This window comes from Pelophylax lessonae, assembly GCF_965119305.1.
Source record: "Pelophylax lessonae genome assembly, chromosome: 13".
In the NCBI taxonomy this organism is placed as follows: Eukaryota; Metazoa; Chordata; class Amphibia; order Anura; family Ranidae; genus Pelophylax; species Pelophylax lessonae.
In genome coordinates this window covers 137550067-137622155 of record NC_138780.1, presented here as the reverse complement: position 1 = coordinate 137622155, position 72089 = coordinate 137550067, and positions in this window count along the sequence as shown.

Sequence of the window (72089 nt, the reverse complement as noted above, 5' to 3'; positions counted from 1 at the left end):
AAAGGCTTGTAGAGACCAGAGATTTTATGGAGATCCCTCTCCAGGAAGGTGTCCAGTATTGATGTTTTGAAGAAGAAGTTCCTGGGGGGGGGGGACACATATTTGCCATTAAGCTTGTTGCTTGAAGGATGTACAATAGATGGCTGGTGGGTAAATTGAACCCGCATAAGAACTGGGTAGGAGAGAGGGGCCTTCCTGAAGGAACCTTGAATAGTTGGGCAAATCTGAATAAGCCCTGGGAGGCCCAGGTGGAAAATGAGGGATATTGCTGAGCCTGTGGGAACAGAGGATGGCCACAGATAGGAAGATGATTGGACGTATGGGGGGATATTCCCAGTTTTTTTTGCTATCTCTCCAGGCTACGAATGTGTCCTGGCTGAGGAGGTTGTGTTTCAGATGGGAGGGTATAGCTCTGGTCCCACAGTGCAGCAATGACGATAGTCTGTAGGGGCTAGTCATCTGTGATTCTAAATCATGGTTTGAGTACCTAGAGGCACACGTTATCCAATTTAACCCCACTGTCAAAAGACAGGAAAGGTTGTAGAGTCTTCTGTTAGGAAGGTTGGTGCCCCCTTCACAACTGGGTAAAAATAATTTTTGCAGAGCTATGTGGGGCTTATGGTCCTTCCACAGAATGATGGAAAGAGCTTTGTACAGTTTTTGGAGGTCTTTGTGCTTTACCAATTGGGGAATCGTCTGGAGGGGATCTAATAACTTTGGGAAACTCACCATCTTATAGAGGTGGCATCTGCCAAACAGTGAGAGAGTGAGTCCTGACCAGTTTTATAGCTCCAAGGTGATTTTGTGTATAGTGGGGAGGAAATCAAGTTGGTAGAGTGAGGACGGTGACATCCCTATTTTTATCCCGGGATAAGTGATGTGGTTTTTGGCTATGGTGAATACTGAAGCCGCAGCTCAAGGGGGGGGGGGGGGGGGGGGCACGTGTCCGGAAGAGTCAAAGAATTTCACTTTTAGCTAAATGTATTCTTAAGCCCGAGCAAGCCCAAAGGGTGGTAAAGATTTTCTGATAGTGTATAATTTCTTCAGAGGGGTTGGAAGTAGATATCAGAATGTCATCTGCAAAGAGTGCAGGGCGGAGTTCCTGGGAGCCTATCTTGAACCCGTGAAGATTGGGGTGGGAGAGTAAGAATCTGGAAAGGGGTTCTATTGCTAGGTTAAATAAAAGGGGGGAGAGGGGGCAGCCTTGTCTAGTACCTTTGTGTAGTCTTATTTTGTTAGAAATGTGTCCGGCAGCTATTATATTGGCCGACCAGGCTGAATACATTGTTTGAATGATATGGTTAAGGGGGCCTTAGAAACCAAATTTCGACAAGACCAGGCTCAAGCAGTGAAAACTGACATTGTCGAAAGCCTTTTCAGCGTCGAGTGTAACTATGGCAAAATTTTCAGTTGGATTGGCTCTTGCCATTTCTAGTAAATTTAGCACTTTCCTAATATTGGAGAAAGTGAATCTGCCTTGCGTGAATCCAGCTTGAGAAGGGGGAATGAGGGAAGGCATAATGAGTGCAAGCCTGTTTGCAATAATTTTGAAGAGCAATTTGGAGTCCACATTGAGTAGGGAAATAGGACGGTAGGACCCTGGGTCCGTAAAGTCTTTGCCTTTCTTTGGGATGAGCTTAATGTGGGGTTGGAGACCAGAGGGCAGGTACTGGTGCCCATCTAGAATTTTTTGAAACACCGATTTAAGGGTGGGGGCTATGGTTTCTAGGGCCAATTTTTTTAAAAACCAGAGGTGTAGCCATCAGGGCCTGGCACTTTGCCTGGAGATAGAGATTTGATTGTACGCGTGATTTCATAGATGGATATTACAACGTTTATTTGTGCTAGGAGGGAATTGTCGACAATAGGGAGTGAGATCTTGTCTAAAAAGGATGAGGCTAAAGTTTCGTCGATAGGGTCCTTTCCATAAAGCGAGGTGTAAAATTCCTTTAGAATGAGGTTAATCTTTTTCGGGGAGGTGACGAGGTTTCCCAATTCGTCTTTTAGGGCAGCTATATGTGTTCCTCACTTCCTCACATATGGCGCTGGAACCGTAAGAAAAATGGATCAACTTAATGTAAAGAATCTCATCCCTGTGGGTTAATGTGGGTTAATGCTAAATGTTTATATTGTTGAATTTATAACATATAAAATTAAAAATCTATTTTGGCCAGATTTACATTATCACCTCAGTAATAGGTAGCTATAAACCGCAGCAGTCAAAGTCCATGTAAGGGAGGAGATAAAGCCACTAACTTGACAAAATCCAAAAGTGCGGCTTCAGTTATTGACATGTCAAGGTTAGTCACATAGGCATACTGCTCATTCCATGGCTGGGCAATAAGAAACTGACTGAATTTTGCACATTAGGAAGTGAGAATGTATGAGCCCCAGGCTTTAGAGAACATCTTGGTGGGTCACTAAGCCCAGCCATGGATTACAATACCCATTGGTGTACTTTTGGGAAAGTGTCTGTAAGTGATGAATAACAGATCCATTGGTATATTAGATATGATAGTTTGCTTTCTATAATGTATACTTGTTCTTTTTTGTACTGTGTTTTTATTTTTGCTCTTAGTAAACTTGCTCAACAACACCCTATGAACCCTTGAGGAAGCTACAACTGCGAAATGCTTTGGGCTATTCATCATCTTCCCTCCTCATCTATGTATTATACATTTGTTAAAAAATTACCGTATTTATTATTGTGATTGTTGTATGAGGGAGAATGACACTTCAGGGTGGCTAAGCTGGTTGCATGTATTTTAAGGGATTATTTCCACAGAAACCTTTTAACGATGAATTTAAATAAAAATGTTTGCTTCTATCAATGTGACTCTCTAAGCTTCTTTCTGTAGGAGGGTTTCAGTACCTTTAATAATCCCATTTATCCTTCATTTTGTCGAATTCCACACTGTTGTACTTTTAATAAATTAAGTAGAGATAGGCTGAACTACCCCCTGTTCGGTTTGTGCCAGAACTCCTGAATATCGCAAACGTTCGGAGCAGAATAAGGAACCCCATTGAAGTCTATGGGACTCGAACTGGAAAAATCAAAAATGTCCATTTTGAAGACTTAGATGCAAGTTACTGGGCATACAAAGGGTATAAGGGTCCGGGTACTGCCCTAGGGGACATGCATCAACAAAAAAAAGTTTTGTAAAAACATCATTTTTAAATAAGCAGTGATTTACTGATGCCTTAAGTGAAACAATAAAAATGGAAAATTCCTTTAAATTCAGTGCCTGGGGGGTTCCCTTAGTCTACCTGTAAAGTGGCACATCTGTACTATGTATAGAACCGGCTGCAGCAAAACTGGCATTTATAAAGACAAAAAGTTAAATTTTCCCTGCAAGCTTAGAGCAAACTTGGCAATAGGCTGTGGCTGGGGGAACATGACTGACAATTTATTGTTTATCAGTGTTCTCCCCTCTCTGTAGGCTCATGTTTCTACCTTCCTTAACCTCAGAACCAACATCAGAATCAAGTAATGCCTGTGCATCATCAAGGGGCAAGTGGCTGACGCTGTGTTCAAATAACTCAGCTGACTCCTCTAATGCTGGGGCTATGGCAGGAGTAGCTGTGGGCAAGGAGGCAGACTAAGTCACTCTGACAGCTGCGGTGGACTGTGCACTAGTCTCTGCTTGGAAAGGAAAGGAAATGGGGCCCTGCCTGAGGAAAGACCACGTCCATCTTTGCCTTTGGACACAGACACTGCTAGGCCCCTCACAGTGCCATGGGAACGTCTACCTCTCCTTGTTGGCTTCTCAGACATGATGGGGGGGGGGGGGGACTTATTAATGAAATGTAATAGAGACGTGGAAATGTGTACTTGGATGCACTTTAATCAATGGAAAGTGGTGTTTGGTGCATTTAACCTATTTACTCACTACACAGACACACTCCACTGACACACTACAATATACTGCAGTAAAACTGCACTGACTCACTTCAATATACTGCAGTAAAACTGCACTGCTGCATTCAATATACTGCAGTAAAACTGCACTGACGCACTTCAATATACTGCCGTACAAGTGCACGAATGCACTGCAATATACTGCAGTAAATGTGCACTAATGCATTTCAATATACTGCCATAAAAGTGCACTAACACACTTCAATATACTGCAGTAAAAATACCCTGAGGCACTACTGTACTGCCGTGAAACTGCCCTAACACTCTACACTGACACACTTCAATATACTGCAGGTAACCTGCCCTTAAACAATAAACTAACACTACAGTAAAAATAAACAGTTGCACTACACTCACACTGCACTATCACTATATTCACACTACACTAACACTCTACACTCACAATAGAGTCACAATAGCACACTATAGCACACTAACTCACTAGTAGCAATGAACAAAGCCCTGTTCTATCTATTTCCACTCTAATATTACACTGAAAATGGCTGCTCGGAGAAGGAACCTTTTATAGTGTGTGGTGGGTCTATGAGCAATGAGCCATGATTGGGCACAGTTATCATTACTTTCTTCAATCATGGCTGTGACAGTGTTCTGCGCTCTAATTGGGCAAATCCTTCATTGCTTCAGCCAGTGCAGCGCGCAGTGCATTGTAGGGCACTCGACAGGCCGAACAAATAGTCGAAAGCCCTGGCAATTCGTGTGTTCACCGAACGGGCAAACAGCCAATGTTCGGCCTGAACTCATGCTCGGGCCGAACTGTTCGCCCAACACTAAAAGTAAGGTGTTTCTAATACTGCACTTTGTCTGGTGCCCCCTGTGTTTCTCCTTATATGTTCACAGAGTTCCTTCTTTGCTCTTAAGGGTGTTGCTACTGATGCTGTGTTTTGTCGCCTGCCTAATACTATTGCATTTATATGGACAGTTTGCAGGACTCTAATGGACTTTGTTTTAAATGACTTTTTAGTAAACCATACTTTGCCAGCGCCATTTTCCATTTCTCCAATCCACCACTTCTAATCCAGCTGCTAACAGTGTGTTCATCTTCTTTCTACAAATCACAGGTAACCAACAGTCTTTAGATAAACTTACATCTAAAATGACTGTTGGTTACCTGTGATTTGTAGAAAGAAGATGAACACACTGTTAGCAGCTGGATTAGAACAGAAGGCCATAGCATTACACTGAATAAGCCTACTCCTCTATCTCTTCTACTTTGGAAACAGTTGGTGAGCAATAGTCTGCCGTTGTACAAAGATACGTATATCAACAGAGGTTTTTTTTTTTTGCCGTATGTGACATCCCTCCTCATCATTGCATGATTGTCTAATTAGCAATTTTTAATCGTTCTACTGACTTTTAATACATGGATGTAGTTCTCTCTCATCTCTTTTTCTAAGTAATTGTATGGTTATGTTATTGATCCCTGCCAGTGTTTGTTGTTTACTTTTGTTAGTCTCTGTTTTTTGGATACCAAACCTTTGAACAATAACCTCACTAAACTGAATTTTTTCCAACTCAATAATTAAAGCCTGGCTGTCATAACTTCCTTCTAGACCTCAGAAGACATAGTCTAACCATCTTGCTTCTGGCATGTCTTCCCCTCTGCTACTGGTCGTCTAGTGAGGATCCAGGAAAGCCATGACAGAAGACCCACTGCCACATATGTGTGGGATGATGAGCTTGTTTTACATTACTTTTTGTGAGCACTTTTAACTGAATTTGTTTAATACTGGTGTTACTGCACTTAGAAGCACCTTTCTTTCTATTTATAGTCCAAACATGAGCAGACCCATTTCTTTGGGATCTTAAGGGCTGACACACGGGTCGAATATCGGATGGGTTAAATAGAAACAATGCTAATGAGAGCACTGACCGGTGTGTCCTGATGGGGAGGGGGGGGGCTTTCCCCCTGTCAGCAGGTGAGATTGCTGTACTAACATCATATTGCTAGTACAGCAGCTCCTTCTGAGCTTCTGAGCTTGTTTTTTGTTCGGCCTGCTGGGTTGATTGGAAAAAAAACTACTAGTGTGTACTAGGCTTTAGTCAATCAGTGCTCAGGGTTATGCATAGGAAGCTGGGGGGGGGGGGGGGGGGGTAAGCATTTCCAAAGCCTTGTCTGGCCTATAACACAGAAAATCTGGAAACAGTAGAGATCAGAAAATGTATTTTAATTTGCCCTTGCTTCCTACACAACACCAATTAGCAGGGTTTGTCTGCTGATGTCCATAGGCTTTACATTGTCACCTGACCCAGATGAAGTTGGTAATGATCAGCTTTTGGATAAAGTACAGGCAAGAGCTGGTTACTGCCAACTCTATAGCTTGTCTTGGCGGAATGGGAGGTATGGATTTACATCCAGTACCTATTGATATATTTATATACTGTATAAATATTTCCCATATTTTATGGCCACCCTAAAACAAGTTAAAATCACCAGAAATGTACTTTAAATTATGGCTGATTTCATCTGAACTTTTTTCAACAGATGAAATGTCTGTAAATGTAAAATATGCACAGGTTGCAAGGGTGATAATCATGCAAATTAAAAACTTGAAAATGAAAACCTCCAGGGTGGTTTTTCTACTCTCCCTTCTATATTTCACCATCTGCAGGGGAAAAAAAGTGATCTCACAATATGAAACAGATTGTTAGAGGACCTATGCTTATCTCATAGTCAAACTCTGCAACATTAGGACAGCTAAATCCCAGCTGGAACATATGGGCGCATATGTTATTATGTTTCCAGAATCCATCCTTATTATGTTATCAAGCTACAGTGTTTTCCATAAATGTTTGCCTTTGTATCCCTAATTAATTATACATGTATTACGCCAACACCTCAATGTGGATCAAGCAGCACAGAATATATTATTTACAGTAAGACATGTTCTGATTTGAGAATAGGGGCTTCATCCTGTTGGATGGATCTTCTAAATTTACTAAACTATAAGCCTACATGGCTTGGCTTGGCATAACTCTGAAAGCATCAGTCATCCAAAAACTAAAATTTTAGTTATAGGTGGATGCTGTGATATTGAGTCGCCCACTAATCTCCCAGTGCCCTTTAGAGCAACAATGTTGCCAGAGAAAAAGTGTTCTCTGGAAAAATTAGGTAATACGTAATCCTTTTTAATTTACTAGAGATGAAAGGTTTGCTAAATGCACCGCATTCGGATTTTTTGTAAGAATTTTTGAAAAAGGAACATAACGGTGTAGCACTGCCTCCTAGAGGGCTGCTGGATATTACACTTTAGGCATTCCCCTGGGTTACCCGTAGCAACTGTTTGCAGAAACTTAACACTTTAAGTTCTTGGCTCACTCAAAGATCAGTCCAGGGGATGTTGTTTTTGTGGTTTTATTTGAATTGGGATGGGAGAAGGGATGAGTGGGATACTCCAACTGTTAACTATTCACGATACTGAGGACTTCTAACTCGAGAATGCGGCAAGGCCGCTACTTCATCCTGCCACTTGAATGAATATGAGGGAAGTGTTCCAATATTATTTCTCTTCAGGGTACTGCCCTACTACCCCCTTTTTCTCTGGGGCTAGCTGACACCCGTCTACTGACTCTACACTCTGGTGTGGTCCCCTTTCCTGGGCAGACCCCTGGGCAAGTTCCTCTGTACTCATGTAGCACCCTACAGGTAGGTGCTAGATAAACGTATAGTGGGCCTTGTCTGCCTAACAGCAGGGCTGTGATTTGTTCAGTTAGGGTGTCATGGTTTCCAGGTGTAAAAAGGAAATATACCCGCACCCTTATATGAAGCAGCGAGCTCAAAAACAGCAGGAATGTATGGTAAAAATATAAAATACGAAGAGTCGCGCTAAAATAGGTCTGGCCAATTACATCAAGAAATTGGCTTATTTGAAACTGAACCTCTTAATAAGAATGCATAGCACAAAGCAAAACATGCGGCATCAACAATAAGATAGGTTGTATAGTTCACTTTCAACCTTCGAATTTCACAACAGTTCATGTGGATTAAACGATGGGATATTTCCACCCTTGTGAGTATTAGGATAACATACAGCAACTTAATGAATCCCTCCACCACATAGAGCCTCTTACCAGAGGGGAAAAGGTGATACACAGTGAGTAGTTGAGGACTACTACCACCTATATCCAGCACAGCAGCTCCGGTACAATAAGCCACAGGGAGTACATCAACCACAGATAGCCTCCAAACAGACTGGATTTAAACAGGATCAGCTCTCACCAGGTAAGTCTGTGTGTATGCAGAACATATGACAAGATGTTTCTGCATATCTGTGGTTGGTGTACTCCCTGTGGCTGATTGTACCGGAGCTGCTGTGCTGGATATAGGTGGTAGTAGTCCTCAACTACTCACTGTGCATCACCTTTTCCCCTCTGGTAAGAGGCTCTATGTGGTGGAGGGATTCACTAAGTTGCTGTATGTCATCCTAATACTCACAAGGGTGGAAATATCCCATCGTTTAATCCACATGAACTGTTGTGAAATTCGAGGGTTGAAAGTGGACTATACAACCTATCTTATTGTTGATGCCGCATGTTTTGCTTTGTGCTATGCATTCTTATTAAGAGGTTCAGTTTCAAATAAGCCAATTTCTTGATGTAATTGGCCAGACCTATTTTAGCACGACTCCTTGTATTTTATGGTTTCCAGGTGTGCCTGCTGAAGGGGGAGTCTCCCCACTGGCTCCTGTGAGAGGCTTCTCATAGGGCAGTGGAGGAAACCCAATCAGGGGACACATCCAGGCTTGTAACTACCCCAGAAGGCATATTATGCTGCAAAGGATTCTGGGCGTGGGTATAAGTCTGGGGGTGGCACATGACACAATGTCTTTGGAGGGAGCAGAGTCCCAGGAGGGAGAGAACGGCTGTCTCTCCTCCTGTCTGAGGAAGAGGATCTCGGGGTGTTGCCTGCAGATCCAGAGAGTGCTGAGCTAAGCTGAGGGGATCCGGTGTGCCAAGAACCTGGGGAGAGTCAGAGGGGTCCAGTCCCAGAAAAGCCTACACAGGTCGTGAGTACTGAGGATTGCCCCTGAGGGTCTGCTTGAAGTTGGAGGGGACCACTCCAGTGGAGGTTCAGGGATCCAGAGCCAGCTATTGGTGAAAAAGGGGTACCTCGGTTGAGAACCCTGAAGTGACAGAGGGGGTACATAGTCAGTGGACCCTGAAGAGTTCAAGGTTAAAGGGGGCTCCTACAGTTGGGCCCTGAATTGTACAGAGTGTGCCAGTTGGAAGTTGCAGTTTTCCAGAATCCTACAACATACTACCTCAAGCCAGTGCAAAGTGGAACGGAAGTATTCAGTGACTTTGCAGTGCAGCAGTGTCGGCAGTTCTACAATTCACAGTCCTGTATCTTCTGGACTTCATGTCGAGTATTCAGCACTTTTATTGAGGGACAGAGGGCTCTCAGAGTTAGTGAGCATTGGCTGGCACTGGCAGGCATCAAGGAAGCGTCAACGGGCATTTTTCCAGGAACAAAGTCCCAAGTGTATAAAGTTGAAGCCTAAAGGAGCATCCCACTCATTCCCTTCTCCCATCCCCTTTAAATCAAATAAAATAACAAACAAAGATGCCGGAGTTGTCGATGTCTCAGTGCTCACACCCAGGGTCGCAGCTCACATGGGCTAGGGAGGTAACTGGTACAGATGGCAGACCCACATCAGGCCACAGGCCTGGAAAACCTGCTAAACTCACAAACAGTGTTTTTCCAGATTCTTCAATGCCCCAACTTCTGTAGTCAACTCTCCTGGACCTCTGGGTTCAGCTTCACACCCCCAGTACACCAGGCTGACTGCCTGTGACCACCATCAATAATCTCCCTGTGAGTGAGGCGGGGCCACCTACAGTGTGTTGGGAGGTAATAGAGTTGGTTGGGTGCTTCAGCTTAATATGGCAAGAACAGTTAGACATGTGGAAGATGGTGGAGCTTTTAAGGTGGGGGGGAGATGGAGGCAGTGGAGGAGGGGTTGCATGCATAGGTCAGAGCTGAAGAGGGGTGAAGGTGAGATGTGGATATGGGAAGCAGAGGTATGCAGCTGTGGAAGAAGGCTTAACTGTGCACTCTGTACGTAATGCACTCCTGGTATTTAATGCCCCTTTAAGACCCTCCCACTGTTAGTGAAATGTGACCACACCCAGTATTTGATGTGGTTTGAATGGTGTGTTTGGGAGTCAAGGGGGGTTTTGGGGGGTCGTGGTTGAGTTCCTGCACCTATATTCTGAAATAAAAACCCTGATGGGGACTAATGTACACAGAATTATAAAAAAAAAAATCAGGGTGAACCTATAACCTAGAAACTATTGAGAATTGATACGTGAAGAATATATGTAATTTTAGTTTTTTCACTTTAGGTATGCCTTTTTGTCGTTCTAGTTGCACCTAAATTCAAATCTAGGCCTTCTATAAGGTTTACAGGTTAAACACTGGCCCAATACATATCTTCTGAGAGCCAGACAGAAGAGACGGGTGGTATTTACTATTCAGTTATTCTTAAGGCGCCAATTAACAAAGCAAAAAAAAAAAAGGAACATTGGTAAAAGATCTAATCCTGCTTTACCTTGCCCTTAACATACTTAGAATTATTAACTGTAAAGTAAGATTTAGGGTTCATAATAAGCAATCTCTAACAAAAATCATTAGACAATGTTACAAAAATCAACTATATGGAACATGTGCTTGTTTTCTGCCATCACATACTCTGTATCTATCACATCACAACCTTTCTCTGTTACCTTTTCTTGTCTTGTTGGCATTAAATCAAACTCCCAGCTGGATGATATAGCATTACCCTTCAGAAGAAGCTGCTCTACTGCATCCTATCCCTGCTGAGCAACAGCAATGTGATTGCTTCGGCTCTGTCAGATTCCTCCACTGTGGGACCTCATTTCCCTGTTCAGTTTACACCTCCCCTTCCCACAGAACACCCTTTGCGCATTACATATATCCTGGCCCTTCCAGTCACACATTCTTATCTTGACATGGCTGATCTGCACACTGGCTCTCTGTATTAAGCGTCCTTCTGGGAATTATACACTCTGTTTGATACCTCTGTGTATAAGTTGCTAGACATAACCATCTCCTACCTGTCTAGCACATGGAAAAGGAAAATCTGCTTCAATAAATAAGCATGATTTTGAAATAATTTCTACCTGCGTGCATTTCCTCCCATTCTCCAAATATATGCTTGTAGGCTAATTGGCTCTTGTGTAAATTGACCTTTGTAGGTATGATTAATGCATATTTGTTTTAGATGCACTGAACGATACATGTATCTTTGAGATGCATTTGTGTTATTTGAGTTACTTTTGCATTCCCATTGACCTTTATGTGGAAAAAAGCAAACAATCACAGATAAGCCCGAACTCATAATACAGCAAACTCATTACATATTCAATTATATAAAACTAACATTGTTGGACAAAAACAGGAATCACCCAGGGCCTGTAGGTACTGCCATTAAACTTTAATGAGGCTATTGAAGAAACTGAAACAGTCATTACATAATTTGCATGCAGTTATCATTGTTTTATCTTTAGGTGAAATTAGCGTTCGGGTTTACTGAGGAGTTGATTTACTAAAGGCAAATAGACTGTGCACTTTGAAAGTGCAGTTGCACTAATTTTCCTTAGCAAATGTAATGTGGTAAAGCTTCATTTTGTAAAGAATACCCAGTCAAGTACAAGGGGAAAAAAAAGCATTTTTTCTTGCACATTATTAGATAATGGAAATCAGCAGAGCTTTACCACATTTAATAAGCTCTGGGGATAATTAGTGCAACCACTTGCAGAATGCATCTGCACTTGCAAAGTGCACATTCAATTTACCATTAGTAAATTCACCCCCTAGTGCAGTGATGGCGAACCGCCTAGCGTGTGTTTAATCTGCTTGAAATAAAGTTGAATTTTTCAGGTGGAAAGATTAACATGTAACCTTTGCTGCCACTAGCAGTGTGTTTTATTGTTAATAATCGCTATGTTTTGTGTCTTGGTACATGCCACTGTTTCCCTTTTCTGGTATGCACTAGTTAGACCAACCCCTAGTTTCCAGTTACTTTAATTTTTTTATCCTCATAAAGTAAAAAGCTATCTCTTAGGGAGTTAGAAGGCATACTGTTCATTGATGCTCTTTCACCTTCAAGAAACGCTCAAAAAAATATCCTTGTTACCTGCAAAGTGTGGAAAATAACTTCATTGGATTTCACTCAGAGTCTTTTTTGGTAAGTTGACACTGCCGGTTGGTTCTGCCAGGTTAGCAAGATGCCATACCGTCTGCACAGACTGGGTCTCAGGAGCTTTGTTCAGTTGCATAAAGTGGTATTTGAAATTTTCTGTAGTCCTAACTCTACATTTTGGGAGCCTCCATAGTGCAAGTACATGCATTGTAATAGATAGGCAGAGGGCAGGTGAGCCTGGAGGGAGCCCACCCCTCCTTAAAGGCACAGGGGTACACTGGCCACTCAGCATATAGCATCATGGCAGCAAAGGTGATCCCTCACCAATATTTCAACAGCACAAACAAATGGCCACTGCCCTCACCTATAACTGGCCTTTGCAGCAAGGAGCACATAGAAGGGCAACGCATGTCAAAACGAAACCAAGCTTCCAATCTCAACTTACCGACCGACCTGCAACCAACCAAAGTATCCCGTCTAACAGTATGCATTAAATACAGGGGCTAAGTCTGCCATTGCTACCATACTCCCAATATAACTGTAAATACAGGTTGCATGTTTAGCTTTATGACTCTCTTTACAAGACTAGCTGTACTTGACAGTCTCACCTTTTGACAATGAGCCATGTCCAGTGTAAAAGGTCAAGCTCTGACAGCATCAGCCGTCAATCAGCATTTACTATGCTCCACTCAATGACTTTAGCTTAGTTTCAATGCCATGTAAAGTGCTATAGCCCTTGTCCTTAGTTCATTCTACTAGCACAACCTTGAGGTCAAATCTTGCCAGTCATTGCAGATGAATTCAGGGATCGTCACCATCCACCTACAACAAATTTAACAGAATAGGACAAGCATTAGCTATTTCCCCCACCAAACTATTGATCTCTGGCAATACTGCAGAAATGCCATTCATCAGATGTATGTATTAAGAAGCCCTGAAGATGGTTGTTCTGCAGCATGGGAACCCCAACACCAAGAACAAATGAAAACTCTGCAGCCCCTCCGAAGTAACAAAAAATTGTATCTTCTACACTAATCTCCCATCCAACACTTAACCTTCTATAGCAAAGGTCTCCAAACTTTCTAAACAAAGAGCCAGTTTACTGTCCGTCAGGCTTTAGGGGGGCCGAACTGTGGCCATTGGGAGTAGAAAAATGCCTGATGTCAGTGGGAAAAAATAATGCTCCATCTTTGTTGTCAGTGGGAGGAATAGTGCCCCATCTTTGGTGTTAGTGGGAGAAATAGTGCCCCATCATTGGTGTTATTGGGCCCCATTTTCAGTGTCATTGGAAGAAATTGTGCACCATTGTTGGTGTCATTGGGATCCATTGTTGAATATGTGCTCTACCTGCCACATACTGTGGTTGCTCCCATTTGCTTGTATATCCAGCAACGACAAATTATCCAGTGGAAGGATACCACAGAGTGCAGCAGAGGAGCAGGTATTCTACGCACCTGGAAGTGAAAAATGCATGTAGCAGCTGTGGAGGAGAGAAGCAGGTGTAAGTTGTGTGTATAGCCAAAACTTTTCTCTAAGTGTCGCATAGAGTAGGAAAAGGTTTAAACCCCTGTCCATTTATTTTTTTTGCTGTCTGTTTCCCCTTGGGAAGATTTCTCCTTACCTTCTGTACTATAGACACAACGTTAAGTAAGAAGAAATCTCTACAAAGTGAAGATAAGTCAACGGATTTCCTGTCAGCTTTTGTCAGATATGTTAATGGTGAAAACTTATTGTTTCAAGTCACCCTCGCTGACACCACCAGAATACCTTGTTTGGGAACTCCCAACAAATGTACAAGAATTGTACACACACTGCCCTTTAAAAAGATAAGTGGGCTGTATTAGCAGATTAGCAGATTGATACATCAACATTAATGCGCATGAACACAACAGTAACAGATACAGCGTAATCAACAGAGGTACCTCTAGAGGAAAATCCAGCTTATACTGCAGTATTTGAAGTGTAAATAATAGCTCTCTGCATGAGAGGGTATGCCAGACCAAGTCACTTGAGGGCTCCCAGACAAAGGGGCAAGGGTTAGGCCTTCACATTAAAACTCAGTAACAACAACCCAGTTCTACCCTCAGTAATTGTAGCAGGTTCTGAGCAGTTCTCTGGAGATAGTTTCTGCTGGTTACATTGGGGTCCTTTAACGTTGGTGCACAAAAGCAGCAAGATGTTTCTAGGGGTGAAGTTCAAAAGCTGCTAAATGAAGGGGCTCAGTAAGTTGGTGTACCCCCTTTAATGCAACTAGGTAAAGATAAACAAGTTCCAAAAGGGGCAGTACAGAAGAGGGATTGGGAGAAGATAGCACTAGGGTATTATGCAGCAAGTAGAGGTGCACATAGAGTGTCAAAGTCAGCAGTCTGGGGTACTGACAGCTTTTGTCTCTGTCTCTGGCATTGATAGCTGCTGCTATCAGGTGAAAGTGGCAGCGGGTGGGTCTAGCCTCTAATGAGGAAAGTGTCAATGGAGGATAATGGCCCTTCCTAGGGCTTGGGTTGCCGACAGAGATTAACTGTTGGTTATGGTTGTTGTGCAGGTCAGGTACCCCATCCCCAGGCTCCTCTGTGACAGTCAACATGCGGCAGCAAATCATCTGCTCGGTGGGGTTGTGGCGATGCAGCAATTATGGTCAAGATAAATACGGCTTGAACAGCGATACTGGATAATGGGTGCTCCACTTTGGACTACCTTCAAAGCTTAGCGCTCAGAACAGCAGTCTGGCCCTTGGCTCTGGTACAGCCCCGTCGGATGCAGTCCAGCCCGACCTGGTTCAGCACAGCACAGATAAAACACCGTCCTGATTGGCGCCTCTCTCCAACTGTCCAGCTCCTTCCTAGGCTTTTGTATATAAATCTTCCCTCCCCCTTCCTGGTGCTTGTGAGCCTTATAGTTGTGGCCCCAGTTCAACTGTGTACAAGGTACTCCTTCAAAACGACATCTCCCAGACTGCCCTGGGAACTTGTATTCCAATTATAGCTGGGCAAAACCAGTTACACCGTCATCTTGTGGACAAATAAGGTTCTGCATCACAGTAACAATGACCACTGTTATATATTATGAAAATAGCAGCTGGGAATTTGTTTACCTTTTTTTCTGCAGGCTGCCAGCTCTGTAGCAGATGTGATTTGAGCGACTGTCAGAGCTTCATAAACCTTCATGCTTGGTGTCAGGATGGACAGCATCAGGATATCATCCACTAGGTAGTATGAACCAGGAAGTGCTCAGCTCTCAGCACTTTCAGATTCAGAGCTGTTAAACTGTTGCTCTGGCTAACAGTCTGCGCTTGATCAGCTTCAACAGTTTAAAGATGACATTAGGGGTCTAAAATACTCTGTCACTTATACTATGCTGCATTATAGGGGGTTATTAGCCCTCTTGGGATAGCAGTAAAGATAAGTTAAAAAAAAGAGAAAGAACATTTTTTAAAAATGAAAGTGTGATAAAATAGATACAAAAAAAAAAAAAAAAATAATAATGTTAAAAGTTCCCTGCCCCAATGTACATGCACATACAAATGCAAATGCTTGTATCGGGTGTGCACAAGTGCGAAAAAAGACGATTTTGCCACACATATTGGGTATAACCACGCATGCCGGAGTGAGCACATTCATTTTAGGGCCTTTATTGACTACTAACTCAAAACTGCAGAAAAACATTAAAAGCATCGCCCTATGGACAAGTTTGGGTACTGTAGGCTCTTCAACGTCATCTTTTATATATATAAAAAAAAAAAACGGTATTATATTGTGTCTGTGTGCTCTAAAATGAATTACAATGAATGAATTGATGAAAATATTGATTTAATAAACAATAGCAAAATTGTTATGTGACATAAAAAATTGCAATTGCTCCCATTTTAATCACAGTCAAATCATTTTAAGGCCTAAAATGTGCAAAGAATAGAAAAAAGGCTCTGCCAGTGAACCATGTAAGGCTTTACTCACACTTGTTTGTCCACATGGCTTTAAAGTCTTTGATTGTACTTTTTTAGTAAGTTTTTTGTGTCATGGATGAAATGAGCACAAGCATGAAAATTATTGGACCTAGCTCAAGGACTAGGTAGCAAACCACAGTGATCCAAAACAGACCTCATCATTAATAAGGCTAAACAAATCAGCATTTCACTGTTCCAAATAATTACCCTTATTACTGTAGAATATGAAATATGTTTAACATTGGAAGTGAGAAAATGAAAGAATGGGGTCTGATTTACTAAAGCATGAATGAGCTTAAAAACAGTAAAAATAAACATCCAATCAGATTTTTTGTACAGAAGAGAGTACAAAAAAATCTCATGCCCATGACTGGAGGGTTATGTAAACTCAAGTTCACTTTAATGTCTTCATATCCCTATACACTTTAATAGAGGTATCTGGCAGCTCTAATTTAATGCCGAAGTCTGGGCCAAACAAATTTAATCAATAGGCATTTGTAATCTTACAGGAACCTTGGTATTCTCTTAATATTTTTTTATATCTGTGCAGTAATCCAGCATGAAACAACTCCTGTACTTTACCAATATCAGACTATACCGTGCAACATCTCAAAATATATCTACTGTGAAATGTATACAATTATAAAAAATTATTAAGCATAAATGAAATAATAGTACAAATTCTTCATTATCATACAATAAATATCCTTCTATGCAATATCAATTACTTGTGCCCCGTGAATATCAGTTTAGGTCCAATCTTTGCAATAAAGTTATTTTATCCACCATATATAAGTATCCATGTTTTTATTTCATACGTACAGTATGTGTAACACAATTCTTCTCTTTAACTCTTTAACAAATGGTAATGCCTAAGCAAAATTTTGCAACTTTGACATGTGTTTGTAAAAATGCACATATCACCACAAATACTTTGTGTATTCAGGTGGATTATACCTTTTTTTTTCAGGTCAAATTGGGCTTTCTTTTGGTGTTTAATGATAATGAATATTTCCTGTTTTATTATTATTATTATTAATAAAGGAAAATGGGCACAAAAAAGTAAAAAAAAAAAAAAAAAATTTTTTTTTAAATATGTAGCTGTATATTTCTTGTTTTTGCCATCATTTACCACCAAAGAACAACTCAAAATAAGTTTTCCTGCTCCTGACAATCACAGCAATACCACATATGTGTATGTTAGTTGTTGTTTGTACCCATAGTGGGGCCCAGAAACAATGGTGCGCATTTTTTCTTGGGAGAGTGCATGTGATCAGTACAGGGCCAATCAGCACCGCCCAGACAAAGGGTCAAGGGTCCTGCTAATGAGAAAATGTATTTAGAAGTTTATATTTACTAAAATAATTGCATTTTCACATTCTGTGTACTGTGGGAGAGCAGATATAGTAAATGCAGGGTACTGGGTTTAGTAACACTTTAAAGTATTGATTAGAGTGGATAGTGAGAACCTTTTAGTGTCAGCTGCAATACACATAATAAGTTGGAATTAGCTTTTGTAGGTTGACAAATTTAGGTTGGAGTCCTTTTTATCATTTATTATAACTCCTGTACGTTACTTCTTTGCAGAAGATACCTATAATAAGGTCCAGTCACTGCTGCTTTCTCTTCCTGTGCAGGCTCTGTTTTCTGCACAGGCTACATTCAGCACAGATATGATCTCACCATTACTATCACAAGGAATATCTGTGTTTTCAAAGGCATTTGGTGCACATAAAGTGGATTTATGTATAACCTTTGAGGCTACTGAAGAGTACATTTAAATAAAAGTTTTTGTGCCTGGAGTTCAGCTTCAAGGTCCACATTGGCATTGGACCAGATATGTCCCAAGTATGGTCAGCTCTGCCTTTTCTCAGTTCATTCACAGTTCACATTTGTCAAGCAGGCCTTTGGAATTATAGAAAGCTGCAACCTATTGTGGATCATTAGCTTATTTTGCCTACATACATACACACGGATAAACAATTGTTCTGATGACATATTACAGGAATTTGCCTTTTGTTTCTGAGGTTATTCTTTAAAGCTCCGCTCTGCGCTGCTTTATTGTGCCCATGCTGTTTGGTCCTCCCTCCCCACAATACATGGGATAAATGCTTATTTGGCTAGGGAAAAAGGAATAGTAAAAATACTTATAGCACTGTATTGCTCTCTCCAGCAGGTTTTCTCCTCTCTGTGTGACCAGTCCACACAACCGCTTCACTTTGCTGCCTTGCCATTGGACATCATCAGATACAACGCAGGACCAGCAAGCCTGCATTGTCTGGAGAATGAAGAGAGTTTGCCCACATACCAGAGCATCAGATAGAGAAGTAGCATTCCGGCTGCTGGGGGAGTGAGGAATAAGGTATCCGTACTTATTTCTCCCCCATTAGCTAAACAAGCATTTAGCCCATCCAATTCCGGGTGGGGGGCACTTTAAGGGTACATTTAACAACAAGCCAAATTTAAATGTGCAAGCAGGCCTTCTACTATCTTTCCCAACCCACTTTGACCATAAAATAAAAGAGAAATGTCTTGGATATAGAAACTGCCGCCCCAGGGCACCATGATGTCTAGTCATGTGACCCATTGCCTAGCCACATACTCACATGATGACAGGATACCCATAGAAACATAGGGGATATAGATACTCCTACTAAAGGGTACCTAAAATACAATAATGTAAGAAAACTAACTTCTGCACAACCATGCCGCCCAAACAATTTAATAGTTTTTTTAGTTTTGTATTGAGTTGGTAAAGATTAGAAGCTTCGTTAGGGAGATTCCTTAATTTCCTGTCTAGTTAAAAGCTTGTCTCCAGGACAGGAAGTCAAGAAAAAACTCTCTAAAGATGGCCATAGATGGTTTAAATCTGGCTGAGATTTGATCCATGTATGGGCAGGCTGATTGTACCCAAGTTGATCCAGCATTTGATTTTTTGACTTGGGTACAACCATTATCTTAAATTTCTAGTATGCGATTATTGCCAGTGGCTACAGCCGCCAGAAATAATCACTGTGTTCTCCCGGCAAGGACAGCTCAACGCACCCCAACCCCCCCCCCACTGGGAGAACACAATAGCTCCACAGGAGGGATTCCCCTATCAACACTAACTGTGTCGGTGGGGGGAATCAAGTGATTTACTTTCCTGCAACCCATGGTTTATGGTCTGCCTAAGAGCAATGTAGAGCAAGTAAAGGAATGCTAGAACATCTGTCAGCTGTTTATTGTATTTCTTGTTTCTTTAGGATTAGAATGTCACTTATTCTTTTTCCAGCATGTCGTCTATATCCCTGATACTTGGTGATCTTTTCCTTCAGGGTTTTCCCTTTCTTTCCCTCCCGATTTCTCCTCTCTTTATTGTTTTGCTGTTATGGGTTCTACTTAATGCTTTATAATTCTATTTCAGACTTTTTCTTGGTATTATTTTTTTAAACATTACAGATAAACTCTTGTCACATATTGAAATTTACTAATTTCTGGGAGTATAGTTTAGGGCTTATTTATTTTTTACATTGGGAACTTTTACATTAAATTAGGTTTTCACCCTGCATAGTTGTCCTTTGGACCAGTCATAGACATTCACATAGTCCCTTGTTTGCACATTTGCTGTCCCTTTGAGCTTCCTGAGAGTCCTGAGGACCTGAAAGTCTGAGATGGTATCTATTTTAATTATTTTGGCTTATGTTTAATGGTGACACACTTGAGATGTACTGTAAGTGTATACAGTATTTCCATATAATGAAGATATGTATAAGATCATGCAACAAAGTTTATTATTATATGTTGTTACACAACTGTTTTATCGATCAGCATACCCTTCCCCTTGAAGAAGATTTGTAAGCAACAAATTGAAATGAGTTGGTTTCACCTGGCTGGGGGCACTTTGTGAAGAAATTCAAACAATGGATATGTATATATGGTTAACCCCACCAGTGGATATATGAGTATTGTAACGATTTATCATCACCCATTTGAAGGATGTTTCATGATGCCAGAAGAAAACATTTTTTTTTAATTTAGCACAAATAAAATATGTATTGTTTTATTGTATTTAGGGTGTGGAAGGGTTACAATTGCGTGGTCATGCGATAATCTACCCAAATAAAAATGTCCTTTTTTCCCTACAAATAGAGCTTTCTTTTGGTGGTATTTTATCACCTCTGTGGTTTTATTTTTTGCACTATAAAAAAAAAGAGCGACAATTCTGAAAAAAAAAATATACAATATTTTTTACTTTCTGCTATAAAACAGAGCCAATAAAAAAAAATTAAAACATCGCATTTTTTCATCATTTTAGACCAATATCTATTCTGCCACATATTTTTGGAAAACAAAATCCCAATAAGTGTATATTGATTGGTTTGCGCAAAAGTTATCGCGTCTACAAACTATGGGATAGATTTATGGCATTTTTATTTTACTTTTTTTACTAGTAATTGCAGCGAACAGCGATTTGTAGTAGCACTGCGACATTGCGGCGGACAGATTGGACACCTAACTGACACTTTTGACACATTTGAGGGGACCAGTGACATTAATACAGCCATCGATGTTAAAAATATGCACTGATACTGTACTAATAACAATGGCAGGGAAGAAGTTAACACCAGGGGCGATCAAAGAGTGTCCCTAGGGGGTGCTTTCAAAGTGTGTGGGGAATGGACTCACTAAATTAACATAAAGATCAGTGTTCCTTTAATTGCAGGAACACAGCAACCCTGTGTTCATCTGTGACAAAACGGCAGTCTGCCTTGTTTACATAGGCAGACCACTGTTCTGTCTCTATGGGGAGCAATCACGGGTGACCAGCAGACATTGGGTCTGCCGGACCTGCTGATTGGCTCCCCATCTGTGCAAACAGCATGTGCGCCCACTGGCTATTGCACGAAAAGATGTGCAGGTACGTCATTACGCGCATTAGGCTCCATGTACACGGGACGCTGGAAATGGCCGTTTAGGAGCAGTTGGGCGTTTTTTTTAGAAGCCCCTGAACCCATCTACATTTTATCTTATCTGTCCATGTACACCAGGTCGTTTGCAGGCAGTTGCGTTCAGGGACTTTTTTTAGAACGCAATTATTTGTGTTCGAACGTGTGTTTCCCGGCGTTTCAAACGCAAAAACGCGACCGAACACGATGACCCGCGTTTGGCGTTCGCGTTTTTCCATTTTAAAGGGGAATATTTTTTTTGACCTCTAGGAACGGTTCTAAACGCAAACGCCCGCAAACGCCCGCTAAACGCGGGTACAAACGCGACCGAACGGACGTTTCAAATGTCCTAAAAATTCCAGCATTCAAAGGGACTTTTAACAACGTCCCGTGTACATGGACCCTTAGAGCTGACCCGCCGTAGTTTTACTGGTCGGCAAGGGGTTAAAGTGATTGTAAGTCTTGCTTTTATACTTACCTCCTCTGAACAGTTGGTTTTGCACAGGGTAGCCTGGATCCTCCTCTTCTTGGGTCCCTGACTGGAGCTTGTAGCCCCTCCCTCCTATTGAGTGCCCCTACAGCAAGGAGCTTGCAAGGAGCTTGCTATGGGGCACCCGAGCCAAGCTGCAGCTCTGTGTGTCCATTCAGACACAGAGCTGCCGTTCGATGGCCGAGGGACTTGTGGACATCGCTGGAGAGAGATGGGGGTGCTGGAGTATTAGGGGGTGCTGGGGTGGCTGCTACATCCAGAAGGTTTTTTATCCTAATGCATAGAATGGATTAGGATAAAAAAACTTCTGACTTTACAACTCCTTTAATTAGACCTAAACACATTGTACATTGCACAGAACAGAACTATTTTCTCCTTCCACCAAACACATAATACATTTCTCTGGCTGTTTCGAAAGTATGCAGCATCCGGGGACATATTCTATTACACTAATTTGTTGATTTGCTAATTAAAGTAGAGCTATGGCCTCCCATTATAAAAATATGTGCTGCAGCACTTAAAGGGTAACTCCCTTTTTGTGGGGGAATAAAGTAGCAAATAAAGAATAAATCATGTGAAAAAAAATGTTTTTATTGTCTGAGGACGTCAGACATAGACTGACGAAACGGTGTTGTGTGGTGTTTGAGATATGTCAATTTAAGTTGAAAACAAACCTGCGATTCCTACATAATACATGTTGATCCCTGTCTTCTTTGATGTAAGTGCAATACAACCTTCTTTTTTAAATAAATGATTTGATATACTGCACCATGAGAGTGTTCTTTCCTCTCCCTCTCTATATGGCAACACTGGAGCTTTGAATACATATACATAATATATATTGAATGGATTACAGCAGCAGTTTGAAATCATTCCTGTGACCTCATGTATGACATCTTGGATTTTGCCATATGCGCAATTTGACTACCTGTAATAGGAGTCAGTTAAGTCTGGTGAGTGTTTAGTGAATCTGTATGCTAGTGGAGAGGAATCTTTCCTATACTCACTGAGGACGCTATTCACATGTGGGATTATATATGCACTTCACAATTTTTATGTATTTTTTATAATTTAAATGAAGACGTATTTATCTATTTTTCTATTCACTATTGTTTATTCACTATGGTGATATGTATTTTATGATTTAAGAGTGCGGTTTCTTTGTTTTTTTTCACGGTATAGATGTTTTTTACACTTTACAACACACAGCTCTTTATTGAAGTTTATTTATTTTTTGGGTTATTAATTTGCACAGGTTTATAACCTATTGGGTTCCTAAAATTTCATTTAAAGAAAAGATAATATAGCGTATCCAATTTGTGACATAAATCATATTGTAATTGAATGCTATTAAAAAATACCTTTTCTTTTCAATCTGCAACCGCTGTAATGTTCTGAAAATGTAATGCAATATGGCTACCTGGAGGTGTTCTGTACACAGAATGTATACTGACCATACACCCCAGAAACATAATTTCCTGCTTGTGTGATTGGCTCACTGATTTTCCCAGAAGTCTGCACCAAGATACAAGTCCGATTTCAAGCATCCCCTGCAACAAAATTGTCATTTTTGGTGAGATACTCCAAATCGGAACATATCTAAAGGGATGCAGACTCAGCACATTCCCTCATTTGTGCCCCGCAGCTGCTGCAGCTGATTGGTGTAGCACCCTACAAATAGGTGCAAGGTAAAACCATAGTGGGCCTAGTCTGCCTAACAGCAGGGCTGTGATTTATCTAGTCAGGGTGTCATCGCTCCCATATGTGCCTGCTGAGGGGAGAAGTATCCCCACTGGCTCCTGTGAGAGGCTTCTCATAGGGCAGTGTGGGAAGCCCAATCAGAAGACACATCTCAGCTTGCAACTACCCCAGAAGGCATATTACGCTGCAAGGGATTCTGGGAGTGGGTATAAGTTTGGGGGGAAGTGCGTGGCACTGTGTCTTTGGCGGGAGCAGAGTCCCAGGAAGGAGATTGCGGCTGTCTTTCCTCCTGTCTGAGGAAGGTGGATGTAGCATGGTGTCGTCTGAGAGTCCAGGGAGTGCTGAGATGAGCTGAGGGGGATCCGGTGTGCCGAGAGCCTGCGGAGAGAGAGGGCTCCAGTCCCAGGAAAGCCTACACAGGTTGTGAGTCCTGCAGATTGCCCCTGGGGGTCTGCTTAGTGTCAGAGGGGACCACTCCGGAAGAGGTTTGGGGATCCAAGGTCAGCTAGCTGTAAAGGGGGTACCTAGGTTGAGGACCCTGAAGTGCAAAGGGGGTACATAGTCAGTGGACCCTGAAGAGTTCAAGGAGCAAAGGGGGCACCTGCAGTCTTCTGAACTTGCACGATTTCAAACCGGCATTTCATTCTGTCTTCGGGGGCAATTTGAGTGACATCTGTGCAGGTTCCTGCACAGATGTCTATTGAAATTGTCCCCGAAGTCACCAAAAGTAGTGCAGGAACTACTTTTGGGAATCTGTGCGGCGCCGCAAAGTCGGCATTGCCCCGATTCGGACAGTGCCATTGCTGGCAATAGGCTCTGATTTGACAAGCAATTTGACATGTCAAATCGGCTCGATGTGAACGAGGGTTTAAATATACATGTGTGACTTTCCAGAGAAATGGGATACCAAGTAGTCACTTATCTCTGCCATTACTAGTAAGTAATTAAATTAAATAAATAAATAGAAATTCCAGTATATATCCCATAGTTTGTAGATGCTATAACTCTCCTGAAAACCAATCAATATAGGCTTATTGGGATTTTTTAAAACCAAAAATTAGTAGCAGATTACATATTGATGGAAGAGCCATGGGGCCATCATAATTTTTTTCTTTTTTTTACAGAATTCCGATTTTGAAAAAAAAATTTATCACAGAATTCTGAGTTTGAAAGTCAGAATTCTGAGATTAGAAGTCACAATTCTGATTTTCAAAGTCAGAATTCTGATACTGAAAGTCAGAATTCTGAGTTTACAAGTTTGGGCAATGCTAAAATATATTAAACACAATTTTGAGATTAAATGTCAGAATTATGCATTTCAAAGTCAGAATTCTGACTTTTAATCTCAGAATTCTGACTTTAATCTCAGAATTCTGATTTTTAATCTCAGAATTTTAACTTTGAAGTTCAGAATTCTGACTTTTAATCTCAGAATTCTGACTTTTAATCTCACAATTCTGACTTTGAAACTCACAATTCTGACTTTTAATCTCAGAATTTTGACTTTGAAACTCAGAATTCTGTAAAAAAAAAAAAAATTCAAACTCAGAATTGTGTAAAAAAATGTTTTTTCAAACTTAGAACTCTGTAAAAAAATGTTCATGATAGCCCCAGGGCTCTTCCATACATATTGGCCTACATTTATGAAGAAATTTGATTTTTACATTTTTTTAATGGATATGTTTTATAGCAGAATGTAAAAAATATTGTTTTTTTTTTTTTTTTTCAAAATTGTCATTCTTTTTTTGTTTATTGTGCCAAAAACAAAACCCAATGGTAATCAAATAGCACCAAAAGAAAGCTCTATTTGTAGGGGAAAAACAACATTAATTTGAATTTGGGTACAGTGTTGCATGTTGCAATTGTCAGTTAAAATAACGCACTGCCGTATCACACAAAATGGCTTGGTCATGAAGGGGGGTAAATCTCCCAAAGGTCAGGTGGTTTTGGACCACAGCTCTGTCAGTACACCTTTTAAGGTTTTATATAGATTGTTTGGTCTGTTGTAGTCTGAAATACAAGTATTTTCTCGGATGTGTTTTGTTAAACTTTATTCATGTTTTGGGGACACAGCTCTGTCAATATGCATTTTATTTTACGTTTTTTTATATTTTTTTATGGATTCATATAGGTTGGTCCATTGTAGTGGGTAATGAAGTATTTTCTCAGGTATACTGTACATATTTCTTTAGACTGTCATATTGGAGTCTATATTTAGGTGTTTTTTAATTTGTCCCCTAAAATGCTTTAATGTTGAAATCCTTGTGGTTCTACAAACTCCAGTCAAAATCTGTTATGAAATTATAATAATCTTAAAATTGAGGGAAAAAACTGAAACACACATCTGTGTGTGATGAAAAAAAAAAAAAAAAAAACATATCCAATTGCAAGTCTACTCCACACAGCCTATACATTCAAACAGAAACCCTTCTCACTGACTCTGCCCCCTCCTGCAATTCCCGTGGGGACACATTCCAACGTCTTCTAATAAAAGTCAGGTCATGTAAGGGGAAAAAAAAACAGACCCCCGTGCTTAAACGGAGGGATCAAACGAAAAAAATACTCTAGAAAGCGTCAGTTCAGAATGTGACTATAGCCAAGACAAACTCACATTCGTTGCTTTAAAATATTTTATTTAAAACTGTTTGAAAAGAGTCACTAGGTGCCATGCCATGTGACAAATACATTTAAGTGTTGACTTGTATAATTATGAAAATGTTTGAGAAGTGACTTTCCCAAAGGATATATTTCTCTTATATTTAAGTAGGGGTTATTTATCCTTCTAAAATACAGGAACATTCTCTGTCTGCCTGCCTAAAAAAAAAAACAGTTATACAAGAGCATCCATTGTGGATTTCACAGGAATAAAATTAAAAAAGTTATATACATTTTTTGGCAAAGTCTATGAATATCTCTAAGCTATATATATTTTAGTGGGTTGTTCAATTTGGGACCCTTTGGAGTTGTTTAACAAAAAAAATTAGGCTGTTCATTTTGTAAGGGAAGTTGCGGTTTGAAGGGCATTTGCCGCAGGGCTAAAGTGTATGTGGTGAAGATTAATTTTGCAAAGAAAACCAAACCATGTGCAAAAAAAAAATTTTTGGATGATGGAAGTCAGCAAAGCTTCACCTCATTTACTTTTCTATGGGACAAATTCCCTTGCAGTCTGCAATTTTGCTCCCAAAGTGAACGCTCTATTTGCCTTTAATAATTTAACCCCATTGATTCCCATAAACCTGAAATGGAGGGGCATGAGGGACAGGGAAAAGCACAGAGATAACTTAAATAGCTGCTGCCACCAAAGGAGCTAAACCAACCACCCCACAATGCAGAGCTTTAAGCCTAGTACACACGCAACAAATTTTCGCCGACCGGTCGTCCATCTTTTGTCCAGAGTGGTGTTTTGTTGGTTGGAATGTGCCTAGACTGCACAGGAATTTTCTCGCACGACAAAGTTTTACTTCAGAAGTGATGTCATGTGTTGGTTTGCTTTCTTTGTGTTCTTTCTTCTCTGAGCATGCCCAGTCTTGCTCATAAGATATTTCCCTGTCGAAATCTGTACTGACTGCAGGAAAATCGGACGTGTTTTGACGGAGGACAAACATTTTATAGCCTGCACACCAGAATTTTTTTGGCCGAAAAGTCGGAGTCGGTTGTCAGAAGTATAATACTAACAAGCCGAAAATCGGTGGATCGGTCGTCGGACAAAAATTCCCGGCCGAATTTCGACGCGTGTGTACGAGGCTTTACCCAGCCCAACACAACTTCCAGAAAACAAACAAGTCTATGGTGTCACATGTAGAATATTGTGAGGCTTATTCAATGAGCAAAAGGCAATCACAAATATGTATCACAAGCTGCCTTAATGCCTTGATGCATTTCTGGTCTGTTCAGGGTTTCAAGCTGGGAGTTAGATTGCTTCCCCTAGCCTCTAAAAGAAACTTCTAGAGCTTAGGGAGGGTACATTCAAGTGGTCAAAGGGCCTAGCCAATCCCTGGGCAGATGTGCCCAGATGGTGGTTGAGCAGTTGATAAACAGTGTGCTAATCGTTTTGAAGTATCCCATGCCCCAGTCTCTCTCCTGGTCCAGGTTTTACAAGCAATAAACTACAAACAGATAACCCCTAAACCATTAATGGGGAACCATGGAACCCCAGATGTTTTGGAACTACATTTTCCATCACGCTCATGCACACTGCAGTGTAGTTGAGCATCATGGGAAATGTAGTTCCAAAACATCTGGGGTTCCATGGTTCCCCATCACTGCCCTAGACTGAATATTGGAGCCAGAGTGGATAGACTGTTGCCTGGGTGACTGACTGCCTCTGTACTGTTTGTGAAAAAAACAGGTAATATCTGTGACCCTTGCAGAGGTACCACTACGCAGCTATAACAATATGCTTCCAATTATATACTTAACAAAACAAAATGAAACAATAAGAGAAGTTTATTGTTAGGGTTAACTCACACTTTAAAGCGGATCTTCACTGCATCTGAGCACCACAAACCAAAAACACTATTTCATTCATTTTCATTATTCAAAGCAAGCTTCCCCGTCCACCCATGTCTCCGTTCTTTATTTTGGTGAGAACTCACTTTGAAAAACATCCCCAAGCATTTCTTGCCATGGCCATCTTGAGTAAGGGTAAATAATTCCTGTAGCATTTACTTCCTGGAATCCATCTGCTCTTAGCTCAAGCATGCATGCAGGAGAGTGTGCTTAGCTGAGAAAATCCCTCCTTCTCTCCTCCCCCCCTGAAGACACCTTTGATGTAGGACATATTTTGCTTAGGCAAGAAACCAGGAAGTATCTGAAGAAATGTAAAAAAAAAAGTTTTAAAACAATTTATAATGAAATATTTTACTATCTATTTACTAATGCTATCAACATGAGGATTAAAAATAATCAATGTTGATTGGGAGAGTGAAGTTCCACTTTAAACCAAGCTCTCAAAGCCTCCTAAGCAAAACAACTAAATATACAGTTGAAATACATATATGTAGTTGTTTTACTTGCCCAAATTTTTTTAATATTTTCCAGCAAATCTTGAAATTTACACACTCCTGTCAGATGACACAGCCAGGTTAGTGCATAAGGTCATATCCCAAAAAAATATTGATCCAAAGAGACCGGCAGATTTAAGCCGAAGTATACTTGTTAGTCCTTACAGGGGCGTTCGTCCATCTCCAAACTGGGACTGTCGTTAAAAATTGTAGAGAATTGGCTTCTGAGAGACCATTAACTGGACAATAAAGGTAAGGTCTCTAAGAATCAGGTAGAGGAAGTCTAACACCATAAATGGGAGCAGCAGGCTCAAGTTCAATCACCCTCAAGGGATGGGGAAATGTCCACCATATGAGTGTCTATATAGATTTCGAGGTGTGTTTAGGATCATTATCCATTTGTAGAAGCCATCCTCTCTTTAACTTCAGCTTTTTCACAGATGGCATCAAGTTACCATCCAAAATTTGCTGAAATTTTATTGAATCCATTTTTCCTTCTACTCGTGAGATGTTCCCTGTGCCACTGGCTGCAATACAACCCCAAAGCATGATTGATCCACCCCCATGTTTAATAGTTGGACAGAGGTTCTTTTCATTAAATTCTGTGCCCCTTCTTCTCCAAACGTACCTTTGCTCATTCTGGCCAAAAAGTTAAATTTTAACCTCATCGGTCCACAGAACTTGTTTCCAAAATGCATCAGGCTTGTCTATATGTTCATTTGCAAAGTTCAAACGCTGATTTTTGTGGTGAGGACGTAGAAGAGGTTTTCTTCTGATGACTCTTCCATGAAGACCATATTTGTACAAGTATCTCTTTATAGTGGAATAGTGTACCACAACTCCAGTGTCTGCCAGATCTTTCTGGAGGGATCGTGCAGTCAAACGTGGGTTTTGAATTGTTTTTCTCACAATCCCGCGAGCTGTTCTGTCTGATATTTTTCTTGGTCTTCCAGATCTTGCTTTAACTTCCCCTGTTCCTGATGACTGACATTTCTTAATTACATTCCGAACAGAGGATATTGACGTCTGAAAACACTTTGCTATCTTCTTATAGCCTTCTCCAGCTTTGTGAGTGTCAACTATTTTCAGTTTCAGTTTTCTAGACAACTGCTTAGAAGATCCCATGGTGCTGATTGTTGGGGCAAGGTCAGATGAGTCTGGGCATTTAAAACCTTTGAGATTGACATCACCTGGTCTTCCCAGACGATGATTGAGAACAATCCATGACACTGGCAGGTCTCAGCCTTGCAAAGGGGGCAGTGCATGCTATAAATTCTGCAGGGTGCCCAAACTTTTGCAGATGCCATTTTTTTTGTTTTCTGTAATTTTGAAAGTGTCAATGATGGAAATAAAATCTAACTTTTGTTGACATATTATAAGAATGTCTAATCTGTAATTTGATGCCTTTTGGAGATTTTTCCACATTTCCTTGGCTTCTTTATGCACATTAATACAAATTTTTACCTGGGGTGCCCAAACTTTCGATCACCACTGTATCTGATGGCTTCCAGGGTCACCCCTCTGTCACCCGGCTTGACTTTGCTTTAGCCCCAATTTATACTAGTGTAGCAGGACATTGATTGACTTATGTGCTTTTTTTGTTCTCTGTCACTCTTCATTCATATGGCAGCCGATTCATTTGAATAGGTTAAGGTTACCCTATTGGATAAGAAGCCCATGCCCTTTTTTAAGCTTTAAGCTTGGCACCCATTTTTTTTTTTTACTTTTTTTTGTTGTGTGCACAAAAATGTGCTTCTTGCTTGGTGCATTTGGGGTGTCATTAACAATGAATGGTAATGCAAGTGCAATATGTGTTTTTGCAAATTTAGTGAATGTGTGCAAAATAGCACAATTTTGCCTTCATTCCCACGCTACACTAGTCAGTGAATCAAAAATAAATTAAAAATGTTTTTCCTTTTTTTTTTTCTAGCCCCTCCACAGGAATGTAAAACCAAAGGAAAAATAAAATACTAGACAAATTCTGCTACAAAAAGGTCACATCATCAAGAGGAAACGTAACTCATCACTTCCCCAGCTCACAACATGGTATACATTCAGAAAAGCCTACGTTACACCAAATTCCAACATATTTCGCACTGATCATTATCGGACATTTAGCTAGTATCCTTTGAAGCAAATATTTTGTTAAAAGTATCTTAATTATAGGATTACTTGTAGATTTGTGTGATTAATAGAAGCAATTTGGATTATTAAACAATTAGACAACCTCTTTCCAATCAAAGTAATATTCAAAGGTCATTATAGACAAATTGGATGCCGTTGATTTTTTTCCTACTAGAGCTGTTCAAGTCTTTAAAGGGTACCTGTCATCCATACACCAAGAAGGCAACCATTCTATGAGCTGAGTGAATAACAGAAAAACCTAGCTTTAATGTAAAGTTATGCACTTGGGGGCTAAGAATATGCATGCATCATACATACTAGGGGAAGTAGAACTGGGGGAATCCATAGTGAAGAAGGATCTGGGTGTTCTGGTAGATCCTAAGCTTAATAATAGCATGCAATGCCATGCTTTGGTTTCCATAGCAAGCAAAGTCCTTTCTTGTATAAACAGAGGCATGGACTCCAGAGAGAGAGAGAGATATCATTTTGCCCCTGTACAAATCATTAGTAAGACCTCATCTGGATTATGTAGTTCAGTTTTGGGCCCCAGTTCTTAAAAAGGATATCGGGGAACTGGAGAAAGTACAGAGAAGGGCAACCAAACTGATAAGAGACATGGAGGAGCTCAGTTATGGGAAAAGATTAGAGGAACTGAATGTATTCTCTCTTGAGAAGAGGAAATTAAGGGGGCATATGATGCAGGGAATATCCGATTGCCTCTCAGGGGATCAGGAAGGAATTTTTCCCTTGTAGCAAATTGGATCATGCTTTTCTGGGGGGTTTTCGCCTTCCTCTGGATCAACTGCGTGTATAGGATTGTGTCTATGGGAGTGTATGGTTGGGTTTTCTTTACTGTTTTTTGTTTTTTATTGGTTTAGCCAGATTAGTTTGTTTCCTTTTGCAACCTGACTAACTATGTAACTAGCACCTATCTAGGAGGGTGCTACACCACTCTTATTATTTTCAAAAGTAACCACAGCAAATAATAGCAGAGAGTAGCAAAAAATTAGTTATTTTACTCTAAGGTCGTTGCAAAAGGCAAGGGAGCCATTTTTAGCACCTTGAGAATAAACAGGTTTAACCTCCACATATGAAAGGAGTTAATTACAGGAAAACCTGTGAAAAAGAAGAAAATACTTAAACAGAAATTTAGTTCTAGTCATCTCAGCAGATTGTATCCAAAAAAGGACCAGATGCAATTCTAACAGAAAATACAACTGGCTATTAAATGAGAAGTATGGCCAAAGCTTTTATGGCCATACTTCTCTTCTGGGTCACAGGAGTGCACTTATTTCTGCACTCCTGTGACCCAGAGCCAGCTGACATCACAGAGCTGATCCATGAATTTTTTTTCTTATTTGAAGGTATGCGACATACACAATGAAATGTTAACTTCAAAGAACATATTATCAATACAAAATAACATATATACTATTAGTGTCACGGTACATCCTACCCGAGATAGTATCACTTCAGGTAGTTACCAGAGGGTAAAGCCGTAGAGGATATATGAAGGTCTAGGGACCTTCTGGGGCAGGTTATGTAATCATCCGCACTGCCATAGGGAGGAGTCCCGTTGATCTCTTTGAACAATTATTAGGACATGGGGGAAGTCTGATGCCAGGCGTCCCACTAGGGTTGAAAACTACCGAATTGTTTATGAATTAAAATGAAAGAGGGGAGGACAGAAGTAAAAAAAAGAAAAGGAAAAAAAAGGGGGGGGGGGTAGGAAGGGGAAGGGAAGGGAAGGGAAGAAAAAAAGGAAAAAGGGGGAGGTTATATGAGAGAGAAAGTTCCACCTAGGGAGTGAGGAGCATCTGTTTACATCATGCAATATGAGCATCAGGCATAGAGCTGAAGCTATGTATAGTGGAGGTATTCATCTGAGAAGCGGAAAAGGTTCCAGTAAAACGACTTGGTCTTAAGATCCTCTAAATTATCCAGAATGGTAGCAGTCAGGTCTTCCATCTGTTCAATATGATTAACCCTTGCGAACCATTGGGCCACCGTAGGAGCAACCATTGGGCCACCGTAGGAGCAGACTGTTGTTTCCACTGGCTCGGTATACACCCTCGAGCAGCATTGAGAAGATGTTTGAGAAGAGATTTGTGGTAACGCTCTCATGACACGGGAGTAACGTTAAGAAGGGCTGCAGCTGGATCATTATGTAAGTGTGTAAATTCGTAAATTTGTGAATGTTTCGAAGGACTGGTTGTCAAAAGGTTTGAAGCTTGGGGCATTCCCAAAAAGTGTGGAGAATAGTGCCCAGGTGTTGCTCACAGTGCCAACAATGTTTAGACCTCATGTACACTGCTGCTGATAAACAGACGTTTAGGAGCAGTTGGGTGAATTTTTTCAGCTGCCCCTGAACTCCCTTCTATGGTCTATGGTATCTTATCTGTCCATGTACACTGAGACTTTATAGTCGTTTAGAGGCAGTTGAGTTTAGTGGCATTTTTTTTTTAAAGCAAAAAAATTCATTCAGATGGAAGTTTATTGGCATTTGAAACGCCAACTGCTTGTAACAGTGTGCAAATGCATCTAAACACGGTAACTCACATTTATAAGCACTTTGTTTATAGGTGTTTTTAATGGGGATACATTTCTGACCATTTTACAATGTAAAAACGATTCTAAACGCAAACGCCACTAAACGCGTATAAACACGATATGTAAATTGACGTTTTTAACCATCTGTTACTAGCTGTCAAGTTCCAGTGTTCAGATGAGGGTTTCAAATGTCCCATGTGTACATGAAGCCTTAGACTTGTTGGGGAATAATTTAGCCAAAACTGACGAGGTGCGGTACCAGTCTGTGAATAATTTGTAAGAAATTTCCTGATAGTTACTACAAAGTGATGACTTTTGTGCAAAGAAAAGTATTGATCCAGGCTCTTTAAGGTCGGGATCCACCAAGATGCCTGACCTGCAGCTAGCTCAGTACCGCTAAGAGCCTGAGCCAATCGTTCCTGCCCCTTCTACAGCCTGACGCTCCAATGAGCACTGGAGAGGCAGAGCAGAGAGCCACTGACTGACAGCCACCACCGCCTGCTCACTGAATACCGAGAACTGAGCGATCAGCGGTGCTGTGGGGGACAGCGGGGGACAGCTGAACCCACATAGCTGAGTATAGATGTTTATTTTTTGATATCTTGCGCTTTAATGTTTATAAGAATTACCACTGTAGATTGTTGAAGCATTGATTATCTTATTATCTTTGGGCATTAGAGATAAGTTGTTTCCCCTTTCTTTGCCTTTATTGTCTCTTTATAAGATTTTCTTGCCCTCTTCTGGATCTACTGTGGGTTTAGAGTTCTGAGGATGTAGGTTTGATATGTATTTATTTTATAGTCTTTTGGTTGAAATTGATAAAGTTTTGTCCTTATTTTTCAACCTCATGATACGTTTACCTTTTGGAGCATGTTACACTTTACACCCATATTAGTATGATGTGGGGTGCAATGCTCTGCCGACTCTTCGGTAAAAAAAAAAAATGCTAATTTTTTTCCCTGCAAAAACATGTGCATTTATAATTTTTTTTCTTAAAGGTTAAAATTATTCTTTAAAAATGTGCATAACTATGGCTAGGCTTGCTTAATTTTTATAAATATGCCCCTAAATCTGTCCTACAACACACACAATTGTTCTAGTAATTTCAAACTTAACCTGTTTTATGGGATCTGGTGTCAAATACGGGAGCTGCCATTTCTGACTTGCTTCTGAAAATATTAGTTGACTGGCTGTTATGTCGCCAGACTTTATCACTTTGGGGTCTATCATTTTTCCCCATTTTTTTTGCCATTTTTGTAATAGAATCCTATGGGAAGTAAGTGGCATTTTTGGATGAAATTTGTGTAAACTGTAAGACCCCTTTAAGTCAATGACCTGGGACTTTTACTGTATGTAAACTAAACCCAGAACTTCTTATTTCCAAACTCTAAGGCTGGCCAAGTGGCCATACATAGATCAGTGTTTTTGATTGTTCATCGAGCTGATCGAAAAAAACTGAATCCTTTCCCCCCAATTAAACTAAAGGAACACTTTTTTATCAGAGTATAGCATCAAGTCAATTCAACTCCTGGGATATTGATTTGGTCAGTTAAGTAGCAGGGGGAGTTGTTAATCGGTTTCAGCTGCTTTGGTGTTAATGAAATTAATAACAGGTTCACTAGATGGACAACAATGAGATGACCTCCAAAAAAAGGAATAGTTTTACAGGTGGAGACCACTAACATATTTGTCCCTACTCGTCTTTTCTGACTGTTTTTCACTAGTTTTGCATTTGGTTAGTGTCAGTGTCACTACTGGGTAGCATGAGACTATACCTGGACCCTATAGAGGTTGCACAGGCAGTCCAACTCCTCCAGGATGGCACATCAATACGTGCCATTGCCAGAAGTTTTGCTGTGTCTCCCAGCACAGTCTCAAGAGCATGGAGGAGATTCCAGGAGACAGGCAGTTACTCTGGGAGAGCTGGACAGGGCAGTAGAAGGTCCTTAACCCAACAGCAGGACCGTTATCTGCTCCTTTGTGCAAGGGGGAACAGGATGAGCACTGCTAGAGCCCTGCAAAATGGCCTCCAGCAGGCCACTGGTGTGAATGTCTCTGACCAAACAATCAGAAAAAGTGTTCATGTTCTCTGTTGATGTCCTCTAGTGGGCCCTGTGCTCACTACCTGGCACCGTAAAGCTCGATTGGCATTTGCAATTGAACACCAGAATTGGCAAGTCTGCCACTGGCGCCCTGCGCTTTTCACAGATGAGAGCAGGTTCACCCTGAGCACATGTGACAGACGTGAAAGGGTCTGAAGAAGCCATGGAGAACGTAATGTTGCCTGTCACATCATTCAGCATGACCAGTTTGGTGGTGGGTCAGTGATGGTCTGGGGAGGCATATCCATCCATGGAGGGATGCACAGACCTCTACAGGCTCGACAATGTCACCCTGACTTCTATTAGGTATTGGGATAAAATCTTTTGATCCATTGTCAGGCCCTACGCTGGTGCAGTGGGTCCTGTGTTCCTCCTGGTGCACGACAATGCCTGGCCTCATGTGGCGAGAGTATGCAGCCAGTTCCTGGAGGATAAAGGAATTGATACCATTAAAAAGCCCCCACACACTTACTGATAGAGCCCTTAGCAGAACATGTCAGATCTAATAGAAATATCCATGGATTTCGAATTGGCACTACAAAACACAAATATAAATTTATTTACAGATAATGTGATTCTGATAATTACAAATCCACTCTTTTCCTGGGCTTGGGTACAATCTGTCTTACAGAGGTTTAGCTTTATTTCATATTACAAAGTTAATGAAAATAAATCCTTTATACTAGATATATGTCCTAAACCTATGTCCATACCCATGGGCTGATACAGGTATCACATATTTAGGGATCACACTCACCAAATCTACAAGAGACTGTAAAATAATCCAAATTCAAGTTTTCATGGTCGGGCCGATTTTCAACCTTTAAAATGCTGATCCTACCTAGACTATTATATCTTTTTCGCACACTACCCTTACCACTTCCACATATCTACCTCAAATCCCTTCAATCCATTCTACACTACTATGTTTGGCAAGGGAAAAAAGCTAGATGTAGTCACGTTAGGCTCATAAAACATAAAATGGTCCCTAATATACTCAACTTTACAGGGAAAAAAAGCATTTAATAAATGTAAGCCCTTCAGAGAATGGGAAGCAGACATACAAATACAATTTACTGAAAAACAATGGCAATCAGCCCTACGATCAATTTAAAAAGCCACTAGTTGCACAGCATTATGGGAATTAACCCAAAAAATATGAGGTGGTATTTGACACCACAAAGACTAGCCAAACTCTACCCACAACTATCATCCTCCTGAAGAGAATGTGGCCAAACAGGTACCCTATCCCATATTTTCTGGTCATGTCAATTTCATGGACTGAAGTTACAAATATGATAAATGACATCACGCAGCTTTACATCACACTAAATCCACAACTAGCCACTCTAAGCATAACCATTGATCAAATTCCACCACAGTTTAGACAAGTGATTACTCACATACTCCTAACAACCATACTACTGTAGCACCCTACAAGGTAGGTGCTAGGTAAAGTATAATGGGCCTTAGCTGCCTAAAAGCAAGGCCATGATTTTCAGCTGGGCTGTCATGTCTCCAAGGTGTAGCTGTTGAGACTAGGGAGTCCCCCCACTGTGCTCCATGAGAGGGTTCTCATTGGGCAATGGAGGAATCCCAGCCAATGGCACACTCAGGCCTGTATCTACCCCAGAAAGGCAGATTCTGCCACACAGGATTCTGGGAGTGGGTAAAGGTTGAAGGGAGTGCATGACGCAGCATCTTTGGTGGGAAGCAGAGTCCCAGGAGGGAGAGTACGACTGTCTCTCCTCCTGTCAGCAGGATTGGGTGTCCCGGGCGGCTTGCCTAAGAGGACGGAGTGAGCTTAGCTGAGATGCAGAGAGGATCCGGTGTGCCGAGGACCAGCGGAGCAGAGGGGGTCCAGTTTTAGGAAAGCATTCCCAGTTTGTGAGTACTGTAGACTACCCTTGGGGGTCTGCCTAGCAGAGGGGACCACTCCGCTGAAGGTCCAGGGATCCAGGAGCCAGCTAGTGGTAAAGGGGGTGCCTAATGAGATGACCCTGAAGTGTAGAGGGGGGGACTAGTGAGAGGACCCTGAAGTGTAGAGGGGGTGCCTAATGAGAGGACCCTGAAGTTCAGAGGGGGTGCCTAGTGAGAGGACCCTGAAGTGTAGAGGGGGTGCCTAGTGAGAGGACCCTGAAGTGTAAAGGGGGCACCAGTGGTTGGGCCCTGAAGAGTTAAAGTGTGCAGTGTGCAGTGTACAGTGTTGAGAGTTGCAGCAGCACAAGCAGTTACAAAGAGCTACTTCAGTCAGTGAAGGGCTGGAGGGAGCTGTTTACAAGACTTGAGCTAACCCAAGTGTCAAGGGTCAAGTCTCAGTACAGGCCAGGACTTTTTGAGCTAACCAAAGTGTCAAAAGTCAAGTTCAAGTTCAGCAAGTCAGTATTTTACAAGCGTCTGTAAGCATTGGTCGGCATATGAGGTGGCGTCAAGACAGCGCTAATAGGCATTTTTCTGCAAAGTGTCACAGTTGTACCTAGTTGAGCCAGAGGAGTATCCCCCTCATTCCCTTCTCCCATCCCCATCATCAAATAAACAAAACAAACCAAAGATGCTGGAATGGTTATTGTCTCCAATCTCACACCTGGGCATTCAGCTTAAATGGGCTGAAGGTGTCACCGATAACAATGGCAGACCCACATCAGGCCCAATGCCTGGAAAACCTACTTATTACCAGACACTGGAAGATGAGTAATATTCCAACAATCACAGATGTTGTAGTCCTAGTAAAAACCCACTATACATATGAATCTCTAATGTTTTACGTGGCAAATCCACACACTCCAAAGTCGCCAACCTATGGATTCCTTGGGAACATTGGTACACTAAATATGTTAATGTTTTGCAAGATACAGGGAAACAACTGCTGATTTTCCATATGTCTCTTCTGAATTAAAGCGGAGTTCCACCCAAAAGTGGAACTTTCCGCTTTAGGTGCTCCTGACCCCCTGATATGCCACATTTGGCATGTCATTTTTTTTTGGGGGGGGGGAACGGGTACCTCGTTTTGCCAGGTACCCACTTCCACTCTGGCCACCTAGGCGTCTCGAGCGGAAGTTCTCCCCCCACCCCCTCCCTCCCTGCAATCCTCTGGGACAGAGTCACAGGTCCCAGAAGATTTCCCAGCCACTCAGGACATGCAGCTTGACTGTGAAGCCGCAAGCTGTCACAGTGCCTACACTAGTGATGCCGGCGCCACAGGGAGAATATGGAGAGAACCGATGCTCCTGACGGCTGCATCACTGGATCGTGGGACAGGTGAGTGTGTGTCTATTAAAAGTCAGCAGCTACGCTTTTTTTAGCTGCTGACTTTTAATTAACACAAAACGGCTGGAACTCCGCTTTAATGAATAGACTAACTAGTCAACATCAATTTTGTGCTCTCTTCCCCCACATTATTGCACCCATTTCTTCTCCCCCTGCTTCTTCTTTTTTTCTAACTCGACTATCTCCAATGCATATATTCATTACTTTTTCTTGTATAATGTTTTACATTTCCAACATGAGTTCAAAATGTGTATAATGTTTTCCTATACAACCTTCGAACAGGACAAACTCAACAAGGTATACATTATACATTTGTAAATTTGTATTTTGGAAAAAAATGAAATAAAAAATTATTTACAAAAAAAACCAAAGGTTGGATGTGTCACCTTCCACCCTTTGACACAGTTTGCTCCCGAAGGGGGTGTCTAGGGGTGATGGACAATACTCCTACCTTAAAGCTAGTCCAATACTGCATTCAATGCTTAAGATCAAGTGTGATTCTTGTTTTGTCATTACATTCATGCAAGACTCTCTGTTATATAATATCTGAGATTTGTTGTTTGTTACCCAAGTGTACTTTATTTTTCTTCATATGAAAACCCAATAAAAATTTTTGAAATAAAAAAAAAGGCCCCCACGCTTGCCTGACCTAAATCCAATAGATCACCTCTGGGAAATTATGTTTCGGTCCGTCCAACACTGCCAGGTTGCACCAGTCTGTTCAGGAGCTCAGTGATGCCCTGGCTCAGACCTGTGAGGAAATACCCCAGGATACCATCCGCCGTCTCATTAGGAGCATGCCCCGATGTTGTCAGGCATGCATACAAGCACGTGGGGGCCAAACAAACTACTGAATACCAATTTGAGTTGCTGCAATGAAATTTTAGCAAAATTAACTAACCTGTTGCATAATATTTTCACTTTGATTTTCCCGGTTTCTTGGATTTCAGCCCTCTGTAGGTTGATGATTTTCATTTCCATTAAGTGATGTTGCATCCTTTTGTTCCGAAAACATTACCCAGTCCATATCAGTATACATATCCAGCATCATTTTTTTCCCCATTGAGATCTCATGTGTTTTCAAAGTGTTTCTTTAATTTTTTTGAGCAGTGTATATATATATATATATACACCTTGTTGCTATCTCACATGCACAGTGTGAAATAGCTAGGTCTGTGTTACCGTATGTGTATAATGGTCACCTTCCTATGTATTAGTAGGTGAACCTGTTTACTGCATTGGAGTTTATATGCAACTCTTGGTGTTTTAGTTAATCCCACCCCTTCTGATCTGGGATTCCATAGATCAGTGTTTAATAACCAGCATAGACTAGAGCCAGGTTAGGCATTCGATGGCCACTTTTGGTAGTTAGAGGTCTGGTTGCATGACAGATTTGAAACTACTAGGGATGAAAACCGCAGAGTAGATTCTGAGTTTCAGTACCACATCACAATTCCTGCTAATGAGAAGCTGCGTTCCAGCCTGTTTGGATGATTGTTGGAGGATCTCCCCATCAGTGTTGATCTTGTCCTAAGGTCTCCGAAACCAAGACAGACATTGCATCCTGGTCATCCTCAGGGGCCCTTGCAAGTGAAATTTCCTGAAACATTTATCCGGAGGAATATCTATTAATAGCTATATGTAACCGGGTATATGAGTACAATTCCACCAGGACTCTTCTTGGACCCTTTGCTAATAATACCTGTTTGTACATTTGAAGTATGTACTATTAGGGTAACGAATGATCAGTGGGATAGTATTTTAAAATCAGCTGAGTTGACATCTATATACCCTGCAGAAAAATTGACATAGATTTTTATAAACTATAGAACAATTTTATACACCAGGGAATTTTTTTTTTGCTTGGGAGGCGGCCAGAGCCCTCATGCCCCACGTGTGGAGACTTGGATGAGAGCCTCATTCATATGCTCTGGATGTGTCCCAAACTATATAGATACTGGGAGAAGGTGGTTGATACAATAAGCTCAGTATTTGAAGTAAACCTGCTGTTGGAACCTAAGTTATGTGTATTGGGATGCATGGAATGCCAAGTACCTCCTTCTTTGACACAAATAGCAATATTGATATGTCTCTACCATGCTAGAAAATGAATTGCTCAGAAATTACTGTCTTCTTCTCCTCACACGCATGTGAAGTGGTTGAGAAGGATTAATTTTATGATAATAAGGGAAAAATCAGTGCATATCAAAAGGGGATGTGTGGGCATTTTGAAAAGATATGGAAACCATAGAATGAAAGGACTAGATTAACAACAAGTCCAGTGAATATAAGTTAAGGTGTCTGAAAATATACCCAGAAGGTAGGGTCTGAATGGGGTGTAATATTCAATATTTAAATTTAATATACGTATTTTAATATTGTAATAATTGTGTATGAACTGTTAATTATGTCATTTAATCATTTTGGTCAACAAAAGGAAAAAATGATTTAACAACAATGTTTTATGCGGGTTGCAGTAGTTCCCCTACTCCCTAATACTTTGATTAGATTACTGGTTTATTTCCCAGGAAGGGAATCCCCTCTGCTCACAGAGACCCTGTTCTGGGTGGAGGTACTGCCAACTCTATTATCAAACCCACTCTTCCACTTAGCAAAGGTTTTTATCTCTAATTTACCTACAGGTTTAGCACAATATCCTGTTTTGGGAGGGCCATTTGTCATAACCTCCCCAAAGAAGGGCTAAAGGTTTATTTTAAAATGCATTATACAATGACAAAACTCACCTTCGACTCATTCTTTAAAGCTTAGGGCAAACTACCAACTGACGATAAGGATATTTTTTTACAAGTACAGTAAAACCTTTTGTTAAGAGTAACTTGGTTTGAGAGCGTTTTGCAAGACAAGCAAATTTTTTATAGAAATTTTGACTTGAAAAACAAGCGATGTCTTGATATACAAGTAGCGACATGTCCCAACTGAGTATAAAAGAGAAGAGAGGCGCCTCTAAGTGTAGCAATATGATACAACATTTTGTGGAGGCTCCCCCTTTGTGGAGGCCCCCATTTGTGGACAGACATTTTATGGTTACACAACCTATCACATTGCTATAATCTTTATATGAACTTTAAACTGAAGGACCTATGAATAAATGGTTGTGGAACGAATCATCTGAGTTTCCATTATTTCTTATAAGGAAATTTGCTTTGATATAAGAGTGCTTTGGATTAGAAGCATGTTTCCGGGAACGAATTATGCTTGCAATCCAAGGTTTTAATGTAAATAAGAACAAGGTAGGGAGCTCTACTAGAGGTAAAAGGTGAGTGATTAGCACTGTTGCTCTGCAGCACTGAAATAGTGGGTTTATTACACTATTTCCATTGCGCATTCTCCCTATTTCTTTATTCATTCCTCCCATCGAGCAGAAACAAACTACAAGGTTAAATGACTTCCCCCCAAACTGGACCTACTATGTGTGAATGTGTGTAAGGAGTAAAGTGCTTACTAATTCCTCCTAAAAAAATGTTTAAAACATACCTAGTAATCCTGCCAGTCTTCAGTGCAGACCTGTTTGAAAGTGGCCATGCTGTACACATGCTTTTTGCCACAGCTTTGTCTCCCTTTTTGCCATTCTAGTGCCACTGAACTACAATGTGTGTCAGTTATGTGATGAGTCTCTTCTGCCAGGATAAGATTGTTGTCACCCTGCCACAGTAGGACATACAGTATGGCAATGATTGCTGAGACTTGAAGTCCAACATGAAGGATGACATTAGTGGAAGCCCTGATGTCATCCTTTCTTTTCTTTTTCGTCCATTCCGACCACCCTTTCCCATCAAGTATGAATAGCAGTCCTGTGAATGTTAATAAAAACGACTGGCAACTGAACTAGTCATTTATTGAAATAGTATTGTAACAAGAATATAGATATATTTTTTCCATATAAACTTTAGGTCACTGGCTTCCAATTACCCAATAAATTTAATTGAAAATACTAACAACTTATAAAGCCATCCACAACTCTGCCCCCAGCTACATCACAAACCTAGATTCAAAATACCAACCAAATCGTACCCTTTGTTCCTCCCGAGACCTCCTGCTCTCTGGTTCCCTTGTCACCTCCTCTCATGTTCACCTCCAGTACTTTTCCTGAGCCTCTCCTATCCTATGGAACTCCCTACCCCAGTCTGTGTGACTATCCCCTACTCTGTTTGCTTTTAAATGATCCCTGAAAACCCTTCTCTTCAGAGAAGCCTATTTTGCCCCTACCTAACAACTGTACTTTTATTTTCTCCATCAGATCATCCCCAACAGTTAATACCTTTTGTATCACTTGACCCTCCCTTCTAGATTGTAAGCTCTAACGATCAGGGCCCTCCTGTATTGAATTGTATTGTAACTGTATTGTCTGCCCTCATGTTGTAAAGGGCTGCGCAAACTGTTGGTGCTATATACATCTTGAATAATAATATAACAATAATAATAATACGTTTGTAAAATAAATGTGATACATTTATAATTATAAACATTCTCCAGAGTGGAATTTATCTTTAATTTTAGAATAATTTCATTTGTATTGTATGCTTAAAACTTGTTTTTAAAAAAAGTCTGATAATGACTTTGGCTTCCAACTGGTTTGGCTTTTGTAATGCGCCCTATGAAAAGATGGTTTAGGCTCAAGCCTTTCCTATCCACCAGCCTCTCCCCAGGAGATGAAAAGCTTTGCATACACTTATGTGTGAGCTAAACGAAGCAGCCATGCTTTATCTGGCAGCATCCTAATGATGTCATGAGGCCATCTTTAGCTTTGGGGATGTCCTCTTTGTGTTATCTACAATATTCTATGGGCTGTAAAAAGAGGCACTTAACACATGAAAGGTAGCCCTTGTGCACAGGATGGAGAGCATGGCACATTTCCACCAGAGAAGGCATCAAGCGTCTGCCAAGGGGTGATGTATGAGGCTTAAAGGTCAAAAGTTCTGCTTTACAATCAGAAAGAATAGGGAGGGGGGAGATAATGAAGACTGATTTGTGACCATTTTTCTCACTTGTCATTATCATAGATGGCCCTTTATTTCTTTGGTTTAAACATTTTTAATTGTGAAGCCCAAGCATTTCATCATTGTAGAGCGATCCTGCCATACGTTTGCGGTCACTGAAAAGGTCACCTTTTTATGATACAAAAATGGACAGATTTGATCAAAGTACTTCTTAGAAAAAAAGCTGAACTAAACTTACTACTTGGGCATTTTTTTTTTTTTTGGTAGCTTGCCCAAGGGTCTAGTACATAGACAGTAAAATCTTAAATGTGTCACATGTTCCTGAAGCCTGGTACTTCTTAAAGTAGAATTAAACGGTGTAAAAAAAAAAAAATGAAATGGCCCCCTGCAAGTTTATGCCATAATGTGCTAATCTGTACCGCATTCTAGCACATTATGAAAGACTTACCTGGCAAAGGGTGCCCTCCAAGCCTGCACTGTCAGTGCTCAGGGGCTTCCATCTTCTCCTGGTTTTCCTTCTGGGTTCCCTCTGATCGGTAGCTGGAATAAGCAGTCGATGATGATATCACTTCTGCACATGCGGGCTTATTTCGATGGATCACAGCACAGAGCGGATGCCATAAATGTACTCTGAGCTGCACAGGCGTAGCATAGATGACAGAAGTGACCTTTAGGGTCCCTCCTGTCATAAAACTCTGCCTGTCAGACTTTTTTTTTTTCAATTTTGATACTGCTTTAAAACGTATCTAAAACACAAAAAAATGTATATATTGCACATTTCCAGTTCTCAGATGTGGTGACTACATTACGTTTTTTTTTTTATATTTCCTTGATGATCCTGGTTGGTTGAACCTCTGTCAGGCTTTTATTGCTGTTTTCATCCCTGTTGGGGATATTGACTCTCACTGACCACGGTAAAAGCAGGGGTGGCCCATCCATTGGTGGCGCAGAGACACCGCCCCCCCCCCCCTATCCATGCGTCCGGCCCCCTAATCTACATGCAGGGGGCCGGACGCATGAATTCCAATAGGGGATTTTTTTTTTGAAGCACGTGATTAGAGCCAGAGGCTCTAATAACAGGCTTCAAAAAAGGGTGGGCTTGGGGCGCAGAGCACTGCGCCCCGAGCCCACCCAGCTGTGTGACAATATTGTCACACTGACTCTCCTACCAGCCAATCAGGCAGAGGTTTGAGAGACCCCTTTCCCAATTGGCCAAAAGGGGAAGCAATCTTTCTGGCCAGGAAGAGACAGAAGAGACATGGCTGGAGTAGTACAGCGGCTCAGCCATCCAGCACTCCCGCGCTCGGACAGGAGGGAGGAGGAGGTAAGGAGGCAGACGGGGGGGGGGGAGGAGGAATGTGTCTGCTGACCGACTGACTGACTGACTGTCCCAACCAACCAACCGACCCGGGGGGGTGCGCATTGGTTTGACATCCCCCTCCGAATTACCGAGCACCAGCCGCCACTGGGTAAGAGGGTCCCACAATGACTGGAAGTCATGGTAGGATAGTGACAGCAACAAAATGATTACATTTTGGGGGAAGGGTTAGAATTTCACTCAGTGTTTTATTGCTGTCTTTTGTCACCTTGGCTTGAGGACACCGCATCCTCTCATTTCAGGTCCTGGTGCCACTGAGACAACAAATGAAGGAAAATCACCACAATGAGGACACAGTGATCAAAAAAAATGTAAAAAAAGTTATGATAAATACACTGTTAAAAAAAATGTTTGGCTGAATTTGGACTTTAAAGGAAAGTGATAAATTATTTTGCACGTCTGCAGACTCTGGGGTTGATTTACTAAAACTGGAGAGTGCAAACTCTGTTGCAGCTCTGCATAGAAACCAATCAGCTTCCAGTTTTTGTTTGTCAAATCTTAATTGAATAAGCTGAAGTTAGAAGATGATTGCAGAGCTGCACCAGATTTTGCACTTTAGAGTTTCAGTAAATAAACCCCTGTGCGTCATTGCTCGGCCTCTTGCTTCCTTTTTGTAATACTGGTAAACATTGAGAATATTGGTGTAATGCTCCCTAAAATTTGCATCCTTCAAAAACTTATCTTAGGCTGGGTTCACACTAGCTGTGGCCGCGGCTCACAGCAGCGGGTCCGGTGCATCCCTGTTCTCTGTTTTAGGTGCGAATCAATGGGGCTGGCTCACACAGCTCCAGGGCAACGGCAGTTCACACTGGAAAAGGGTCCTGTGTGTCTTCTGGTCCATTTCAGGTCCAATTTCAGGCAAAAATTCAGACCTGAAATGGACCAGAAGATGCACAGGACCCTTTTCCAGTGCGGACTGAGGCCACCCTGGAGCTGTGTGAACCGGCTTCATTGAGAGCCGGTCAAACTCTCCTGTCATGCAAATTGGATGTGGGGAAAATAAATTCAATAGTGCCGCCCAATATAAAGTGCTCCCAATAGGATGTGTATATAAATGTGCAATATTCAATGGATAATAAATAATATATATGATAATAATTTAAATTAAACATGGATAAATGTGAACCCAGCCTAAGGCCTGGTTCACACCTATACAGGTTGCAGTTGATGCATATTCCAGGTGAATTTTGCATTTTTCAATACACATTTTTGAACCATTGAAGTCTATGGAACCAAAAACACAATCTGCTGGTCCCTGGCCCTTTCCATAAAATGCACATATGTGAAAGTGAGCCATAGGAAACCATATTAAACAGACTGTGGTGTTTCTGGAAAACTGAAAATGCACTTAAAAATGCATAGATGTGAACCAGGCCTAAGTACCTCCGCTTCTTGCTGCAGTGTTTGGTGTTAGAGGGTTTTTTAAAATTAGTGAATGGGCATGAGGGGGTGGCTTGGAGATAGGCTTACTCAGGGTGAAGGAAATTCTCAAAATCATCTGTATGAAATCTTTTGGGAATAGGCAATGTATGGCAGCCACAAATGCCACCTACGTAAAAGGGCATTATGTGGTTCATTGTGGGAAAAGGAAGATTAGAAATAAAGCAAAGGTTGGTGAAAAAGATGGTTTATTATTATATAGAACATACACTATCCTAAAATAAATAAGACGTAATTTTACGTTATACTATGTATACCCAAATTAAATTTTAAAAAAAGAATGTTATTTTATTGGATTGACAGATACATTCAAGGTTTTAAAAACACACGCAGTCTAAAATAAATGAGTTTTGGGTTTGCTATCTATCTTATCTGATGGAGTCTGTCACAAGAATAGCACAGCTTTGATTTTCTGTTATCGAATGTCCTTGCTGTAGAAGCCATATCTATTTCTGGATAGATAAAAGATTAAAATACATTTTCAATCACCTTTATGCTGCCCCAAATCTTGAAATATTACATAGTTACACAGTATACAATGGTGAAAAAAAGACACAGGTTCATAATATCCAAATGGTTTGTGAAGATGTTGACACTCTCATCTAGTACCACTTTCTGGGGGAGGGGGTTCCACATTTTTACTGCTTTAACAGAAACAGAACCCTTTCCACAATCTAATGTTCAACCTCCTTTCTTCTAGCCTCAATTTGTGGCCCCTTGAGAACTTGATTTTATCGTATCTTTACGCCAGATCGTCCATCATATATAATATATGTAGGGCTGGTTTAGATATGATTCGGGGCTAAAATAACTGTAGTAGGTGGCATTGGGGTTTAATGTGCTATAGACAACATTGTCTTAAGTCAGCCATATGTGGATTGTAATTAGGCGGGTTTAGCAGGAACCAGCAAAATTTTGATTCATCTATACAGGCAGGCTGGTTGTACTGAGGTTGATCGATAAACTAGCCTGGTAAACTAGCCCATGGTTGAAGGAAAGAAAATGTCATAATATATGGCCAGCCTTAGTTTTAATGCTAACATTATGGGTTTGTGTGATGGGATCATGACTCTTATTATTCTTAAAGTATAACTAAATGCTATAACCCCCATCAGATTTTTTGTTTTGCTATCTCTGTCACATTGGGAAGATTTCCCTTCACTTCCTGTCCCGTAGACAAAACAGGAAGTGACAGGAATTCCCTCCAAAGTAAGGGAATACTGGTGAGTCACCAAGGTCACTAGAACTAGTGTCCCCACAGGAAGATTTCCTCTGTTTAGATGTCAACCAAAAATGTGGGATTTTCTTTTCCATGATAACAGTAAACAGGACAAATAGAGAGGTAAATCTCCCTAATGGGGGAACAGAGGACATTAAAAACTGACAGGTGTTCTAACCCCTCTCCCTCCAACCAAACCAGGAAAAAGGTTTGCTTTTAGTACATTTTATTGGAGTTAATAAGGATTTTGTAATGTATTGTTATCCCAAAGGTTCTGTTTACCATTTCCCTTTTTTTTTCATATACAATTTTATTTATTTCAGGTACTTGTATAGCGCTGTCAATTTACGCAGCGCTGTACATACACAGTCCCTGCCCTCAAGGAGTGTACAATCTAAGGTCCCTAACTCACATTCATAAAAACATAGTAGGGCCAATTTTATACAGGATCCAATTAACCTACCAACATGTCTTTGGAGGGTGGGAGGAAACCAGAGTACCTGGAGGAAACCCACACAGGTACAGGGAGAACATACAAACTCCAGGCAGGTAGTGTTGTTGTTGGGATTTGAACAAGCAACCCCCTTGCTGCTAGGTGAAAGTGCTAACCACTACACCACTGTTCCACCAATATATTTTGGGTTTAAGGAACAGGGCCCAATTGAAGCTGAAATCGTTTACTAGTTTTAGCAATTTATTTTCCATCTCTTTATTGTCACTAAAACAGAGTCCTTACTGAAAGATTTCTCTGCTATCTTTGTTCTGGTGACAACTAAAATTGTGGATTCCTATCACTTTTTACAGCATCTGCAGCTCCCTGAATACGCGAACAGTGCCTGTATCTGATAGGAGGCAGTCACTCTTTGGACGATAATTTTCCGCTCGGCTCAACCCAAAGATTATTTCATACTTAAAAGACATGGCCATATTAGGTCAACAATGTCATCAGCATTTCTGCCCCATTGTGTACCACAGCTGCAGGAAAGGGAATGCCCCGGCTGCAGCAAATTGGGCTGACAGCCTAATTCCAAGTTATGTCATACATAGCTTTGGACTTTACCCAAGCTAATCCCTACTTGTCATCATGTGTTTGTGTTTTTCCTCCAGGCACACTGCCTTCCTCCTGCACTCTGATTATTGCTTCAATTGGTTGTAATGTGGTGTAAATGTGATTAAAGAGCACGTATGCTTCTTGGTAGGAGGCACTAATGTGATTGGCTCGTTGTTCTATAAACAGAATTATTTTGGCACATGTTAATACATTGTGAGCAGCACAGTAGCTAAGTGGTTAGCACTTCCACCTAGCAACACTAGAGCCATTGGTTCAAATGCCAACCACAACACTACCTGCCTGGAGTAATGCACTTTCTCCCTGTGCTCTGTCAGTTTACTTCAGTTTCCTTCCATACTCCAAGGACATGCTGGTAGGTTAATTGGATCCTGTCTAAATTGCCCCTAGTATGTTAGGGACCTTAAGGCTCGTACACACTGAACAAAATATCATCCAATTTTTCTAGCTCTTGCTCAGCGGTCATAACCGTTTTTATTTGACAGTGCATAATGTTGCACAAAATTTCTCATCCGATCTCTTTATTTTCTTGGGACGTTTGATGTAAGTACGTATACGTGTAACCCCGGGGCCATATATAGAGATCACACAGAACAGTATATACGTATAGTGTATATTAATTAGTTGATATGCACACAAATACTGTGAATATAAAAAGTCTACACACCCCTGTGATTTCTGTATTCTGACATTTCAACATTGATGTATAGACTTTATATATCCCCTGTACACTGTATGTGTGGATAGAGATAGATAGATAGAGAGAGAGCGAGAGTGGGAGCTCAGTTCATATTAGTGCAACGAATATAGATACGAATTATCCATTTGTGTTTTTTATTGAAAAACTTCCGGGTCGTCAGCATCTCCCGATCATGCGCGGTCTTTCGTATCCGATTTTTCACGGATGTATTGCATACACATTAAACCAAAATTGGTAGTGCTAAGAAGGGATGATGAAAATTTTGGAGTTTGTCCCTCCGTTTTTTTTTTTTCGTTAAGAATGTCAGAATTGGCGGCTGAAAGTTGTGTACACACTAGCCGAAAATCATATGATCTTTCCTTGGACAACGTTTTTCGGCCGATTTTCTTATAGTGTGTTCCCCACTTTAGACAGTAAATTTTTATTTATTAAAAATCTTACAAACATACAACATAATAAAAACATATTTACATATATAGAGAATAAATAAATTATATATAAACAAACAAAAAGTAGCTTACTTCAGCATAAAAAAAAAAAAACTAGCTTTTTTGCCAGAAAACATAAGCAGAACCAAATATACACACCAAGATATATGGTATTATTAATATTAAAATGCACTACAAAGCCCTAACCTCCACCTAAACACACCCTCAGGCTAAGAAATGGTTACACATTTGATCCATGCATGCAGCCTTTTTTCAAAAATCTGATCTTATAAAAATCTAGGGGATGTGAAAGGACAGAAAGAAAAGTCACACATCCAGAGACTGACAGACAGAAGCTACGTGGACCTGACATTCCTCCACGCCTTTGTCCAGGCTCCCAGCCACCTCCTGTCCTTCTCAAGACCCCGAATCTTCCCAACCTCACCCAGAATGTTGTGCACCACCACCTTTAACAGGAAGGAATTTTTTTCTGAGTATAAACCTGACATTGTGCATTCCACATGAACTAACGGACTACTAAGCTAACTAGAAAAAGTGTCTCAAAATCAAAATCCTGATGCGTCTAAAAAGACCCAAACGACCACTCCGCATAGCTCAAGCGGGAAAGGAAAGGGATACCTTAGATTGTGAGCTCCTTGAGGAAAGAGACTGATGTGAATGTATACTATAAGTAAAGTGCTGTGTAAATTGGCAGTGCTATATAAATACCTGAAATAAATAAATACATACATTTATGTCCCTTTTTCAGGCGGACCTGATCGGACACTGCATTGTCCTCTATGAAGCATCGGATGTCAGTGGACACATGAAACCCGCCGCCAATCGCTCCGATCCTATCCGCCAAAAACATACAGATGGTGGTTCTATTTTCCATCCATCCAGCAGATCGGATGGAAACGGACAGGTGGCCAATTTCCAGCCAATTTCCCCATAGAGGAGAGCGGAAATGTGTCTGTGTCTGCTCTGCACACCCAAGCAGTTTGATCCAAAAGGACTATGTGGGATATGCTCATGACAGTCTGGGCTAATAGAAAGAGTTTGATTGATGGGTAATATTGAAACTAAAATCTAGAGTCAGGAAAAGATTCTTTTATGAACACAGCAGGGGCAAATTAAAACAAAAATGGAAAAGAAATAAAAAAAAAAAGAATGTGTCTAGAGAAGTATCAGATACAGTTATTTCTGAGGCAAAAAAAGTGGAGTTCTACTGATAGCTAGTATACTTTTGTTATAAGCCTGGAGAGTCCCCGTTAAAGTATATGTAAACCCTTTTAATAAACTTTTCTTATTTGCTTTCTAGTAAAGGCATTTTGTTATATTTTTTTATATAATGCAAACAAATTATACATTGATCCTGCCAAACATTTTGTAAGATTAAAACTTCTTGTGTTTTCTGCCTGTGCTGCACTTATATCAATTAGCATGATTCCCAGTTTTCTCTGTGAACTGCAGAATGTCTTTACCCTCATGTTACAGAGAATAATTTCTCGTTCTAGGGTGAAAAAAAACGCTACTTCATAGATTCGATGTGGGGAATGAGTGTTGTCACCCTCGGTCAGAAAAGTGTGTTACTGGCAGGATCACCAATTTAACATAAGAAGTCAAAGGTTTGTTGTTAACGGTGATGACATCCCCACGATAGACCACAATAAAACATTTCAACACTAGTGGGACTTTTCAGGCAATACTTAGGACATACAGTTTCAAGACAAATACTTTAATGATTAAAACAGCGATTACGTAAAAACATGGCTGACATAGTACTTGATCACCAAATATGTATATGTTCTTCATATTGTGACATTGAAGTTGGTATATTCAACTTTTGATGAAATAATTTGCCATGTAGGACAAGTCCAACATGTTTCAGGGAATCTTCCTCAGAGTTGGAGTCAAATCTTTTAAATAACTTGTGAACCAAATACTTATCAGCCAACATTAAAACAGTCCCAATCAAGTACCTTGGTGGCCACAGGAGCAGATGGCATACAATGAACCAAGGAGAGCAAAGAATGGTAAACTTAATCTGGCATATATGAAGAGATAGTCCTGGTTGGCCTTGTGTGTCCTGATAGGAAAAGAGGTAGGATCACTGGGTTGAAAATAAAAAAAATAAAAAAGGAAACTAATGCAGCCACCACATCTAAGGACTTATAAGCTGCAATTTTCTATATTTTGTTCTTGGGTTTAAACAGACTTTGATGTAACAATCCAGTTGGGTTATTACCTAACAACTTTGCATAGACTTACATATACCATGGATAATTGTCTATATTCTATCATCATTTCCCAGAAGCTTCATTATCTTTAAAGATCTAGATGCCTCCCCTTCTTTCAAGCCTACATTCACTGATTCCAACCAGACTGATATGTTTACCTTAAGACCCTCAACTTGTTCTTAATGCAGAGAAGTTAGAGAACTGGTGCTCACATAAACAGTTGTCCCAGGATTGCCATAAATCATCTTCTTTCACAAATATGTGAACTGTGTTTATTGTTCGTCTTGGCAGTGGTATTTAAAACATTCATCCTAACATATGTATCCTTACAGAAACACGAATGTCCCCGCCAAAATATCTCAGGATACATTTGCCTCTTCATTGGGTTGTGTCAAACTATATACATAAGAGAAGCCTCAGTAAATAATGCACAGAATCTTTGCTATCAGTCTATTTTGCTGGAGCTAGTCATATCAAGTCATTAGGAGGACTAGTTAGGTTCTTAATGACATTTTCTAATCCCCTAATTAATCATCAGCGTGACGTATGTTTTGAAGCTTTCCAAATTATAATTACAGCTAAAATATTTCATGCTGGTGTTAAATCGTCCTCATTAATTTCAAAGCAAGAAAGAAAAAGTTTGCGGCTTTAGGAAAAAGTATTTAAGGTTTTCAAAGTGGCATTATTTCAATACGTTTGGAGGTTTAAAATCAAACAGTCATGAAAGGAGTTAACACCCCAAATTAAATATGTGTTAAAACATCATTTGACAAAGTCAGCAAGTGATTTTCCAGGGAATGTGCAGGAAAGTCATATTTTTTGACAGCACTAAATCCATGCCCACAAAACAGACTTTACAAACACAAATATGGGGCAAATGCTTTTTGGCAAACCAGAATATGAATTTCTATTTTAACAGCTTAAACAAAATGTAATTCAAAATACATTTTTAAGGGTGTGCCCAGTCAAAAAATGTTTTCCTCAAATCACTTGAGAAACAAAAGGAGGACAGCGCTCAATATTATCTGTGCAATTCAATACATATAGAAAACACAAATCACAATTAGATGATAATGATTAATGGGTTACCCCAAGTGATTAACCATAAAGTGACTGTGCAACTATAAATAAATAAATAAATACAAATGATAGTCCATATATTGAAAGTGCAAGTGCAAAATGTGCAGCAAACAAATTAAAGTGATTGGAGTGCTTAGTGTTCAGCAAAGATGCATCCTTCATGCAAATGAGGGAAAAGGAATCCGTCACCAGATGTCCCACTCACTTACCAGATGACCCCTTGGGGTCTAGCATAGGTAAGTGGTAGCTTCAAGAAAATCCCGGTATTTGGCCAGACTCTCGTCTCCCCGCTCTCTTTAAGTACCCAGGAGTTTTTCCACTCTGTGAGGAGGGCTAGTATGGATTCCACTAACTACTCCACTCAAGCCATATACGATAATTCCATTAAGCCATAAGAAAACAGAGGAAGCTCATGGTGTAGTATGTATATTCCACGGTTTAATAAAAAAATGTAGCCACTTACATTCAAGTTTACAGGGAACAGCTCGGAGTAGCGCCGCAGCCAGTTTGCGTTCTGGCTGCGTTCCAGGAAACCGGAAGTGGCCACTACTTAATAATAGTTTGAACTGCTTGGGCTGCATATTTTGGTATAACCCTAATATGGGGGAATTTTATATGTTGGAGGGGGGTCATCAGTGGACTCATTATGGTATCAAATATGTCCATCATATCTATAAGGATGGCAAGCTTAAGCCCTTTTTACAATTAACGTTGGAATGGGGTGTACGTGGTTTATGGTATTTTCGGTATGCTCAACTTAAACATGCTGTGATGGCCCAGTGCGGCTTTGGGGAGGTGACGCACATATTCCACTTACTACTCAGAATTGACTTTCATTGATAGTAAGCAATGTCATCGGGCTTGAAAGAGATGGTTTGGTATTGTCTCTGACTTGATGGAGGAGTTGTGTTTAGATGTTCTTGCCACATATGTAGGTACAGTTATTTCTTCTAGGGATAAAAATGATATAATTACTTTACCTGCACTAAATGTACTATACACCTCAGCGTCTCTTTCGCATGGGGAAACGGGATACTGCCACTTGCCATAAGTGTCAAGTTAGTATGGGATCCTTTTGCATTTGGTATGGGAATGCATCAAACTTAGGCCTTTGTGATCTAATGTTACGGAATTTATAGCTGACACATTTGATCTACCTAATGTGTATAGTCCTCTTTTATGCCTTCTGGCGGTGCTCGAGGATGAAATTATAGAAAAATTTGAGACTTTTGTTTTTTTATGTACAAAAATGAATAGCATTGAATTGAATATGTACTGACACCCTTGACTTGATGGCATGAAAAAAACTGGTTAATCTGTATATTCCACTCGAGATGACATAGGAAGCTAGGGGGTGTCCAAAAGAATTCAAAAAGATATGGTCCAGGTGGGTAGACTGATCTGAAACAGTGGCTGACATCCCATAGGAAATTATAGTATTGTTTTTGTAAGATCCTTTTACCGGTGGGGTGCTCTGCATGTTTTACTGGTACGGGGTGCTATTGAGCCCCGGCTTTGCTTTCTCCTGATTTGGGATGGGTGGAATGGGTTCACTCCTGTAGATTTCTGGTTATTTTTTTGTTTTTGTAGGTTTATATTTTGATTGGGTTCTCTTTTTATATATATAGTAAATGCTATATGGGAGTATGGTAATCTTACTACTTTATAGTGGTTGAGAATATTTGGCACTGATTTTTTATGGGATGATGGAGTGGGTTGGATACGCCCTCCTCCTTATCATATGGTTGTTGATATTAAAATTGTACCTTTACTTTGCACTGTTTACTGTACATTTTTGAATTTACCGACAGACTACATATTAATATTTTATGAATATTTGCATGTGGCAAAAAAATTAAATAACATACCACCATGCTTGGGCAGTCTAAATGTTCACAGTAAGGCATGCTAACATGACATGTGATAGTACTGACTAAGAAGCTTCTTTAGCATAGCTTAAACATACTTTTCAATGCCTTAAACGCTCTTTACAGTACAGTTTGATCATGAACTAGGATCATTGTATTATAATGTCAGGCATGCTTGTATAAGGGTGGTAAAAAATTTCCTAACAGCAACTGAAAATGCTAGATCTTAAAATTATGAAATAAAATGTTCTGACCTCAGAGGTTTCTGCATCACATGGAAGAATCATAAGAGAAGCAAGCTTGTGATACAAGAATACATTAATTCCTTCTTTAATATTGCTGGTTTCTATAGCTAACAATCACTGGTTCAGTTATCCTTGCAGATTACAAATATGCAAGTCCTACATGACTGAGTTAAAAAGGGGTTTGGCATAGGAGGTGTTTTCTGGAGGTTAAAAGTAAAGAAGGGATCAGGGGGCACTGGATTGGTGGGACTGGCAAGAACAGAATGGACTTCATGGGAGGGTTGGTAGGAGGGTTTGAAAAAGTCCTCAGTCATAAGAGTGCTGGTCTTGGGAAAACCTCCCACCTCTTTTATAAGTTTTGGTGGATCATTATTGCTTTCTGTTGAGGATGATTATGAGTTTGGTACGAATATGTCATAGATGCTGGCGGGATAAAAGGTCCTTGAAGATTGTCATTATGGACAAATGTAAAGTGGTAGGGACCCGTCTTACGCCAGCAGTAGAAGGACCAATTTTCTTTCCTGCAACCTGTGGAAGAAAAAGAAAAAATCACTCCCGCTGAGCTACTGTGTTCTCCCGGCAGGAGAACACAGGGGAGTGGGGGAAGACGTCCCCAACAGGAGAACACAGTGATGCTAGCAACTATAATAGCTCCTGGCAATAATCGCTTGTGTAGTGATGTAATAATTTCTTTGCCCATCTTTCAAATGTGTATTCCTGTTATGCAGTGTTTGTTTTGCCCTTTGTCAAAATGGTTGCTGTGCTTTCTTTGTCTCTCTGCAAGAAGGATGAGGTCATCAAAAAGGGCAGAGCAAGGATTGCTGGGTAAGACTGGAGAAAAAGAGAGACATGAGGACACACAGGAATTTCATGCTTAGAGAACAGAGACTGTAAGTGCTGCAACATCTCCTCACTGAGACACACAGAGACACTGCTAATGATTTCATGTTCCTGAGAGGAGAATATCTTATGTTGTATGGTTCACTGAATGTTATTTCTTCAATACATGGACATTTAAACACTCTGCTGTGTGGATTACTGTCTATATGGATATGTTTTCTCAATTGGGATTTCACTTGCTAATCACAAGCCCTGATTGAGTGGAGGCACTGGCGCTTACTATAAATCCTGTCCTGATCACACAGATTATATAGACTCTACTCCTAAATACTACACAGGTGGCATCATCATACCCCAGTAGCCGCCAAGAGTGATAAAAATAGCGCTACATTTGGAGGCACTGCTGAGATACAAATCTTGGATCAGGACATTAAGGAACGATCATGTCATTGTTATCTACAGAAGCTGTGAGGCAGTGGGCCCTGGAAGAGGGACTGCCACCTAAAAGGACATTTGCTATTTCATATGTACCTATCCGTGTGAGCGTCCACAAACTGCAGGAGGCGCTAAAAGCAAATGAAACCTTGCGGTATGCCTCTCCTGTGGATAAAAGAGAGGAAGATGAGAGTTATGAACTGTATACCCATTATCTCTGTCTCAGTGAGGTGGATTTAAATCCAGTTAAAGGGCCCTTTTGTATATATCCAAAAGGGGCTGAAGAAATTGGTTGTGCTGTAGTATTTCCAGTAAGTTACCAGTCCTGCCTGATAAGTGTGAACCATTGAATACAACTGCTTCATCAGGAGAAACTGTAATGCTGACTGCTGCGGCTGTTAAGCAGGAAACAGATATTGAGCATCTGCTGCTAAAAGTCACTGAAGTCATTGCCCAGAATTTACATGCTGATTCTTATCGCAAATTAAAGGCTTTTTCAGGAGTGCTACCTGTCCCCACTGGTGAAGAAAGCTTTGAAGTGTGGAGAGATTTTGCACAGCAAGTGATAGAGGAATGGAACTGCTCAGAGGAAAAGAAAAAACAGCGCATCATGGAAAGTTTAAGACCACCAGCATCCATTATCATCAGAGCTTACAAGGAGACTCGTGTGAGTACCAGTGCTCAAGAATATATTGACATTTTGACAGATGCTTATGGACTGCACTGTGACCCTGATCAGATGCTTGCTGATTTTAAACAGACAAAGCATAAAGAGGAAGAGGATGTTTCTGTGTTTGTGAGGAGGCTAGAGGTACTACTGGGGAGATTGCTCACTGACAAGGTCGTCTCTCCTACAGATGTTGACAGATTAAGGACTGCTCAAATAATAAAGGGGCTACTGCCACATCACCCAATATCACCAGTTCTAAGAGTTGTTTTGAGAGAGAGGAACTTTACTTTCACTGAAACTATGACTGAAGTAAAGAGACAGGAGTCTGATATTCTTTTTAGTACCCCTTCCAAGAGCAAAGTTAAACAGAATTCTGGGGTGGAGCCCACAAATGAGACTGTTGCTAAGAACAAAGAAGTGGGTAGACTCCCACAGCCTAGAGCTCTATCTGCTGATAAAACCTCCAGAGATAAGCCTCTCTTCCACATTAAATGTTTCCGCTGTGGACAAGCAGGCCACACAGTTCGTCAGTGTCCACTGCTTGCTGACAGTTCTGAAATTCACAGTAAAGCTGGACATATGTACCAAAGAAAACATGGAAGATCAAGAAAACAAACGTTTACCAAGCTACCTGGGGTAGGCCGCAGATGTACTTTCAATTTGTTTGTTAATGATATACCCACTACTGCTCTGTTTGATACTGGTTCTCAGCTGACGATCATATACAGGCCCTTCTATCAACAACACTTAAACCACCTCCCTTTGCAACCTGTGGACACTTTGCCTGTTTATGGTGTGGGAGAAAATCCTGTTTTTATGGATGGTTGGCTAGAAGTTGAGCTTCGCATTCCTGGCGTGATAGCTGAGGAGGATCCCCCACTTAAAGTTATTGCTTATGTGAGCCCTCCACCTGGGGGTAATGAGTATGCTCCTATGATTGTGGGTTCCAATGTTGAAGCTGTTGAGGCTGCTTTCATACGGTTTCTTCAGCCCCAACGGGGAACTCCCCTACCTTCGCTGCCTGTTGCTCCAGAACTTCAAAATATCTGCCAAACTTTTGCTCCTCATCTTCCTGGAGGGTGTGTGGGAAATCCATGGCGTCCCATAGAGCTTCCAGCAGGGGGAATGAGAGTGTTGCGTGTTTATGTGGAAATTTCACCAAGTGCAAATGGTAGTTTCTTTTTGCTAGAGACTGATACAAAAGAGGCTGCAAAGAATAGTACCAGAAAGGAAAGACTATAGTGTAAAATGTCCAAGAATGGATGTTGTTACCGTCCGGAACATTACCACCCACCCAGTTATAATACCAGCCTGGAAAGAGGTAGCCTATTGTTACCCAGTGGAAACCATTAGCTCCTACACTGCCAAAGTCAAGGAGAAAGAAACCAAATTAGACTTTCACTTGAATGATGCTGATAGTCCTGCAGAGCACCAACAAGCACTAGGAGAGCAGCTAATGGAATACAATGATGTTTTCTCTACCGATGACATGGATGTTGGGTGTGCAAAAAGTACTCAGCACAGTATTCTCCTAACAGATAGCACCCCATTTAGAGAAAGATCCAGGCGCATACCTCTTAAAGATCTGGATGATGTTCGAGAGTGCTTGCACAAAATGAAAGATGAAAACATCATTGCTGAGTCTAAAAGTCCGTACGCATCCCCAATAGTGGTAGTCAGAAAGAAAAATGGTGGAGTGTGAATATGTGTTGACTACAGGACTCTAAATCGGCGAACAGTCCAGATCAATACACGCTACCTCGCATTGAGGAAGCTCTTGATGCCCTGCAAGGCAGTAAATGGTTCACAGTAATGGACTTAAGATCTGGTTATTACCAGGTCCCAATGAGTGAGGAAGATCAAGAAAAGATGGCTTTTATTTGCCCCCTGGGGTTTTTCCAGTTTGTTCGCATGCCTCAGGGCATTAGTGGTGCACCTGCAACCTTTTAACGTCTAATGGATCGGACCCTGGGAGACCTTTGTCCCACTCAATGTATCGTCTACCTGGATGACATAATTGTCTTTGGCTCCACTCTGGAGGAGCATGACCAGAGACTGTTTAAAGTGCTAGATCGTTTGAGGAAGGAAGGTCTGAAACTTTCACTGGACAAATGTAAGTTTGCTCGTTCTTCAGTAAACTTTGTGGGTCACATCGTATCTGCAGAAGGGGTAGCAACTGATCCTGCTAAGGTGCAGGCTGTGGTAACCTGGCCCCGTCCCACAAATCTGACAGAACTGAGGTCCTTCTTGGGATTTTGTGGCTATTATCGTCGATTCATTAGAGGCTATTCCAAGACTGCTCGGCCTCTTAATGACTTGCTCAAAGAAACCCCTGGCATGGACACAAACCGCAAAACCCATTTCAGTGAGAGATGGACTTCTGCTTGTGAGGAAGCTTTTCTACAGCTTAAGAAAAGTCTTACAGAAGCACCAGTGTTGGCTTATGCAGACCCACAAAAGCCATACATTCTGCATGTGGATGCCAGCTATGATGGATTGGGAGGAGTCTTACATCAAGAGTACCCAGGAGGACTAAGGCCTGTTGCTTATATCAGTCGCAGTCTAAGCCCAGCAGAAAAGAATTATCCTGTTCATAAACTGGAATTTCTTGCCCTGAAGTGGGCTATTGTTGAAAAGCTGCATGATTACTTGTATGGAACTCAGTTTGAGGTGAGAACCGACAACAACCCCCTGACTTATGTTTTGACTACAGCTAAGCTAGATGCCACTGGTCATAGGTGGCTTGCTGCCTTGTCTAATTATCAGTTCACTCTCAAGTACAAGCCGGGTCCCAAGAATATTGGGGCTGTTGCTCTTTCTAGGCGCCCTGGATTACCCATGAACTTGTAAGAAAGTGACTGGGAGGAAGTACCTGGGCTTATTGTGGCTGCCTATTGTGCTACAGCTGCTGTACAAGGAGACAATATTGTTTTCTCTGACCTACGAGCTATTGATTCCCTGGGAGCTGGTGAAGAGTGTATTCCAAACATGTATTGCTGCCCCACTGCTTTAGGGGTGCCAGAAAACATCCAGCTGCAAAAGAAAGATATGATCCTTCTACAAAAAAGAGATCCAATAATCAGACATGTCAGAGAGTCTGTTTTCCGCAAAGATCCTAACTACATGAGAAAATACCTACCTGAGCAGAGTACCTACTATCTTAAGGAATGGGATAAGCTCAAAATAATTGATGGACTTTTATACAGGGTACATTTGTTTCATGATCATCCTGGAAGGAGACAGCTAGTGCTCCCTCAAGTCTATAGAAACTCTGTTTTGAGAAGTTTGCATGATCAACATGGGCATCTAGGAGTTGAAAAAACCTATGGATTAATCCAAGACCGATTCTTTTGGCCACGAATGAGGGAAGCTGTTGGGGACTATTGCCGCCGTTGTGTGAGATGTCTGCAACGGAAAACTCTGCCGACTCGAGCTGCTCCTATGGAACACTTGAAAAGTTCTGGTCCCCTGGATTTAGTGTGCATGGACTTTTTGTGTATTGACAATGACAGCAGTGGTGTGGGAAATATTTTGATTGTGACTGATCACTATACTCACTATGCTCAAGCCTATCCCACCAAAGATCAGAAAGCAGTAACTGTAGCCAAAGTGCTGTGGGAGAAGTTTTTTGTTCACTATGGATTGCCAAATCGACTTCACTCTGACCAGGGGCGGGACTTTGAAAGTCGCCTAATTAAAGAGATGTTAACAATGCTTAACATCAACAAGAGCCGCACCACCCCTTATCATCCAGAGGGTGATGCTCTCCCTGAACGTTTCAATTGTACCTTGTTGAACATGTTGGGTACCCTCCCTAATGGTGCTAAGCAGACCTGGAGCCGACATGTTGGAGCTATGGTACATGCCTACAATTGCACCAGACATGAATCCACTGGCTTTTCTCCTTATTTTCTAATGTTTGGGAGAGAAGCCCGTCTCCCTATTGACATTCAGTTGGGCATGTCTACTGATGGAGTGGAACAGAGGAATCACTATCAATATGTGGCATGACTTAAACAGAGTTTGAAAGAGGCCTATCAGATGGCTGAGGAAAATGCTGCGAAATTAAATGCTGCCAATAAAAGGCGTTTTGATTCCAAAGTTCGTTACAAAGACTTACAACCTGGTGATAAAGTGTTTCTCCGCAATTTGGGACCCTCAGCCAAACATAAGTTAGCTGATCGCTGGAGAAATGAGTTGTTTGAAGTTGTAGAAAAACTGCCTAGGATTCCAGTATACAGGATTCGAGGACCTGAGGGTCGGATCAAAGCCTGGCATAGGAATCATTTGCTTCCGGTACCACAAGTTGCTAATGTTGATGAGGAGCCACAATCTGACATTGCTACAGATTCTAATGATGTGCCTTGTGCCAACAGTGGAGACCAGAGTGATGACAGTGACTGGTTTACACCTCCACCAGAATCTCCTGTACAGGTTCCTTCACCTAGTACTGATGGGGGCCTCCCTCACAGGGGAGGTTTGAACCCAGCTACTCCTGCTTTTGAACAAACAGCCCAAAATTTTGTGCCTACAGTTCCAGGCATGGTTGGAGCACCAAGTTTTCCCACTAATGCTGTCCCAGAGTTCTCTGGATTTATGCCTGAGGGGTTGAGGAGAAGAGATCGTGTTCGACGTCCTCCACCGGTGTTTACTTATGACACTTTGGGAAGACCCTGCTATGCTGTACAGAACTATGTACAACCTCATGTTCTGACGGACATGATTGCAGCTCATTCTAGACTGGTTAGCATGATGCCTATTTGTTACTAACCATGCTTTCTTTGCAGCTAGCTCTGTAATAGATTGCTTCTGGAGAAGTGGTCTGCAGAAGGCGACAACGATGTTAATTTCTGTTGTTATTTTATGTGTATATCCTTGCCGGGTCGGAAGGATTTTCAGCAGGAGGAGAATGTAGTGATGTGATAATTTCTTTGCCCATCTTTCAAATGTGTATTCCTGTTATGCAGTGTTTGTTTTGCCCTTTGTCAAAATGGTTGCTGTGCTTTCTTTGTCTCTCTGCAAGAAGGATGAGGTCATCAAAAAGGGCACAGCAAGGATTGCTGGGTAAGACTGGAGAAAAGAGAGACATGAGGACACACAGGAATTTCATGCTTAGAGAACAGATACTGTAAGTGCTGCAACATCCCCTCACTGAGACACACAGAGACACTGCTGATGATTTCATGTTCCTGAGAGGAAAATATCTTATGTTGTATGGTTCACTGAATGTTATTTCTTCAATACATGGACATTTAAACACTCTGCTGTGTGGATTACTGTCTATATGGATATGTTTTCTCAATTGGGATTTCACTTGCTAATCACAAGCCCTGATTGAGTGGAGGCACTGGCGCTTACTATAAATCCTGTCCTGATCACACAGATTATATAGACTCTACTCCTAAATACTACACAGGTAGCGTCATTATACCCCAGTAGCCGCCAAGAATGATCAAAATAGCGCTACACTTGTAAAGTCCAACAGGCTGGTTGTACCCAAATTGATAGATCGATGAAGTACATTCACCCTACCCATACATGGTTCAAATTTAACTGGCCAAGATTTGAACCATCTATGGCCAGCTAAAGGGATGGCTCCCCTTATGCTGTATAGTTAAGTGACAGTAAATTGGGGGCTGTATTAGCAGTCATTGGTGTTATTGTCTCCAAGTCAGTGTTTGGTGGCTTGAGGCCTAAATTACAGGTTTACGCAGGTATTCTTAAGTATAGTTGCCTACAAGGACCTCAGGGCTCCAATCAAATTTGTATTGAATAGTAATACGTTATTTATGCAATTTTGGTAAAAATTGGATGCTATGGCCAATAAATTCCAGTTTGAGTCTTGTGTGGGTTATTTGGGCATTGTCAGAAAGGTCCTGCCAGAAGACTAGCTGCCAACTGCAGGCAGGGTCCTGCCCCTTCTCCCAAGGAAGAAGTGCACTTAGCTAAAGCCAACGCGTTAGCGCACGCTAATTGGCTAATTGGCAAATTCGGAAGCGCCGGGATGCGAATTTGAGTGCGCATGCGCACGCTAATGTGACAGTTTAGGCGCCAAAAGGGCTATTTAAGCTGGATCTGCTCCCAGGATCAGTGCTGTCTCATCTACAGCATTCTGTGCCAGTCATGCTTCCTGTTACCTGTGTTGTTCCTGAAATCTTGACCCGGCTTGCCTCTGACTACTCCAGTTCTCTGCCTGCACCGACCCCAGCCTGTTCTTTGACCATTCTCCAGTCTTTCCACTTGTACCTGATCTGAGTTCTCTGTGTATGACCCGGCTTGTCTGACTCTGCTTATCTTCCAGTATTCCCGAGGCTTCCAAGTTGCTGCATTGGTCCAACTACTCCCAGGACACCCTCCTCCGTCTGGAACTCTACGCTACCAGCAGTTCTGCGGCCTGCACATCCACCGGCACTGTTTACTATATCAGGGGCTCTGAGTTAGAGGTGTAAGAAAGGCCTTTCTCCGCACATTCAGGCTCTACCTAGCAGGTACGTGATAGACATTGATGGGCAGTGGAGTAGTGATCAAACAGTATCAGAGACATGTACATGATTGGCTTCTACTGCTACCCTTTCCTTCTGAGTGCAGGTACAAGAGGCTGAAATGTGTGCACTGCTGTCAAATGAAAACAAGGGGGTATCAAGGATCACCCAGGATTGCCCCAGGATCACCCAATAGTTGCCCAAAATGTTATGGTCAACTTTCATCTATGTATCAAGTCAAATTAATGGAATTCCCCCAAGATTCACTCAGTAAAAGTTACTTTCCCTGACATTCGATAATATATGTTCTTCAATAGGAAACCGTCTTTACCATAACATTCATTCTATTTTTGAAAATGTTGAATGTTATGTTTCTTTACCAATTAATGCAACATTCCATTTTTTGCCTGGTTTGAGCTGCTAAATCATTGCATTTTCTACTGCAAAAATCCTAAAATATACCTGATCCTGGGTCCACATTAATGATCAATAGACTGAATCAATTTTTAGCACCTGGGTTCATTTCCGAACTCAAACACTATCTCTATAAATTTTTTAATTTTCTCCTGGTACTCCTATATCCTCCCTAACATATTGATATAACAGGGTTCTTATCAAAGTGCTCACACAATTTTCTATTATAAACTCCTCTAGAACAGGGACTGTTGTAAATGGCTCTATATACTCTGTAAAGCTGGGTAAACACTATTTGAATTCCCAACATCCCGCTATTTAAAAATAGAAGGAACCAGGCAGAAAACTGTCAGACAAGCACATCCAATCAGGTTCAGCCACTGTTTGACCATCCTGAAAAGTGCTGGCTGCGAATGGCAGAATACAACAGCTGCAGCAAGGGATTCCTCCTTCCATGCAGTATATCATGTGGCCCACTGGTTGAACAAAAATAATCTATGTGTGATCTAGCTTTAGGGCCTATTCACACCATTTTCACTGGACTGAGCAACCTTGCCCAGTGCAGTTCCAATGCAAAGATAAGACAGTTTGCCTTATTTGCTATAGAATCAGTTCACTGCATTGCGGTGATGTGCGCTGAAAAAAGAGTGGTACATACAGTACTTTTTTAGTGCGGCACGTTGCAAAGAAAATCACTGCATTGAAACTCCATTGCAGTCAATGAAATGTCACTTGTTGTGACATTTCCAGAAAGTTATAACAGAAAAGAAAAAAGCAAACAGTGAAATGCTCTTAAATCAGTGCATCGGCCTTGATCCTCCCAGCACATGCCAGTGGCCATACATTTAGTGCAGCTGCTGGTAAGAACGAGGCCTAAAGGTCTGTGTAATATGTCAGTGCTATAAAAGGAAACCATACATAAAAGAGTAAAATGATGTCTTTCACAGTTGCTTGTAATGCATTTTTTCCACTTCTGTAATAATAACATCATAGTATAATAAATAACCCACTAAAACTTGTCTCTCATTTTGTAAACATGATATGCATGTTATGTAATGCATAACAAAAAAGGTGACTAAAAAAATGGCAGGGCCATTAATTACTAGGCAGACTACGCAAGCTGTTTTGTAAGTCACTGAAATATAATTAATAAGATCTTCTGGATGTAACAAAGTCACTATTCATGCATAAGACAGAAAAAAAACAAAGAACAAATTTTCTTACCTTAATGCTTCAGGCCCTTAAGAAATAATTAACTGCTCAGTAATGCATTTTTTACGACTTGCTGCCAATGTGTTTTACGACTCTGTCCACAGCTTGCTTGGATAATAAAGGTTTGCTTGTTGTGTTGCGAGGTGTATGCCCCCTGCACATACTATGGACCTACTTGCTCCAAGCTGTTTCTGGACAAAAAGGATCACATTCTTGTTAAGGGGCCATTGTACTGCTCTTCAACAAGTAGGTTTTCTGTCCAGAATTGTTCCACAATAGCAGTTGCACAATGCATGGTATGCTATGCATCCTATTGGTTCTATATCAGTACAAACAAAGCAATTTTTATAACATAATTAAAATATGCTGTAAAGTTACTGTCCACTCCAGTCAATCACATAGATAGTGATTCTCCAAAATAATACAGTGGGTACGGAAAGTATTCAGACCCCCTTAAATTTTTCACTCTTTGTTATATTGCAGCCATTTGCTAAAATCATTTAAGTTCATTCTTCTTCCTCATGAATGTACACATAGCACCCCATACTGACAGAAAAACACAGAATTGTTGACATTGTTGCAGATTTATTAAAAAAGAAAAACTGAAATATCACATGGTCCTAAGTATTCAGACCCTTTGCTCAGTATTTAGTAGAAGCCCCCTTTTGATCTAATACAGCCAGGAGTCTTTTGGGGAAAGATGCAACAAGTCTTTCACACCTGGATTTGGGGATCCTCTGCCATTCCTCCTTGCAGATCCTCTCCAGTTCTGTCAGGTTGGATGGTACACGTTGGTGGACAGCCATTTTTAGGTCTCTCCAGAGACGCTCAATTGGGTTTAAGTCAGGGCTCTGGCTGGGCCATTCAAGAACAGTCACGGAGTTGTTGTGAAGCCACTCCTTCGTTATTTTAGCTGTGTGCTTAGGGTCATTGTCTTGTTGGAAGGTAAACCTTCGGCCCAGTCTGAGGTCCAGAGCACTCTGGAGAAGGTTTTTGTCCAGGATATCCCTGTACTTGGCCGCATTCATCTTTCCCTCGATTGCAACCAGTCGTCCTGTCCCTGCAGCTGAAAAACACCCCCACAGCATGATGCTGCCACCACCATGCTTCACTGTTGGGACTGTATTGGACAGGTGATGAGCAGTGCCTGGTTTTCTCCACACATACCGCTTAGAATTAAGGCCAAAAAGTTCTATTTTGGTCTCATCAGACCAGAGAATCTTATTTCTCACCATCTTGGAGTCCTTCAGGTGTTTTTTTAGAAAACTCCATGCGGGCTTTCATGTGTCTTACACTGAGGAGAGGCTTCCGTCGGGCCACTCTGCCATAAAGCCCCGATTGGTGGAGGGCTGCAGTGATGGTTGACTTTCTACAACTTTCTCCCATCTCCTGACTGCATCTCTGGAGCTCAGCCACAGTGATCTTTGGGTTCTTCTTTACCTCTCTCACCAAGGCTCTTCTCCCCCGATAGCTCAGTTTGGCTGGACGGCCAGCTCTAGGAAGGGTTCTGGTCGTCCCAAACGTCTTCCATTTGAGGATTATGGAGGCCACTGTGCTCTTAGGAACCTTAAGTGCAGCAGAAATCTTTTTGTAACCTTGGCCAGATCTGTGCCTTGCCACAATTCTGTCTCTGAGCTCTTCAGGCAGTTCCTTTGACCTCATGATTCTCATTTGCTCTGACATGCATTGTGATCTGGAAGGTCTTATATAGACAGGTGTGTGGCTTTCCTAATCAAGTCCAATCAGTATAATCAAACACAGCTGGACTCAAATGAAGGTGTAGAACCATCTCAAGGATGATCAGAAGAAATGGAAAGCACCTGAGTTAAATATATGAGTGTCACAGCAAAGGGTCTGAATACTTAGGACCATGTGATATTTCAGTTTTTCTTTTTTAATAAATCTGCAACAATGTCAACAATTCTGTGTTTTTCTGTCAGTATGGGGTGCTATGTGTACATTCATGAGGAAGAAGAATGAACTTAAATGATTTTAGCAAATGGCTGCAATATAACAAAGAGTGAAAAATTTAAGGGGGTCTGAATACGTTCCGTACCCACTGTATGTCTTGTGTTTGGGTCTTAATTCTATGCAAGGGCCTATTAATAATTTCTGTGACTGCACCCACTCATCTTGTAGCTGGTCGTACTTTTCTTCTTTTCCTCCAACTTTTTCAAACATATTTTGTCTTTTCCAATTAGTTTGTTCTTCTCAAAAAATGTCCAGAATAAGCCAGGTTCAGTCTAATCAGTTGAGCTTCTTGTTAAGAGTTGGGCTGGATTTGCTAAAGGATCTATTTGTATCTTTATATTTTGTTTAAATATGGGGATCATTTTAAAGAGACAATCTCACTTTGCTCATTGAGGCAAGCCAAATTGTAATTATCTTTTCTTTCTGCTCTTTTTTTTTTAAGTATTAGAAATTTTTCATGGGGGGTGGGGGGGGGGGTTAATAGATAAAGGTTAGATAGTTTAGGTCCCCTTTAATGTGTAAGTTTGTCCTTCCTCCAAAATCAGATTTCTATAATAGTTATCCTCCAGGGTCATATCTACTGCCCACCATACTCCATGTCGGATGACTTGTCAGCTCTGATGTCCCATGTTGCCATTCCAATACAGTGCATGGGTCATGGCTGCCCCGTTTTTGCCTCCAGTGTATGTGACAGAGTCGTCTGACCATAGAGGATAAGGTAAAGGTAAACAAGTATATAAATTACTTTGATGCCAAAGTTTAAAGCCCAACTCCAGTAAATAGAACATTTCTACCCTTCAGTGAGCCCCCACCCTACACAGTTAGATTTTGCTTAATTTCCGGAGTTTTGCTTTTAAGGCAAAATCAAACAAATCTATGTTTCAGTATATTTGACATCATGCCTCACTGCATACAGTTTTCTTAAGCAAATCACTTTTTTAATCTGTTGCATATTTGAACGTCCTGCCAGTAAAAACTTTCAGTTTCAACAGATTCACAAAAATGATTTACATAAGAAAACTGTATACACTGAGACATGATAACGAGTTTACTGAAAAATAGATTTTGGATTAACATGCATTATAAGCTTCTGTATATATGAAATCTCCCAAGCTGGCTTATGTAAAGGTAGAACTGACTGGACATTGGTTGATTTTGATCTAAAAAATAAATACAGACACCTTCCCTTTAAGTTCATGCATATCCAGAATATATTTTTTTTAAAGATTAACTGTATTAAAAAAAAAAAAAAACTGAGTAAAGTTAACAATTGACTTTAGGTTTGCATATACTTTGGGAGGGAGATACAGTATATTGGATTTTTGAGATGGAAATCAACCAATGTCCCGCAAGGGACAATCTATACAAAGGCCAGCTGGAAGTAAAAACACCTAAACAAGCTTTCTGCTATGGTTACCTTTAGGGTTTGTACACCTGTGGACTAAGAACAGTAAGCTTGTATAGACAGGGTCCTCATCTCCTCCTTCATCATGTCTTTGTCTTGATTTTTGCTTGAAGTCTATAATTGTCTGCCATCAATTATTTAAAGATTAATACGTCAGTGCATCATAAATAAATAGTAGCAATAAAAAAATATATATGACTAAGGAAAGACCTAGCTGTGGAGATATTAGAAAGAATAAGAACTGCAAAGTCAGTCAACAGATGCAGAAGCCCACAGCCCCATGTTCATATTGCACAAAGCAATACATAGAGAAGCAGACACTTGGCTCGGAGTGCTCTTCTGCAAATCTGTACATGTTGTAGGAGTACAAGGTGAAATGTACTTTCACACTTCTACTTGTCTGCTGTAAATTAGCCTGATGTCAGAGGAACAGAAGTCAGAGGAACTTACCCGGGAGAAGGACCTGGGGTTATGACTTTCCTAGCCCTGTGTGTTCCAGACCTAGCAGCTAGGTTACTAATGATATATCAGGTGTATAAAAAAATGGAAGAACAGGACTGAACAGGATCTCCTGACACCATGCTGGCTGGAAATAAAAGGGAAGAGCCAGATGTCCCCACAGTGTTAGTCCTTACAGGAACCTTTTAAAGGCCTATAGAACATTCCATGGTAGCTGTGTATGCGCTTTAAAGGACTGCCTTTGTCTCATATATTAAGATTTATAAAGGAAGAACTGTTTCTGTTGCCCATAACTAGCAGCCAGGTTATTCCCTATTCCTACGTAAGACAAATAAAATAAAAAAAAACACTACCCAGCAATCACCGCAGTTGTGTTGTTAATTGTAACTTGAATTGTACCTTGATCTTTGTGTAATTTTGGCAGCTGCATTCATACTTGTGCATGTTTCTAGCAGTAACAAACAGGATGCTATCTGACCAGCCACTGCATTCATTTATATACATAGAGCTAGAAAGCATTGTAAGATGGGACTTTTGAGACACAACATTGTACATAAACCAGGTTTCTCCCTCACTAAAGCACTTTATCTGGGAATGTCGCTCAAGGGTTTAAAGTGGGATGATACATACAATAAATTAGTGTATTCAATTATGATTATCTCATTTAGATTGCTTTTTGTACTGAAGGCTCCCGAAGAAGTAAACAATGTCCAGGTAATGCATCGGGCCATAGAAAATCAGTACCTTTGGAAAGGACGCACTAATACGTCAAATCAAAATGACATTATTGTATTTTATTGTTTTTATGAGATTTTAAAAAAAAAATGGAATTCTTGTATATGTTTAAATGGTAATAAAAATTTGTATTTTTATGTAAAATGTTGTGCCTCAAAAGTCCCATCTTACAATGCTTTCTAGGTTTATACTGCTATAGGGATGTGGCACTTAATAATTTTTATCCTTTTTTGGAGAGTATATGAATAGGGCTTTTATATGGAGATCTTTGATTACCAAGCTCTAAGGAATGATCAGTAGAGCTACAGCCTAGCAATAGGCATAATATAATTAAAACAAAAGAAACAACAGCACAACCCCATAGTGTAGCATTGGAAAAATAAAATAAATTACAATTTAGTGAAAAATAGAAATGCACTCACAAAAGTACGCATGTGTAGGGCATGGCAACAAATTGACTTGGGAGCCAGAAATGACTAAGGGGAAGCCAGAGAACCACCACCGGACTAGGGATAAAGCATGCCGAAGATGGAGGAAACTGCTGTCATTGCAACTGCAAATGATGTTCAACCCAGGTAGGATAGCCCAGCATAGAAAGGCTAATGAAGAAGCCAACTGCCTTCAAAACGTGTCCCGTTTCTATAACACGTGTCTACAGTGACGTTGGGGATTCCAGTCATGGGTTGAACACTGCTTCTAGTTGCAGAGCCAGCGGCTTTCTCCGTATTCAGCACACTTCATCCCCAGCTGGTGACCAAAGTTGGTGGTTCTCTGGCTGCCTCCCGGACATTTCTGGCTCCCAAGTCACCTTTATGTCATGCCCTACACATGCATACTTTTCTGAGTGCATTTATATTTCTCAATAGGTTGTCATTTATTTTATTTTTTAATTTTACACTAATGGGTTGTGCTGTTGTTTCTTTTGTTTTTTTCCAGTGTTTGGAAATTGAGTCTTCTAGCTGTAGCTTCTAGTGTTGGCTACGTTTAGCACACAAGGCTATCCTACTCAAACCTCTTAATACTGTTGGTACATATCATTAGTATTGTCATTTACCAATCATTTTCCACAATTTTCATCCCTTATTTCGTCTTGGGTACTTTCAGTTGTTTACCCATTTTGTATGATCCATCCATTTGGTAGATGCATTACAATTACCATCCACCAGGTTTATCAGACCACAGACCACTGAGTGTTGTAGTTTGTCCAGGCTTGACAAGCTCATTCATTCACATATTTATTCTTTGCATATTATTGTATTTATTATATTATTATTTTATATAGCACCTTTAAAATTACCTTCTCAAAATGCTTTACAAAAGTAACAACAATTGCCAAGAATTATAATTTCCCCCATGGGGTGGGACTTTAAAGGCTTAAGAAAGTATTTATTTTTCTTATAAAATGGTATACATTTTATGAAAGATTCATTCAAATTGGGTACACAGAACAATATTTAAAATTCCATATACGGTAGTAAAGCGAAAAAAGGGTCATATATTATGATACATATAGACTAATCTTTATGCAGAGGCCGCATATTGTGTCCAACGCATTTCAAAGTCAACTGGCTTCTTCTTCAGGGACAACTCTGCGAATATTATGGTGTGATAAAGTGTTCCTAAATAATTGAAAATGAAAAGCAATACATTTTATAAATATGGAAAGTAATGCTTTTCCATTGACATGCTTTATAGATCTGATCCAGCTATGATTTCACACTGTGTACGTATAACACCTACCTAAAAAAGCTACTACCCATTTTCAAAAAACTACTTGGAAGGTTTATGCTTAAATTTGAGGTGGTCTTAGTGCACACTAACTGGCTCGCTCTGGCCGATGAATTGCATCCCCTCTTTTTCCCTCTCCCCCTTCATGTCCATACTGGCTTGGGGAGTGGCAGTCAGTCTATGAGGACAGTGGCAAATGTATGGTTTCACATGTTGTTTTTATATGATCACTTTTCATATCCACTTGTTTAAGAACACTTTATCACACCATAATATGGTGTGATAATATAATAGTTGTCCCTGAAGAAGTAGCCAGTTGACATTAAAAACCCATTGGACACAATATGCGACCTGCATAAAGATTAGTCTATATGTATCATATTATATGACCCTGTTTTCGCTTTACTACCGTATATGAAATTTTAAATATTGTTCTGTGTATCCAATTTTACTGAATCTTTATTAAAATGTATACATTTTTATAAAAAAAATAAATACATTTTTTGAGCCTTTAAAGTTCCACCCATGAGGGAATTATAATTATTGGCAAAGATTGCAATATAGGGATGTGGTCAACATATCAAGAAAACCTCTATACCATATTATACAAAAGAAACAAAAACAAATAATACACAAGGAAAAAGAACAAAAAAGTAACAGGTGAAGGCTTGTCCAAAGAAGAAAGCTTTCAGTTTTGATTTGAAATACCTAAAAGAAGGTGACTCTCTGATGTTCTTGGGAAGCCACAGTACATTGGGAGAGGTGGGGGTGAACTTGTCAAAAAACTGAAATTTAGGAAGGAATTCATTAACAATGGTCACCTTCCATGAAAAATGTGTCAACAGTAGATCAAAAGCTATAGATTATTTGAAAACATTGACTTTTCTTGTAAGTCAAGCTTGGTCC